Source organism: Pituophis catenifer, unplaced genomic scaffold (assembly GCF_029215685.1).
Source record: "Pituophis catenifer annectens isolate HBS135680 unplaced genomic scaffold, rPitCat1.0.hap2 SCAF_5, whole genome shotgun sequence".
In the NCBI taxonomy this organism is placed as follows: Eukaryota; Metazoa; Chordata; class Lepidosauria; order Squamata; family Colubridae; genus Pituophis; species Pituophis catenifer.
This window is the reverse complement of record NW_027256885.1, coordinates 96,510,644-96,582,732: the sequence shown is the minus strand read 5'-3', so window position 1 is coordinate 96,582,732 and position 72,089 is coordinate 96,510,644. Positions and strand designations below refer to the sequence as shown.

At 40.5% G+C, this 72,089-nt stretch overlaps 2 protein-coding genes across 2 annotated transcripts; both read right to left on the bottom strand.

The window, feature by feature from the left end:
- Window positions 1–16,680: 16,680 nt before the first annotated feature.
- On the bottom strand, window positions 16,681–17,526 carry LOC139317746 (golgin subfamily A member 6-like protein 22). The gene is made up of 2 exons (XM_070944815.1): window positions 17,076–17,526; window positions 16,681–16,829 (listed from the first exon to the last, which is right to left on the bottom strand). Exons 1-2 carry the CDS (start codon window positions 17,524–17,526, stop codon window positions 16,681–16,683), a joined length of 600 nt encoding a protein of 199 aa, XP_070800916.1.
- A 3,389-nt stretch (window positions 17,527–20,915) lies between these two features.
- On the bottom strand, window positions 20,916–51,163 carry LOC139317745 (uncharacterized). Its single transcript, XM_070944814.1, is given in 7 exon segments — window positions 20,916–21,158; window positions 22,948–23,213; window positions 29,767–30,051; window positions 30,516–30,639; window positions 41,768–43,660; window positions 46,493–46,567; window positions 50,852–51,163. Coding segments are annotated over 7 exon segments (3,198 nt in total).
- Window positions 51,164–72,089: the final 20,926 nt, after the last annotated feature.

Below are 72,089 nucleotides of genomic sequence, written 5' to 3'. Positions count from 1 at the left end.
AGCCAAGTGCAGAGGGTGCGAACTCCAGCCCAAAGCGGCAGGAAGCGAAGGCTGCCTTACGTGCAAATGTGGCATGAAGGCAGGTACAGGGAAGCTTCACTCCTGCACTCTCCTCCTCCTCCTACTCTCCGTGGCTGTGGCTGAGCCGGGAGTGTGCGCACACGTGGGGAGACGCTCCTTAAGCAAGCTGCTGCCCACCCCGTGCGCACCTTTCCTGAGCTTCGGAGCTTGCTTGAGGAGGGTCTCCCCGCGTGTGTGCACGCTCCCGGATCAGCCACAGCCAGGGCGTCATGAGAGTTCCTGACAAGCCTATCTGACAACTTTGTCATCCAAAAAGTAGAGGAGGGAACACAGATGCAATGGTAGAGGGAGTTGAAGTTGCAGGAACGTGGGGAGGGGGGGCGGGGAATGACCATGGCATACTGGAATTCACTATAATGCAGACAGAAGCAATAAAGCAAAATCAAAATAATGTGTTACATTGTAAAAGAGCTAATTTCAACGAACTTACAGAGAGCTTGGAAAAGATTAAATGGATGAAAATGTTAAAGAGGAAAACAAGAAGCTTGGGAAACTCTGAAAAATGTGATTGTAAAAGCCCAGTCCAGTACAATACCACTGAAAAAGAAAAATAAGAAGAAACCAGCATGGTTGCATAAAGAACCCTCCAATTAACTGAAGGACAAAATGGACAAGTATAAAAAGTATAAACCAGCAGTGTGCTGCAGCCACCAAAAAAGCCAATGCAGTCCTAGGCTGCATTAACAGAGGGATACAATCAAGATCACATGAAGCATTAGAGATTATAATGAGAGTGAGGGAGGGTCTCAGGGAAGTCCTGCCTTAGCAATTGGCCACCATGGGTGCCCCTGTCACGAGTCCCATGTCACACCCACCATGGCCACGCCCACCATGGCCACGCCCACCCCCAGCCCTCTGAGGTCAAACACAACTCTGATGCGGCCCGCAATGAAATTGAGTTTAACACCACTGTTCTAGATGTATGAGTGGAATAATTGTGAACATTAGTTACCCACACTCCCTGAAATAAACATTTATTACACACATACATACAAATACAGAGAGAGAGAAAGAGGAAGAGTGTGTTTCAATATTTTGGATATAAATATGTCTTAAAAATATGTTCTAGATCTGATGAGACATTTCATGAATTAAGGAAATGCCAGATACATAAAAAGGAAACCAGACAGCCATTTGAGAATTCAACCCTCTGGGTTTGGAGACTTTCCTGGAGCTGCTTCTTCTTTTCAGGTACTTCTTGGTGATTTATCTGATGACAATGACTGGAAACCATCTCATCTTTCTGTTAGTTGTGGTAAATCAACATCTTCATAACCCAGTGTATTTTTTCTTGGCAAATTTTTTTTGGCTGGATGCTTGCTATAGCTCCACCATCTTGCCCAAACTGTTGGTCAATTTGTTGACTGGTGATAAAACTATAAATCTACATGGATGCCTAGCCCAATGACATTTATGTGGGATTTCTGTGTCAGGGTGGCAATTAATCCCATTCCGCTTTGGGTAATTGCACCTAATTAGAGACAGACCGTGGCTTTTCCTTGGAGTATACTTTTAAAGAGAATAAAACCTGAGATTCATTCTAATAAAACACATTTTATTATAAAGAAGTAAAAAAAACTTACTAGCTATAAATTACATCTTGGCAGCGTTCCTGCCTTACCTCTTGGCAGGTGAACAAAGGAGGTTAGAAGAAAGTGAAAGAATGTGGACATGTGCAGTAGCTTAGTGATAAGACTCAGACAGTCTACCGTAAGTCTCAGAATGGGAGCCCAGCTGACAAATACAAAAAAACACAGTGACAATCCCCTTCTTTGTCAGTTGAGCGGACATCAGGTACATCATCAAATAAGGCACATCTTCTTACGCAGATACTCGTGTTGAGCTGCTGGAAGCGGTTTGTTGAGCATATCAGCAATTTGATTATGTGTAGATACATACTGCAATTTAACAAAACCTTTTTTCACTAATTGTTTTATGTTTTGATAACGGATGTCAATGTGTCTGGACCTAGAACCTGTGAAATGTGATTCAGAAATATAAACCACCGATTCATTGTCTTCCATCACGGTGATCGGTTGGATCGGACGTGTCCAGATATCTGTGACCAAAGCATCAAACCAAGTTAGAGAATTACATGCATCTGAAACACAAGCATTTTCAGCTTCGGTAGATGAACAAGAAACAAAATTCTGTTTACGCACTTGCCAGTAAACAGGACATCCATTTAAGAACATCATATAACCTGAAGTACTTTTATGTGATTTCTTATCACTCGCCCAATCAGAATCTGCATAACAACATAATTCTGCATAATCAGTATGCGTTGGTTCTAACAATAACTTCATATGTTTAGTGTGTTTTAGGTATTTCAATAATTTCTTAACACATGTCCAATGAAACTGTTTTGCCTTACCTACGTGTCAAGACAAAAGATTAACACTAAGTGCAATGTCGGGTCTGGTCCAACTACTAATATACAACAGTGATCCAATAACTGAATGATAAAGTGTTTGATCCTCGAACTCAGGACTCAGTTCATGTGTCAAGTTGTGAAAATCTGTTTGCATGGGTGTCTTTGTTGTGTTAGCATCCTTCATGTTGCAATGATGCAAAATTTGTTCAATTTTATCCTCTTGTGAAAGACTAAACCCCTTCTGTGTTTTGTCAATCTGAACACCTAAATAAGTGCTAATATGACCTAAAGATTTCAATGTGAAATATCTCTGCAAAGCTTTGGCAAAAATTTCACTCATTTGCTTATTTGGACCAAAATAAACAATATCATCAACATAAACAAGAACTATCTCATATGCATTGTTAGATCTTTTTGTGAACACGCACTCATCAGTTTTGGACTTAATAAAGCCCATTGAATTTAGTTTGTCAGTAAGACATAAGTACCACATTAAACCAGACTGTTTCAGACCATAAAGACTTTTGTGTAGAAACCAGGTATCCCCTTCTTGCTGTCGGAACCCTGGAGGACCTCTCATGTAGATCTCTTCATCTAGGTCAGCATGTAGATAAGCCGTGTCAACATCGAACTGGAAAGCTTCTAAACCAAGAATAGTAGCTGTGGCTAAAGCAATTTTTACACTCTCAGTTCTGACTGTCGGTGAGTAAGTATTTGTGTAGTCCTCAGGATAACGTTGAGCGAAACCCTGAGCTACAAGTCTGGCCTTGTACACTGACTCACCATTTGGCTTCTTTTTGATTCTGTAGACCCATCGAGTGCCAATGACCCTTTTGTTTGCTGGAGGTTTTGCAGGTGTAAACACTTTAAGTTTCTTTAGACTGTGTAACATTACAAATCAAAGGCAAGGGTGTGTTTGTCAGTTGCCACGAATATCGTTGTGGAGGGATTCCCTTTGTGACCCTCTTGGAACATCTTGGAACAACAGTCCATTCTTCTTCTGCTTTGTCCTCATCCTCACATTCGTCGCTAGCGTCAGCATCCGTGGCTTGCGAAGACGGAACATCAGGTTGAGAAGAACTAGTGGATGGAACATCTGCCCGTGAATCTTGATCATCAGGCTGTGTGGCATTAGTAGCATCATCTCTAGGAAAATAAACTCCAGGATCATTGGAATGAATCCTGGACCAGTCAACATCTTCCTCAAAATTAGCAGATTGGGAAATCACAATTACTTGTTTGGAGTCAATAAATTTTTTCAATTTTGAGTTATCATCAATACCCATAAATCTCAGTCTCTTTTCTGCTGGACCTCCTTTTCTTCTTTGAGCTAAGGGAATGTTCACCATGGCGTATGAACCAAAAATATGGAGGTTTTTGAGATCGGGCTTGTACCTGTACAACATGAAGAAAGGAGTCTGATTTATTACACTGCTCCAAGTATGGTTGACAATGTAATTTGCATATTTGATAGCTTCACCCCAGTATGGGATACTAAGGTTGGCGTCTTCTAGGAGACAAGGCATCATGGTTTGCAGGACCCCCTGTCGTCTTTCTATGACACCGTTATGAGCCGGTGTGTAAGGAGCCGAGGTCTGATGAACAATTCCATTCTTATGCATCCAGTCCTGGAAACGCTGAGACATGAATTCAGCACCATGATCACTTTGGATTCTGGTGATGCGAACTTGATGTTGGGTAGAAACAAGAGCAGCAAAGTCTTTAAAGATCTGAAAAGTCTCAGATTTTTCTTTCATAGGATATACATATCCATATCTAGAGTAATTATCAACAATTGTTAGAAAATATTTTTTACCACCAAGTGTTGGCTTAAAAGGACCAACTATCTCAGTGTGAACCAAATCAAAAATGCATGTTGACAGGCGTGTAGTGTGTTTGGGAATGGCTGCTGCTTTGGATTTGGCCTTTTTGCAGACAGCACAATCCAAAAACACCTTACACCCCTTTAGATCCAAACCTTTTGCGAACTCCGGCATCTTCCTAAGAACATGGAAACTGGCATGCCCCAATCTTCTATGCCACTTATGGATACACCTGGAATGCAAAGGTTTACCAGTTAGTGAATTCTCAACATTAACAGTTTTATGAGGAACCTCAGGCTTGCTCTGAGCAACCTGTTTCCTAACTTTCTTTTTGTTGGCTTTAGGAGCCTTTGGAGTAGCAACAGGATCTCTCTCTGGAGCATCTCTCTGGGCCTGTGCTCTCCTCTTTTGGAACTTGTATACTTGCCTGTGCTTGTGATTTAGGCTTTGGCTTTAAGTAATAAACACCACCAATTAACATGGTTTCAGCAACAATATCTCCATTTTTAACTATGTAACTTGCTTTTTCAAGGTGGTGAACCTGGAACTTTAAAACTCTAGACAAGTGACTCTGACTAAGTAAATTACTATTTGCTGTTGGTATGTAATAAACATCAGGAATGAATGCATCGAGCTCTTCAACATAAACAGTTCCTTTTCCTTTGACCTGACAAGGATGATTGGAAAAAGAATAAAGTTCACGTAGTTCAGGTTCAGGCTCATGCATCTCTGTGAAAAGTTCCTTTCTGTAGGTAACATGCAATGCTGCACCACTGTCCAAAGTCCACAGGAGTCGTCTGTCGTACTCTGGATGAGGTTGTGGATCGTTGGTTAAAGCCAATGTGGCGAGTGGAACTTGTGGATCACGCCTGGGACCACAACGACCTTGTCTTTCTTAGGATCTAAATGCCATCTATAAAACATTTTATAAAAATTTTCCCTCAAATTCTGCGACTGTGTAAATTTAACATTCTGAATCCATATTTTTTCCCATGTTTCCAACATCACTGGTTCTGCAAAATTTTGTGCCTACTTAATCATGCAATCTTTAACCAATTCAGTTTCTGAATCCCTTTCTAACAAAACATTATAAAGCCTTTTAATATGCATTGGACCTTTCTCTTTTATATGTCGAACCAGTTCTTCCTCATGCATCATTATACCAATTTTTTGGTCCTCTTTCCATCTGAATTGAAGTTGATTATACTGTAACCAAGTTAAATTAATCCCTTCTTCCAACAGCGTTTCTAAAGTCTTCAGTTGCCATCTGCCCGCATCTGTAAAAAGAACTTCTTTATATAACCCCCCTCCCCGAGTGACATTATATTTGTATTCCACATGATATGACCAAGATCCATCCATAGAGGTATTTTGTAATCCCATTTGAATTGGTGCTTCTTCCAAACTCTCATTAAAGAATCTCTAAGTATATGGCTTTTAAATACTTTATCCACTTTGTTCTCATAAAATAAGTAAGCATGCCGACCGAATTCAAGATCAAAACTTTCTATATTCAATATTCCAGTCTTTTTCCTTCCAAACCAGTCACTTGCTTGGGTCAAAGCTGCTGCTTCATAATATAATTGTAGGTTTGGAAGTTTAAGACCTCCCCTTTCTGGAACATCTTGCATAATTTTCAGTTTCACTCTCGGTTTTTTTTCCGTTCCAGACAAACTTATTCAATCCACTTTGCCATTCTTTCAATTGTTTATCACTTTTAAGCACCGGAATCATTTGAAACAAAAAAAGAAATCTTGGCAAAATGTTCATCCTAACTGCTGCTATTCTTCCAAGTAGGGAGAAGGCCCCATTCTTCAGGATGTTCTTCTGCCTCGACTCTGGGAGGCCTCAAGTAGTCGATGGTCGCCTGGGAGGATGTTCAAGTCTCCGGGGCATTCCTGCTGCTCTGCTGGTCAGCGAAGTCATCGCGGAGGGTCCAGCGGCTCTGTTCCTCTGCGCGGCTGCAGAACTGGGCCTGGTCTGGATCATTGCTATCGGAATACATTGACTGCTCAGCGTGATGTCTTCTGATCGGTGAGTATGATCTTTTATTTCTGGGTTCTTGCGAGGTTCGCGAGTGTGCCTGGCAGCTGGTTTTGGTGGGTGTCGGCTTGTAAATCTTTTGTGTGTGGCGGCTTCTTCTTTTATGTAGTTTAATTCAGTTTGTTGTTTGTTATGGGTAGGTTTAGTGGATTTTTTCTGTTTGTCTGGCTGTGGGTCCGGTAATTTTAGTTTCTTTCCAAATGCTGCGGTTAATACTCGCATGGCATTATTTATTTCTAGTGTGGAAGGCTGGCTAGGTAACTCATTTTTTAATAGTTTATCATTTGTTTCTGTTGTTTGGTAGGTGTTTTTTTCGTAGGCCCCGCTTCCCGCCTTGGGATTTGAATTTTGAAATCCCATTGGCTGCTGGTCGGCCATCTTTAATGAGTTAGTCATGCAAGATGGCCGCCATGAAAAAGGCGCGAAATCTTCGCCGGCTTCATCATCAGTTATATAGTTAGCATTTGGTTTTCCTACCTTGCTTTCTTCATCTTGGCTGGATTCATCTTCCTCCTCATCTGTCGCTGCTCCGTGATTTTCTATGAGATTGCGGAGTTTCGCTAACAGATTTGGATCGTTCGGGATTTCTTCTATCAGTTTAATTATTTTCTTTTTCATGTCATCCTCCTTTTTGATGACTGAGAGGGTATCTTCATTTTTGGTTTGTTGTTCTTTGGTATCTGGCAGTATCTCATTATTGGAAAGTTTCTCTTCTTTCTCTGCCTTTTCTTTCAGTGTGGTTTCTGTAGGAGTTAGTTGAGCTGCCATTCTTTTTTTGAGTGCTCTGGTAACAGGTCTTCTTTTACCTTCATCCAGCTTTGGAGTTTCTTGCATCTTTGGGTTGGTTGGGCCTTTAAACCATCCTCTGCTACCAACTTGTTTCTATTATTTCTTTCATATAGGCCCAATAATCAGGATGCAAGTCATGAGAATATAAACAGTATTTATTTCTTTGTTTCTATTGTAGGAGAACATCAGGCAAGCAAGAAAGCAGTCCAGGACATCAGTATATATACACAGTAGGAGGAGTCAAAGGTAAGGAGGAGTCAGTGGGTGGGACAATTGATGTATTAATGATTAACCCTTACATGGCTTTAAGTATATACATATAGTTAGGTATTTTCCACGTGTAACACACCTACTGAGAGCATTGGCGTTGGTAATGTTCTTTCCCGATCTGTGCACCAGCTTGTAGTCATACCCAGTGGTGGGATTCTACCGGTTTGCACCAGTTTGGTAGAACCGGTTGTTAAGTAGTTAAGCAATTCAGAGAATGGTTGTTAGAAAAAATATCCTGTTTTTTTCCACTTTACAGGGTTAATCCTGTAAGGAATTTTTGTTTCCTAGCCTAATCTTTATTGCCCTGCTTACAGAAACTGTCTCTCAGTTAACCCTTATTACATTCTTGGCAGTACGCCTAGACTTACTGTCACTTCTGGTTCCAGAGCTTCTCTGAGTTTTTTTTTTTTTTTTGCTTGACTTTCTTAAAGGGGAAGGGTTCTTTTAAGCTTTTTACACTGCTGTTGGGAGGAAATACTCCCCTGTTGGAGTTCTTCCAGCCAGGGTGCAATGATCAGCACTTTGAAGAAATAATTGAATAACGAAGCAGAAGCTTTTAATGACAAGGAACCAAGATGAGTGACATTCAGCAAGGCTTCTTGGCTAGCTAGAAGGATTGACATTCAAACGTGAGTTTACATACCCTTTCTGACATTTGGTCTAAAACTGGTTTTTGGTGAAATTTAATTCTGTGCTTGGTGATGTTTAATCCTGTGTTTAGTGATGAGATAATTTTCCCTATTCAGCTTTGTTTGGAAGGAAAAATGTTAATCTCTGTTCCTGAAAAGAAGCAGCTTTGGAAATCTGACTAGTTCCTGTGTCTATTTGTTCTGGTAATTGGTTTAACAAGCAACAGATACTCTGTTTGCTCCTTTGCTTCATTCTGGAGAGCTTAAATGACCTCTCTGCTAAAGGGTTTCACTTTATGAGCAAGAATTGGCTGCTGATAGTTATCATTGCATTTTAACTATTTTAATTCTTCAAGTTGCTCTGGCACCCTGCCTGATTTGTAACTCCAGTTTGCAGGTATTTCTAATCTAATAATTGGTATTTAGGGCAGCTTTTTGCAAGCAAAGAAGCATTTTGTATTTTTGTACAGGTAATCCTTGATTTACAACAGTTACAATGGCACTGAAAAAAGTGACTTATGACCGATTTTCACACTTATGACCATTGCAGCAAACTGTCATTAGGGTAAAGAAGCGATGCCACATGACCACCTGGCCACAGCCACCCGGTCACATGAATCACCACAGTTGTGAAATGAGTGACATGGTTGTTAAGAATGCTGCAACGGGCATAAATGATGAGTGGTCATAAGTGCGAGGACTGGTCAAAAGTGCAAGGACCTGTCAGAAATCACTTTTTTCAGCCATCTGAGTAGTCCCTATGTGCATAGGGACTACTCAGAGGGCTGAAAAAGGTATTTTTGACTGGTCCTCGCACTTTTGACCGGTCCTCACACTTACAACTGTCCTCACATTTTACATTTTATTTATTTATTTATTTATTGGTTTGATTTATATGCCGCCCTTTTCCGGAGACTCAGGGCAGCTTACAATGCATTAAGCAATAGCCTTCATACTTTTGTATATACTGTACCTGCTTAGTAGGGCTTTCGCCCCACCCCCCAAGCGGTGTTCTTTTTTATACAAAGTCAGCTTATTGCCCCCACAAACCAGGTCCTCATTTTACCTACCTCGAAAGGATGGAAGGCTGAGTCAACCTTGAGCTTGGTGAGATTTGAACTTGCAGTAATTGCAGGCAGCTGGTGTTACTTAACAGTGCTTTAGTCTGCTGCGCCACCAAGGCTCTATCTTGTCACCGTGGTGAAGAGAAGCAGTTGTGAAATGAGTGACATGGTTGTTAAGAATGCTGCAACGGGCATAAATGTGAGGATGGTCATAAGTGTGAGGACCAGTCAAAAGTGCAAGGACTGGTCAGAAATGACTTTTTTCAGTCCTCTGAGTAGTCCCTATGCACATAGCCAGTAACCCGGTCACATGACCACCAAGCCACGCCCACCCAGTCACATGACAACCAAGCCACACCCCCAAATAAGCCACGCCCACATAACCGGTTGTTAAAAAAATTGAATCCCACCACTGGTCATACCCCGTCAGGAAAATCGCCCCCCCGGCCATCCTGGGGGGCATGTAGTTTGGTGTTTGTCAGTCCCCAGCAATGAGACCCAACAGCGGCTTATGGTCAGTTATGAGTTCGAATTTCCTCCCATACACATATTAGTGGAACCGTTTAATACCCGCCACCGCAGCCAGGGCTTCCCTGTCTAACTGGCTGTAATTGCTTTTGGTGGGTGATAATGTTTTTGAGGAAAACGTAATTGGGGCTTCTGTGCCGTCCGGAAGCCTATGGCTTAGGACTGCTCCCACCCCAAAAGGAGAAGCATCGCAAGTCACTATGAGGGGAAGTGTTTCATTGTATTGAATAAGAACACTGTCTGAAGATAACAAGTCTTTAACAGCTGCAAATGAGTGGGCTTCCTTCCTTCCCCAGGTCCACGTGGCCATCTTCCCTAGTAGTCTGTGTAATGGCTCAGCAATGGTGGCTTTCTGTTTTAAGAAAATACTATAAAAATTTAGCAGCCCAAGAAATGCCTGGAGTTCAGTTTTGTTCTTTGGGGTTGGGGCTTCTTTAATTGCCTTGATTTTACTATCCGTGGGATGGATCCCTGAACCATCAATTAAATATCCCAGGAATTCGACTTTCTTCAACCCAATTTGGCATTTTTCCTTTTTGACTTTCAGTCCCTTCTTTTGAAATCTGCTCGATGTCTCTTCCAATCTGTTGATCAATTGTTCTTTCTTCTCCCCTGACATAAGGACATCGTCAAAATAGGTAACTACTCCTGGGATGTCCTGTAGAAGGCGCTCCATCATGCTCTGGAATAGTCTTGGGGCCACGCTTACTCCAAACTGCAATTGGTTGCATTTAAATGCCCCGTGGTGTGTCACAATGGTTTGGGCTTCCGCAGTTGTGCCATCTACTGGCAATTGTTGATATGCTTGGGCTAAATCTAATTTGGCAAATATTTTTCCGTTTCCCAGCGAATGTAGCAGGTGTTGCACTACTGGCACAGGGTATGCACTCTGTTGTAATCAGTGGTGAAATGTAAAATTTGTTACTACCGGTTCTGTGGGCGTGGCTTGGTGGGGGGGTAATGTGACTGGGTGGGCGTGACCAACTTTTTTCTTTTAACTTTTAAAGGCATTTTTTTCTACAATCTCTTTGGCCAAAGAGGTTGCAGAAAAAATGCTTTTAAAAGCTTCTGATGATCCCAGCTGCGCCGTGCGATCATCAGAGGCTTTTTTTTACTTTTAAAAGCATTTTTTCAGCCAAAGAGGTTGTAGAAAAAATGCTTTTAAAGTAAAAAAAAAAGCCTCTGATGATCGTGCGGCTCAGCTGGGCAAGGGGGGGGGGGGGCACAGGGATTTTTGCTACTGGTTCTCCGAACCATCCGCCGCCACCCGGGTGATCCGGTCCGAACCAGGAGCATTTCACCCCTGGTTGTAATGCTTTATTTAATGTGCATTTATAGTCTCCACAGATGCACACTGACCCATCTGATTTAATTGGGGTGACTATTGGGGTCTCCCACGTGGTGTGGTCAATTGGCTCCAGAATCCCCTGGGCAATTAGCTTATCTAATTGCTCATCTACCTTGGGCCGAAGAGCAAACAGAACCCTGCAGGGTTTTAGCCAGATTGGGGTAACACTAGGGTCTAGGTTAAAAGATAAAGGTTTTCCTGTATACTTGCCTAGGCTCCCATCGAAAACGTCCCCAAACTTTGCCAGCAGTTGATCTAGTTCACTCCCGCTGATTTTATTGATGCCGGTGACCCCTAATCCTAGGGGTTTGAACCACTCCAGGCCCAGTAGAGTTGATCTGTCATTGTCGATGACAGTTAGGGGCAGCTGTCCACTGAAGTCATTCAACTTGACTTGCACTGATGCTCTTCCTAGCACAGGGATGTTATTTCCCTGGAAATCATTTAAAGTGATGTTTTGCGGTTTGAGTTGTTTTTTCTTCATTGTCGGGATGAGGCTCTTCAGTGTCTGCCATGACACAATGGTGAAGAAGGACCCCGTGTCTAATTCCATGCTGCAAGGGGTCCCCTCTATAGGGATGGTGATGTGGTATTTATCAGCATCACATGCGTCTGAGTGGCCCACAGTTGTTTGATTTATTCCTCTTGCTTCTGGGTAGGGTTCTTCCCTGCGCTTGTTTCTTTGGGGCCCTGGTCTCACGTGTCCTTGCCTCCCTGGACCAGCCTGGGGTCTGGGTTGGTATGGTATAGGCTGGGTGGCCCTGCAGACCTCGGCTATGTTTTCCTTTTCCTTGGAGCCAAGGAGGGGAAGGACAACCTTTATGGAGAACCAATTTGGTCTCATGGTTATGGACATAGACTGCAAGGCTGGAGAACTGTGAGTTCAAATCCTGCTTTGACCATGATGGTCGTCTGAATGATTTTGGGCTGGTCATTTTTTTTCTGCTCAGCACTAGGAGGGAGGCTTTGGTAAGCCACTTGTGTAAGTATTGTGGCAATTTTCTTCCTGTTTCATGCTTTGAGGGCTGTTTAAGCTCTCTGAAAGCAAAGGTTTTGGATAAACTATTTTTACTCAGCCAGGCTGGGGGGCGGCGGCGGGGGGGGGGGGGAGGCAATCATTTGTCTTCCCAGCTATCCTGTTCCTTCTTTGATGTGCCCCCCCCCAAGAGTGATTTGAATACTATTTGCCTGACACAAAGGCATTACAGAAATGTTAATCAGTAAAGCCTGGGAGCTTTACCTTTTAAAATCCTGAATGTGTTATTTACAAGTTTACTATATAGCCTCCATGGACAAGTATAGTCTATTTGACACATGACATTTTTTTTTCTTTCCTCCACCTTTAGCTGTGGAAGCAAATACATTCTCATGTAGCTTCCCAGCTTTGTAAGATCTTATTCTGGGAATTATCAAGAAATTGGAAAGTAACTTTTTGGCAGCAAAATAATTGAAGCTATAGTAAATATATAATTATCAAACAACAAAAAGGGCCTTAAGGGAACTCTGTAGTTATCACAAAATACTGCAAGAATAGTGATTACAAAATATTACATGAGGGGAGTTATTGGGGTACTAAAACATTGGTAGAAACATATTTGAAATTCTTTTTTTTAATTAAATATTTTATTTTAATTAAAAAGAAAAAACAAAACAATCATAAATACGACAATACAACATACATAATGAGTAAACATAAATCAAGTCTCGCGACTTCTATTTTAACTAGTCACATCGGTAAACTATATTCATTTATATATATTTTTACACATTTACATGCATAATGATATCCTAAATTCCCTCATTGATTTACTCTTTTTCTTAATTGGTACTCAAGTTTTATCTATATGTTTCATCTCCTTTTTTGTGTCCCTATTTTCATTTTCCTTTCCTTTTCTCCAACCAGTCATACCATTTTTGCCATACTAGGTAGTAGTCTGTTTCTTCCTTTTCTTGTAATTCTTTTGTGAGTCTGTCCATTTCTGCACATTCCATAATTTTAAGAATTATTTTATCTTCTATTGGTGTATCTCCATGTTTCCAACTCTAAGCAAAAACTATCCGTGTAGCCGTTAACATGTGAGTGATTAGGTATTTTATTTCTTTTTCATAGTGTGTTGTGAATATTCCTAGTAAATAGGTTTCTGGTTTCATTTCTGTTTTCTGATTTGTAATTTCTTCTATTTGCTTCTTAATTATCTGCCAGAACTGTTTCGCTTTTTGGCAGGACCACCACATGTGGTAATACGTTCCTTTTTGCGATTTACACTTCCAACAATCTGGGGAAGTATTTGGGAACATTTTTGCTAGGCGCGCAGGAGGGAGGTGCCACCTATAAAACATTTTATACATGTTTTCTTTATAGGGTACAGACATTGTTAGTTTGTAATTTACATTCCATAATTTTTCCCATTTATCCAATTCAATGCTATAACCAATTTTTTTTGCCCATGTAATCATATTTTCCTTAACCACTTCCTCTTCTAATTTATATCGTAATAGGTAATTATAGATTTTGGATATCAATTCATCATCTGTTCCCAATAAAATTTTGTCTAATTCATTTGGCTCTTTTTGGAATCCAAATTATACCAAATCCATCCTATATCTAGATTCTATTTGTAAATATGGCCACCAAACAATGTCTGTACCCTGTTCTTCCAATTCTTGTCGTGGTCTTAGTTCTCCTTTGCTATTCAACAAGTCTTTATAGGTTCTCATTTTATTCATATCCATGGCATTAGGATATATCTGTGCCTCCATGGTCGAGAGCCATTCTGGAATTTTGTCATAATGCATTTTTTTGATCTCTTGCCACGTTTTAAGCAAAGGTCCTCTAATAATGTGCCTTTGAAAATATCTATGATGTTTATCTCTCCCCTCCCATAAGAATGCATGCCAGCCTCTTTGTAGGTCAAAACCCTCTAATGTTAATATCCTTTTTTTTTGAGTTCTATCCAGTCTCTTATCCAAATTAGTGATGTCGCTTTATAGTATGTTTGCCAGTCTGGTAGTCCTAATCCGCCTTTCTCTCGTATATCCTGGAGATGTTTTAGTTTGATTCTTGCCTTCTTCCCTTGCCAAATATAGTCTGCAATCATTTTATTGAAATCTTTGAAAAAATCTTTTCCTGGGCTTATCGGGATTACTTGGAATAAATATAGTATTCTAGGTAATACATTCATTTTAATGGATGCAATCTTTCCTAGAAATGATAGCTGTAACTTACTCCATATTTCTAGGTATTTTTTAATCTGTTTTGCCAATTTATTATAATTATCCTCCCTAAGTGTTGACTCTTTGTTGGAAAGCCAAATTCCTAAATATTTTACTTTTTTTACTATTTGTATTCCTAATTTATCTTCTAATCCTTTTTCCTGTAGGTTTGTAAGGTTCTTCGTTAATGCCTTTGTTTTTTGTTTATTGATTTTTAGTCCGGCCACTCTTCCATACTCTTCTATTTTTGCCAACAATTTCATTTCTGTTTGTGCTGGTTGTTCTAAGATGAATACCACATCATCAGCAAAAGCTTGGAGTTTATACTCCTCTTTTTTGATTCTGAACCCTTCTATTTCTTTATCTTTCCTGACTTCATTTAATAACATTTCTAATGATAGTATAAACAGTAAAGGGGATAGAGGGCATCCCTGTCTCACTCCTTTTGATATTTCGAATTGTTCTGTCATATCTCCATTTATCCATATCTTTGCTGTTTGAGAGGAGTAAATCTTCCTAATCATATTTAAAAATTTGTCACCGAATTTCATATTCTCCAATTGTAATGTAAAAAATTTCCAATTTAAATTGTCAAAAGCTTTTTGTGTGTCCAAGAAGATTAATGCCAATTGTTTGTCTGATTTTTTTTTCATAATACTCTAAAACGTCGATTATTAGCCTCATATTATTTTTTATTTGTCTCCTTGGAATAAAGCTGTTCTGATCTGGGTGGATGTATTCGTTAATAATTTTTTTTCAGTCTCTGTGTAATGATCAATGTAAATAATTTATAATCTACATTTAGGAGTGATATTGGTCTGTAGTTTTTAATTTGTGTGAGATCTGTTTCTTCCTTTGGAATGAGTGTAATAGTAGTTTCAGTCCACGATTTGGGAATTATGGCTTCTAAAAGTGCATCGTTGAAAACCTGTAGTAGAATTTCATCCATTGGGTGTTGACATGTTTTATAGAATTCTGTTGGTATACCATCTGGTCCTGGGGTTTTATTATTTTTCTGTTTTTTCCTTGCCTCTATTAACTCGATCATAGTAATTGGTCTGTTCAATATCTCTCTCTGTGTCTCTTCTAACTCTTGGATATTTGTTTTGCTTAAACATTCTTTGATATTTTCTTCCCAGATTTCTTCTTGTTTATATAAATTCTGAAAGAAATTTTTTACTATTCGTTTTTTATCCTCATTTCTGTGGTATGTTTTCCCCTCCTCATCTTGCAGCTGGTGTATTGTTCTCTTCTCTTTTTCCTTTTTCAATTTATACGCCAACCAGCGTCCTGTTTTGTTTGCATATTCAAAATGGTTTTGTTTTGCCAATTTAATTTTCCTTGCTATTTCTGCTGTTGTGATTAAGTTAATTTTATGTTTTGTGAGGTTTACTCTTTCTTTAATTGTTTTATTATGGGACTCTTTCTGTAGTTCTGATTCGTATTTTTTAAGTTCCGTTAGTAGATTATCTCTTGTTTGTTGTTTGTCTTTATTTTTCTTTGCTTTATATGCGATTGTTAGACCTCTTATATAGGCTTTGGCTGTGTCCCACAGGTTCTGGAGTGAAGTTTGTTATTTCGTATTTATCTGGAAGAATGCGATAATTTCTTTCTCTATCATTTTTGAATAGTCTTTATCTTTTATTATTTCCCTGTCCATCATCCATCTCTTTTGTCTTCGGTATCCTTTCCATATTAGTGTTATTGGGCTATGATCTGCCCAGATGTTTGCCGCTATTTCAATTTCTTTTATGTCTTTTCTAAGTTCTGTAGTCATCCAGGCCATATCTATTCTAGACCACGATTGATGCGGGCTAGAATAGAATGTATATTGTTTCTTACTTTTATTCATCTCTCTCCATACATCTTGTAATTGCAGTTCCTGAGCCATATCTTTAAATGTATCTGGGAGTGTTCTTTTCCTAGTTTTATTCTTTTTGCTACTCTGATAGTCCTTTTCCATATCCATAATCGCATTAAAATCCCCTATAATACAGATATTCTCGTATTCTAAATCTTTAACTATATTATGTATTCTTTTAAAAAATTCGTTTTGATTTCCATTTGGTGTATATATTGATATTAATAGTATGTTTTTTTATTTTGTCTGAATTTCAATCATCAAAATCCTTCCGTCCTCGTCTGTATATATTTGTTTTGTCTGTAAGTGTTTTTTTAATGTATATTGCAAAATCCCCCTCTTTTTTTGTTCTGCTAGTGAGGTGTATACTGTTCCTAGTCATTGATTCTCTAATAGTTTTTGATGATGTTTCTTGATGTGGACCTCTTGCAAATTTATAATATCCATATCCAATTTTTGCAGTTTTTTAAATGTATGAGTTCTTTTGGTTGGTATATTTAGTTCATTTATGTTAATTGAGATCATTTTTAATTCCTGTTCCATTCTTCTTTCTTATCTGTTCGTTGTCCTTAGTCTTCTTGTGTTTCTTGTTATTATTTGTGTTTTTTCCCTCGCTCCCTCTCTTTCAATCCTCTCTCTTTCCATTCTTCTCTTTTCTTATTGCTCTCTTTCCATTTCTTCTGTAGAATGTTCCTCCTGGGTCTTGTTGTCTACTTCTTCTCTGATTTCCTGTTCCTCTTCTAACACAAAATGGTGGTCAAAAAATTCTTGGGCTTTTTCCAAAGTGTCAATTTTATATTTCTTATCTTGCCAGGAAATCAGGATACCTTCAGGTATCAACCAGCGAAACATTATTTTGTATTTATTTAATTGCGATGTTAGGAAATTATAATTTTTCCTCTGGTCTCTGATCCTCCTTGGAATCTGTTTAAGCATTGTTATTTCCTTTCCCTTATATAAAATTGCTTCTTCTCTCATTTTTTAATAGATATCTTCTTTTACAGTTTTTCTGGCAAATCTGATATGCACCTCCTTAGGTAACTTATGCCTACGCGCATAATTTGTGTGGACTCTATAAATCTCGTCCATATCTCTTCTGATATCTTCTTTATCTTTCTGGATTGCTTCCTCTAAGATTCCCGCCATCAATTCTCCTAAATCTTCCTCTTTACTTTCAGCTACGTTCTGGAACCTGAGGTAGAAAGACGCTTTCTCCATCTCTAAATACGTGATTGAATCTTTTAGTTCTTTATTTAATGTTGCTTGATTTTGTTCCATCATTTCCACTTTCCTATCCGTTTGTTCCATTTTCGTCTCCACCTTCTGAATCCGTTGTTCATTTCTCGCAATATTCTGCTGTATTTTTTGAATCTTGTCATCCATTCTCTTAATATTATCTTTTATTTCTCCCACATCTATTTTCAGGTCCTCATGATTCCTTTTTGTTTCTTCGTGGTTGTTTGCGATGCACTCTTGTGTTTTATTCATTCCTTCTTGTATCATAGCTAGGAACGATTGAATATTTTGTATGTTAAAGGTGGAGGGCATCTTTTCTTTCTCTGTTCCTAACATGGTGTCAATTGATCTTTGCTGCGCAGGGGAGGCTGTAAGTGTTGTCTGATTTGAGGTTATTTTCTTGCTTATCTTAGTTATCGATGCTGAGCCTGTAGTTGCCATTTTTACTCTTTGTTTTACACTTTCCCAAATTTTCATACACTTATTTACTTTTATGATCTTTGTATTTATACGTCTATGTTGGTGCTTAACTTGTTTAGTATATGAATCTTCAGATAAGAACCAATAGGAGAGATATTATAGTTTGTCTATATTGATATATCTGTCTCCTTAATGGATAGATCTTTGTATATAATTTTACTTCTCTGCCACACAGTCACTATTTCTATATAACTTTCAATATACCTGTTCAAGATTCTATAAAGTTTTTAAATTTCAACTTTTCAATATCCTTATATAAGGGGTAAATCAGATGGGGAGATGAGGGAAAAATCTAGGATTTCAGCAACTCATTAACTTATTCTTACTATCATTAGTTGTTTATATTTGATCTAAATAGTATAGTATAGTACATATAATCAGTCTAATCATTCTAGGGTAGTGAATATAAAATTCTAGACAATATTAATATTTAAGATAAATAACAAAATAGAGAACTATATCACTATATAAATATATTACTAAGCTAATAGTTGATATATGCAATGCTAAAACAGATAATTAATTATATTTAATATGAATAATATAGTATATATAATCAACCTAATCAATCTAGGGTAGTAAATATAAAATTATAAATTCTAAACAGTATTGATATTTAAAGTAGATAACTAAATGTATAGGTAAATATAATAAGTATAGTAAGTAAATATGTCAATATATAAATGTAACACTAATAGTTGGTATCTACAACACTAAAGCGTTATATCTCAACTTTTATATAGAGGATAATGATCCAAACTCCCTCACTTAATAATTCTTAATAATCAGTAAGTGTCTCTATTTGATTTAAGCAGTTATATATTATACTAAGTTAGTTGGTGATCATTCTCCTTCCGCTTTACAATCTTCTTTCACTCTTGCATCACCTGTCTTCTTGTCACTGTCAATTTATTTTCAGTCTCTGCTCTTAATTGTCTCAAATGTCCCAATATCCAAGAGTCAAAATGTCCACAGGTTAGAAAAATTCTTTGTAATTAGTCTATGAGTCTCTCGTATTAACACCAACTTCCCAGTCACCGTTGTAGATTAGTCCTCCGTTTCCTATCTCCGATGTTATTAACTATCGTCGATCTTGCCTTTTTCCTTTCTTAGATCACTGTCCTCCTTCTCAGTCAATTTAAGGTTTATTTCAGATTTTAAGGTTTAGATCTCTTTCAAATCCGGATTCTGATTGCAAAAAACAAATATAGCAACACTAATTGCAAATACAGCTTCCGCTACCACCGTCCGTTCATCTTCTTCACCTCTTCTTGGCACTCAGCGATCTCCTATTCTCCGACTTCTCTCTCGCCACTCACCGCTCTGGACCCAGTCGTTTTCTCTATGTAGTCCATTTATTTTGTATTTCACGGCTCTTTTACCGGTATGTCTTCTGGAATCTCTCCATTTCCACCATCCGTCTTTTTCTGCGCTGTCACTGTCCGTCCGAGTTAAATTTCCCGCTCCTCACACTAATTCCTCGCCGCTCACCTGGCTGTCATTTCGCTGCTTGTTTGGAGTCTCACTTTCTCCGCTCACTGTTCTCACGCTATGGCTGTACCTCTTTCAGAACTTTCGTTCTCTCGTTTGATCCTTTACTGATGTGTTCTCTTACTTCGATTTTTGCTTCCCACTCTTCGGTATATCAGTGTTTCAGGCCAGCCAAAATGGCTGGTTTTTTCCTGATCAGAATTAAGAGGTTCTCCTGAACCTTCGGAGAGATTGCTTTGCTCTCCGAGGTCCTTGAAGACTCCTCTTTTTTCTATTGATCTCTTCGGGATCAATAGCGCATAAATCGGCTTCCAGAACAGTAATATTGGAACTTCAAGAATGGAGCTCTGTTCTCATCATTCCAGGCACATTGACGTCACCGCTGGAAGTCCAACGTATTTGAAATTCTATGCTACCCTTGGAATTTATAGGTATAATATTGTGGAAGCATTTGACAGTGATAGAGGAACCCATTTCACTGGAAGGGTATTACAAATAATAATGGATTCTTTGGGGATTAGGTGGAAACACTACACACCCTGGCACCCTTTAAATTCTGGAAAGCAAAACAAGGGAGCCAAACTTTGAAAAATCAGTTAATATTAGAAACCAAGTTATGTTGGACCTCTTTTTTGTCTCTTCTCAGAAATAAAGGACTTCTTGCTCAACAGCCACCACTAGAGTTTGCAGTCCACAATATCCAGCCTGGCTGCAGTCCAGCCCGGATGGCTGCCACCAGGTTGCAGATTAGCACCACGCCCACACCAGCATCTCCATGCCCCACTCACTAGCCTTTCACTGGGACCGCCCCACCCCTGTATGGGAAAGCCACGCTGCCAATCTCTCCCCCTCCCCTTGTCCCTACCTGAGTGCAGAAGAAGGAAGGCGATGGGACGGATCTCCGGAATGGGAACTTTAGGCCATGGGGCTTCTGCCTGCCATGGGTGATTGTGCAATAGGCAATCACAGGGTCTGTGGGGAGGACGCAGCAGATGAGCAGCTTCTGGCATTGCTGTGGGTGTGTGTGCAGAGAGGAGGGTGGACAAAAAGGGAAACCAGTGCTCCGCAGGTTTTTTTTTTTTTAACCTGCCAGAGGCTCTGGACAAAGGCTTCCCATTTTGATCCCTCCCCCATCGTTGCCTCTGTGTGGCTCTCCGCTCACTTCTCCCAGACCTACACACGTATTTGTGTCTGTTTGTGTGCATGCGGGGGGGAGGTGTCAGGCAGAAGGGGCTCCGCAGCCCGCTGTGACCATCAAGCTGGTCCTCCAAGAAGCGGCGGCACCAGCAGCAGTCAGAGTTGGGGGGGATGCATGTGATGCGGACCACTGGATGCACCTGCTCCATCCCATGTGGCTGGGATGGAGCAGGCGGCTGCCTGGGGCATCCAGCAGGCCAGACTGCGTGCCTCTCTCCAGCGCTTCTGCCTGCAGCTACTGCCACATCAGCATTGTGGTTGTCCTTGGGGGGGCGGGGTGGAGGGGCATGGCCGTGGTGGTCACAGCTGACTGGGTGTGGCCTGGGGGGCACGGCCAGCTTGACGTCACTCATGTAGGGGGACACCTGTTGGGGCCAGGTGGGGTTGGGGAGGAATCCAGGGGTCTCCAGTGGGTGGGGCGGTGGGTAGGAGGATTGTCCAACAGGATGAGGTTAGGAAAGGTGAGGCAGGAAGTAGGGCGGCTGCTGCTAGAAACCCCTGGGCATGTGCAGAAGAGGCAGCGAGTGCACGAGGGCTAGCATCTTGGGTGAAAGGGAAGTGCTCAGAATGCAGTCCCCAGGGACGCCAGGCCCCACGCACTCGCCTCGCGGGGCAAGGCAGCACTGCATATCTAAGGCTGGCCGCAGTCCGGCCCAGATGGCTGCCACCAGGTTGCAGATCAGCACCCGGTTGGCCTGGGGCAGGCCGAGGCACCGTGGGCTGGTCCTTCGCTGTTTCCAGGGTGAACCCATGGGCCAGTTCTAACCACCTCATGGGCCAAATCTGGCCTGCTGGCCTTGAGCTTGACACCCCTGCCATAGGGATCCAGAAGGTATAAAACCCACCCATTCTCAACTCCATTTTGTCAGCTGTCCCAGAACTGCACACTGTGTGTGTTGGTTCTGTTCACCAATAAACAGAATCTTTGTTTCCAATCAGCCTCCATTTTATTCCCAGATTGGAACTGGACCTGGATATTTTTTCCAACAATTTGGCCCTCCAAGATGGGACTGTAAGCTAACCTGACCAACGGACCTGCCCCAGGTAAGCCTCCACCTTGCTGGCAGCAGGTCCATTGTGTCTATGGGTGGGTTCCCCTGGACCTTGGCCATTTGGAGCATGGGTAGTAAAGGGAGTTTTGAGTTTTGAGCTCAACAGGCTTCTTGGAAAGAAGGTGAGTACCTCTAAATTTAAATTCAAAAGGCCAGGAAGTGAAAGAGACTGTGTATGTGTGTGAATATGTTTGAGAAAAATCCCTTCTCTGCCACAGCTGGATCCTGCTCCCTCTGTGCTTTTTCTAGTCACAAACATATTCACTGCTAGTCCCACCGGACCCTGACCAGTGAATTCTGGAAAGCAAGGGGATTAAGCCAGAGCGTAGGACCTTCTGCTAAGAGAAGAGAGTGTGTGTGGGGGAAAGTGATTGAATAATGAGCACAGCCATCGCCACCAGCTTAGGGGTAGGGCTCAAGAAGTTGTCACGGCCCATATGCTTTGAGCAAATGGATGGCTCGTTATTGGGGGGGCCAACCAGCAACCCATGTTATGGAACGGGTCATGTTAGAAATAGGGCCACATCAAGAGGTTATATGTTTCGTGGTGGTCCCAAGGATAACAGAAGAGGTTGTCCTGGGTCTATCCAAGGACAGTAGGAGTACTATGACACAGGTTAAGGCAACTGGTGAACTGGCCTTCCCTAGAGTATGTCAGAGTTTGTTGCAAAATCAAATCCAGAAAGCACACACAGGTAAACTGATTCAGCAGGATTCATTAATTTCTTTTTATATACAATATAACACGTGAAAATAAATGTACAATACCAATAGCTGATTCTTCCAACGTGGTAGAGAGAAGAGATTGCTTTTAGTTCCAGCAGCAGACTAGTTTGCAGCTTCAAAGCTCAAACACAGAGCTGAGCCACGCCCAGCCTCCAAAACTGTTTCAGTTTCTAAACAGTCCCCATTGGCTGATTTAGTTGCTATGCCTATTCATTGGCTGACCTTCTTACCATGTCTCCATTCCAGTTCATGAATATTCTGACACTCCTCCCTTCATGACTGGAAGAGACATAAATCCAAATAACTTAATATTCTTCAAATAACTGTATTTGAAGACCCACATTCACAGTTCCCTTCAAATACCTGAGAATCCTTTTTACACCCATCCAATGCAATTGTGTTGGTGCAGCAGTAAAGTGACTCAAAATGCTTACTGCACAAGCTATGTCTGGTCTGGACCACTGTGACAGATATAACAGGCTCCCTATTGCTGACTGATCTATCTCTTGATCACAGGCTTCACTTTCGTCCTCACCCAAACTGTTATGAAAATCTGTGCTCATAGGTGTTGGAGCAGTATTACAATCTTTCATGTTATATCTCTCCAACAACTGTTCAATTTTTCTTTTTTGACTGAGAACATAACCACCTTTCTCAGTTTTTTGTATCTCCACACCAAGATAATTTCTCCCAAATTCTTTAGTTCAAATTTCTTCTCTAACTTATTAGCAAATTCTTTTACCTGTGATACATCCTTTGCAATGAAACAAATATCATCCACAAATGGTAATAGTTGACAATCCCCACCTTGTAACTTTCCAGTGTAAATGCAACTATCAGCCTTGCAACTCTTGAACCCAAGACCCTTCAATGCAGTATCTAGACAGATATTCCAATTCTTGGCTGACTGCTTCAGCCCATAAATGGCCTTGTTCAATTTATATACCGTGTTAGGCTTTTTACTTTCATACCGTGGTGCTTGAACCATGTAAATTTCTTCCTCTAATTCTGCATTGAGGAATGCAGTGGTTATGTCAAAATGCCAAATTTTATGGCCATGTGCCACTGCCAACACTAGTGCCAGCCTTATGCTTTCACTCTTTACAGTTGGTACGAATACTTCATCATAGTGAACATTTTTCATCTGTGAAAAACCTTGTGCCACTAACCTTGCTTTATATTGTATCTCATTGTTGGGTAGTACTTTCTTTTTGTATACCCATTTGCATTCTTTGCTGCCCTGTGGCAAAGTCATAGATGTGAACATGTTATGTTCATCCATGGATTTCATTTCCTTATCCATGGCTTCTTTCCACTTTACTTGTTCTAGTTTAGGTAATGCCAATACTTCCTTATAGTTCCTTGGCTCATACCATACATTACACACCTTTACTTTACTAGCAGAATACCTGTCAGGTGGAATCCCCTTGTTCCATTGCTCTGACTTGCGTAGCATTCACTGCTCCTGTGTTTCAACCCTCTCTTGCTTCATATCTTTTTCAGCTTCTCCTCCCTGAACGCTGACACTGTCACTAAGTGAGTTACTAACACTAAGTGAGTTACCATCACTAAATGGATCACTGTCACTAAGTGGATAATTCCATAAATTTGCATCAATTCTGTTCCAATTTTTCTCTGCAAATCTAGCAGACCTGGAAATGACTATTCTTTTGATCCCATCACTAAAGCGATAGCTCTTTGAATCTGGCTCATAGCCCATAAACCTGAGCTTTCTAGCCTTTGGTTGTCCCTTTCTTCTAATTGTTTTTGGAATATGCACTCACACATTGCTTCCAAAAACTCTTAAATGTGCCAGAGATGGCTTTCTCCCATATAGCCCTGCATATGGAGTATCATTAATGGAGAAACTCCACAGCCTATCGATTAAATAGTTAGCAGTCAACATGGCTTCACCCCAATATGACTTGCTCAGACCAGAATCCTCCAACAGTGAGTTCTTCATTGTTTGTAAAACACAATTCCTCCTCTCAACAACACCATTCTCAGCTGCTGTGTACGGATTTGTGCATCTGTGTTTTATACCTAACTGTCCCAACCATTGTTGAAAACTTGCTGACATGAATTCTGAACCTCTGTCAGTTTGCAGCTGACATACCTGTTTATATCTCAGCGGCTTTTGATACCATCGACCATGGTATCATGCTGCACCGGTTGGAAGAGTTGGGGATGGGGGGCACTGTGTTACGGTGGTTCTCCTCCTTTCTCTCAGACCAGTCTCAGTTCGTGTTGGCAGGGGGGCAAAGGTCGACCTCGAGGCCTCTTATATGTGGAGTGCCTCAGGGGTCGGTCCTCTCGCCCCTTCTGTTCAACATTTATGTGAAGCCGCTGGGTGAGATCATCCGTGGCTTTGGGGTGAAGTACCATCAGTACGCTGATGACACACAGCTGTACATCTCCACCCCAGGCCACCCCAGCGATGCCCTTGAAGTGATGTCCCGGTGCCTGGAGGCTGTGCGGATCTGGATGGGGAGACACAGGCTCAAGCTCAACCCTTCCAAGACTGAGTGGCTGTGGTTCCCGGCATCCCGATATAGTCAGTTGACTCCATCCCTGACTATTGGGGGTGAGTCTTTGGCCCCCTTGGAGAGGGCTCGCAATCTGGGAGTCCTCCTGGATACGCAGCTGTCCTTGGAGGAACATCTGACGGCTGTTGCCAGGGGGACTTTTGGTCAGGTTCACCTGATCTGCCAGTTGCGGTCCTTTCTGGATCGGGATTCCCTGTGCACAGTCACTCATGCCCTCGTCACCTCTCGCCTGGACTACTGCAACGCTCTCTACATGGGGCTCCCCTTGAAGAGCACCCGGAGGCTCCAACTGGTCCAGAATGCGGCCGCGCGGGTAGTCATGGGAGCCGCATGGCGCTCCCATACAACACCTCTCCTGTGTGAGCTGCACTGGCTCCCAGTGGTCTTCCGAGTGCGCTTCAAGGTGTTGGTTATCACCTTTAAAGCGCTCCATGGCATAGGACCTAGTTATCTTCGAGACCGCCTGCTGCTACCGACAGCCTCCCATCTACCTGTGCGCTCCCACAAAGAGGGCCTCCTCGGGGTGCCATCAGCCAAACAATGTAGGCTGGTGACCCCCAGGGGGAGGGCCTTCTCTGTGGGGGCACCTACCCTCTGGAATCAGCTGCCTCCAGAGATAAGGAGAATCCAAGACCTCGGTGCCTTCTGCCGTGCCCTTAAAACCTTCTTTTTTCAGCAAGCCAGGCTGGCCTAACACTTTTTAAAATGTTTTTAATTGTTTGTTATTGTTTTTAATTATGGGGCCAAATATATATATATATCTTTTTAATTGTATTTTAATGTTTGTAGTTTATGCTTTTACTTGGCTGTTCACTGCCCTGAGTCCTCAGGGAGAAGGGCGGTATACAAATTTTAAAATAAATAAATAAATAAATAAATAAATAAATAAATAAAATAAAATATCTCCTTTCCACAAAGCTTACCCATTGCTTAAATTTCTGTAGCACCTCTATTTTACTCTTTAGTAAATAGCAGAACCCAAACCTGCTGTAGTCATCTACAATGACCAGCACATACTTTGCTCCTCCCAAACTGGCTTGCATTGGGCCCACCAAATCTGCATGTACCAGCTCTTGAGCTCTTGTTGTCTGCCTTGTGCTACTTTTGCTCACTGAGAATGCTTTGGACTTTGATGACTTGCATACTGCACAGTCCCAATATGCCTTACATCCCTTTAAATTTAATCCTTCTGCAAACTGGTCCATCCTTTGCAAAACTCTGAAGCTGGCATGGCCAAGCTTTCTGTGCAAGAGATGAACACATGAATCATGTGGCACATTTCCAAATGTTTGGGCACATTGAACCTTTTGTCCCTGCAACACATAAAGATTATTCTCTTTTATGCCCTGTGCACATACATTCCCATTTTGCTTTATGAGACACCTCCCATTAACAAATGTCATCTCAAATTCTTGCTTGTCTAAACTAGAGACACTCAGCAAATTATGCTCCATTTCAGGCACACATAATATATCATTAAATCTTGTTTCCAAATATGGAATTTGCACACTGCCTCTTCCAATGACTTTAGCCTTCTGGCCATTTGCCAAAGCTACTGCATCTCCAGCAGCTGAATCCATTCTGAAAAACAATTTAGAATTGCTAACAATTGTTTGACTTGCCCCACTGTCTATCAACCATTTGTCTCTGCTATTGCAAAAGCTGACTTTTTCAACAGCAACTTGTCCATCAGCTAATTGTCTTTCTTGCAAACAGCTTCTGTCTTGCAAATAATTTCTTCCTTGCAAATAGTTTTTCCTTTGCAAACAGTCTTTCTTTAAATGTGTTTTTTCACCACAAATGAAGCACCGCCTCTGTTGCTGGGCTTTCTGCTTGGAAAGTCTTTGCTGGGCTGTAATCTGATCTCTTCTGCTGCTACATTACTCTTTGCAGACATCCAGTCTGTGTCAGGGTTCCAAGTAACACCCACAATGATATCAAACTCTGAGGCTTAAAGTTCCTCAAAGCTAACTTTTATTAGAGATGTCATATTGGCACATCTGGGAAAACCCGAATCTGAGAGCTTCCGGGTTTTCCACACCCAAAAGAAAGTTCAGGACCTTGCCCCTCACCCACATGTCCACCACACATCCAATCAGGTACCGTCTGGAACAGAAGATACCTCCTCATTCTTCTCAACACAGCTGCAGGGCACAATGGCCTTGACTTTCTCTAAAGAATTTTATTTTGACTACATATCTTCTTCACTCTATACAACCCCCCTCCCAATTTCCCACAGTAGAATTTGTGGCAGGCCTGAAGCCTGAAGGCACAAAGGTAGAAAGATGGCTTCCAGGTCTGACAGTCTGTGGAATTTTCCATTGCTCTTCTCTCTCTGCTCCTTGGGCTTCCACCTCAGGAATTTCTCCTCGTGGCTCTTTCTAAAATGGTGCTTGTTCTCCTCAGCAATCAAACAAGCCTTTAAAGCCTCCAAACGCAATTTCTGCTCTGGTTTGCATTCAAGTACTGCAGAAACAATGTCCCATGTTTCATCCAGACTGTTTAACACCAACAGCACCTTTTGGGACTCAGGAAACTTCATTCCATGCTGTTCTAACTCCACAAAGTTTGCATTTGTACAAAATACTGTTCCACAGATTCTCCTGGTTGCAAACGGGCTCTGTATAATTTTCTTGATAATTGTACAATATTGCATGATGACACACTCACATGCACACTTCTCAACTTCAGCCAGACTTCCTGTGTAGTCTTTAAATCAGCTGTCAGCGTTCCAGAAAACCCCAACTCCAATTAAAAACTCCAAGGCAAGCATTTCTCATAGTTACATTTATTAGAGTAGGCACATCTGGGGAAACCCAAATCTGAGAGTTCTGGGTTTTCCCTCAGTAAATCAAAACCCCAAATCCAGCCCCTGCATTAATCAGTCTGTCACATGGCCCAATCATCATCCATCCCAACTTGAGCCACCACTGCAACCACTCCTCCAGATGCATAAACACCATGACCTTGACCGAAGGGAAGAACACTATTATGTCTAACTACAATCACTCTCCTGAATCCCCCTTCCTACTTTCCCAAGTGCAAGAAGTTGGCAGTGTGGAAGCTTCTGGTGTTAATATGGCTTCCAAAGCTGACAGGCGTCCCCCCCCTGAGGGAAAAACCATGCTCTGGAAAATAAAATGGACAAAACACAAAAGAAGAGGGTTAACACGTTCATAAAACCGCTTAACCTCCTCTCCCCCCTCCCGGAGGACCCTTTGGCTTGTCAGGGAATTTATTGTGAAATTGTTTCACTAGTCTATCAGCTTTCAGATCCCAACTTTTGACCCACATAGCTTCTGACAAAGGGTACCCTTTCCAGTGTACTAAATATTGTAACCAACCTCGTTGCAACCTAGAGTCAAGAATCTTCTTGACTTCATAATGAGTTTCACCTTGTACTATCATGGGGGGGAAGGGGGGGCTGGTAAGGGTCTCAAGGTAGAGCTCACTGCTGGTTTTAAAAGGCTGCTGTGAAACACAGGATGTATTTTCCCCAGGATTTGAGGGAGGTTAAGCTGGACTGTTACAGGGTTAATCGCCTTCACTATAGGGAAAGGACCGATGAATTTCGGTCCGAATTTCTTGCTAGGTAGCCTCAATCTTAGGTACTTCGTTGACAAATACACCTTATCTCCTATTCAAAAAGGCGGCTGGAGAGACACTGACACTGTGCTTGTCTGCCTGGGTTTTATATTTCTCAGCTGCTTCTGCTAGAGCTTTCTTAGTATTCTCCCAACCCTTTTGCAAGGAGGTCATCCATTCTGTTAGGGACATGGAAGTGGGTGGTTCTCTAGGCAATTCAGGCATAGGCACAAAATCCATGCCAGTAGTTATTCGAAAAGGAGTCAACCCTGTACTACTGTGTACTACATTATTATAATTATGACAGTACAAATCACTGTGTTTCCTCCGCTTTCTGGAAGTTCGATGATAAAGTCCATTGCAATTTCCTCCCATGGTTGCATAGGTTCTGCCACTTGCTGGAGAAGACCAGGGGGCTTCCCTGATCGGGATTTCATGGTGGCACAGGTAGCGCAGCTTCTAACATAGTCCTCTATGTCAGTTTTCATTCTTGGCCACCAGAACTGCCTTTTAACCAAATGGAGGTTTTTAAGAACCCAAAGTGGCCCCCTAGTCGAGAGTCATGATTTCATTTTAGCACTAGCAGTCTCATGAAGCAGGGCACATAAATCTTACTCCCTTTCCAAGCCATTCCCTCCCACAATGTTAAGTCCAGCTGGTTTTCTTTGAACCAGGCATCATCTGATAGCGCAGCTTTTAACTCTGCCGTCAACTTCTCTTCGGGGAGGTCAGAATGGAGTCTGGTTTGTGCCCTAGCGCGTGCTTGGGCAGCTGACTGAGCTTCAGAAATTATGGCATGTACTACCTCTTCTCGTCGGCTGTCAAATTGGGGTTTCCTGGACAAAGCATCGGCAGTAGGTTCCCCCCCCCGGGATGTATTTTAGTTTGAAGTTAAAGCATTTAAAATACTGAGCCCAGCAAACTTACTTGGGGGAAAGCTTCCGAGGGGTCTTTAGCACCTCGAGGTTTTTATGATCAGTCCCTCCTCAAAAGGCTCCTTAACCCCCTCTAGGAAATGTCTCCAAGATAAGAGAGCCCACTGCACCACAAAAGCTTCCTTCTCCCAAACTGCCCATCTGCGTCCATGTCCATTAGCTTTTTTGACACATACGCACAAGGCATTAATTTGTTTTGAGCGTTCCTCTGCAGTAGGACAGCTGCAACCACTACGTCACTGGCATCGGCTTGGACTATGAAGGGCTTGTCTGGGTCAGGGTGTTGGAGGATCGGCTCTGCTGCAAACCGCCATTTTAATTGTTCAAAGGATTTCTGCCAGTCCATTGTCCAAGCTAGGGGCTGGCTAGGTTTTGGCTTAGTCGGAGATGGACCAGTTTTTAGTAATTCTGTCAAAGGGAGTGCAACCTCGGCAAAGGAAGGGATGAATTGTCTGTAAAAATTTGCAAACCCCAGGAAGCTTTGAAGTTGCTTACGTGTTCGTGGGGGATGAAAGTCTAGCACAGCCTTCACTTTTCCCAGGTCCATTTCGATTCCTTGATTAGACACCATGTAACCCAGATAGTCTAAGGACTCCTTATGGAACTTGCATTTTGACAGCTTTGCATAAAGTTTGGGTGCTAGGAATTTTTTCAGTACCTGTCTGACTAGTTTAATGTGTTCTTCCATGTTTTCGCTGAATATAAGAATGTCATTCAGGTAAACTAGGACTCCCTTATACAGGTGCTCATCCAGCACCACATTGATCAGCTGCATGAACACTGCAGGGGCCCCTTGAAGCCCAAAAGGCATGACTCAGAATTGGAAGCTGGCCAGCAGGCAGTTAAATGCTGTTTTCCATTCATCCCTCTCCTTTATGCGGACTTGGTAGTAGGCTTCCCTTAGATCTAGCTTGGTGAAGATTTTGCCTTTTGATAAGTGGTTCAGCAAGTCTTTAGGGGTAGGGGGTAGGTGTTTTTTATGCAAACTGCATTGATATTACAAAAATCAACACATAATCTTAGCCCCCTCCCCCCCCCCCCAATCTTCTCTTTAAACAAGACGGGGGTTGCCACTTTAGATTTTGGAGTCTCGATGAATCCTCTGGCTAAATTGGTATCAATGTACTTCCTCAACTCAGTCATTTCCACAGGCATCATGGAATACATTCTGGGTTTTGGTAACTTGGCCCCAGGTTCTAATTCGATGGCACAGTCAGAGGCTCGATGAGGGGGAAGGATATTACATTCCTCCTCACTAAATGCCTCGGCCAGGTCTTTATATTCCTTGGGAATCTGGGGCTTGCCTGGAGGACAGTCTGAAGTGGCTGTTGCGGCTTCTGGCATTTGGCTTCTATAGTTTGGCAGTCTCTTGGGAGAAGGAACCGGGGGCAGTGGGCCGATGCCAATTATGATTTTCCAGTATCCATCTTCCCATTTGATGGTGGGGGCCCACTTGTCAAACCAAGCAAGGCCCAATATGACAGATTCTGACATCTTTGGCACTACTATAAATTGTATAAGTTCACGATGTCTCCCAAATTCCAATCTAACCAGTTCAGCAATTTGGGTGGCTGGGACTCCACCAATTAATGTCCCATCCACCTGTTCAAACTTAATTGGGCGCTTTAAGGCTCTTGTTTTGATTCCTAATTGTTCAACAATTGAAAGTCCAATTAAACATCTGGTACAGCCTGTATCTATTATTGCTAGTACTGGGGTCTTACGGTGGTGACATCAGCATGGAGCAGGCAAGGGGACGGGGCTCCATTCCTAAAGCTTGAAATATCTTCACTAAAAGCCTGTTTAGGGCATTACTGATCCTGTAGAGAATGGCAAATTAAAGAGGAAGCTCCAGAGAATCGGGTGGAAGGCAAACCGAGTAGACTGGAGTGGCACTCTTAAAACCTAGTGAAGAAAAAGCCGGTCTTTAAGTTCGGCCTGGAGCGCTGGCGGCTGCGAGAGTGGGAAGCGAAAAGTTAAAAGTGACAGCTTCATTCCAGAAATGTGAGGAATCCCAGAAAGAGGTGAGGAGATTTTGGTGAGAGACGGCGCGAAAATAGCAAGGCAAAAACGAGGAAAGACACAAAGTGTCGAGAAGGCGGCAACTAAAAGAGCGTAAAGCCAAGAACTGAGAACTGAGAAATAGATTGGATTAAGAAAAGCGCGAAGAAGGGGAGAGTCCAAATAGAGGAGTTGTTAAAATAGAAAAGACCAAAACACTCTCCCACACACAAACCATTTCTTACCTAATGTCTTTGGAAATATCCATGTATCCTTAGTTTCCCGTACCATAAAAAGGCATGCCAACCCAATTGTAAAGCATGACCCTCCAATGTCAATAGTCTTGTATTCCTTAATAAAATCCATTCTTTAATCCATGTTAACACTGCCGCTTGATAATACAACTCCCAATTCAGAAGGCCAAACCCACCTCTAATTCTTGCATCTTGTAACATTTTTAATTCGTGTTTTTTTTCCAAATTTTTATTTATTTAAAAATACAGACAAGACAAAACAAATAACAACAAAACATACAAAATGTGTAAACATGTAAACAAGAATTCAAATATACATCTTATCCAATTTGTCGCAACTGTACTGTCTGTTCTTATTTGTGCTTTTGACTCCTCCTTGTTGGTCTTTCTCTTATATCTATCTTTGTAATTCACTGTTAACCTGCATTAGTAGTGTATGTTCCTATTTTTATATTAGGTCACTCCACTTACTTCCTAATCTTTTTTCCTTTTTCTATCTTCCAACCATGTGTACCACATTTCCCATACTAGATAGTAGTCATGTTCCTCTCTGTTTTGTAATTCCTTTGTGAGTCTGTCCATTTCTGCACATTCCATGATTTTACTAATTACTCATATTCTGTTGGTATGTCACTACTCTTCCAATTTTGTGCAAAAATTATTCGTGCTGCTGTTGTTATATGAATGATTAAATATTTTATTTCCTTTTCATATTGTCCATTTATTATGCCTAGTAGAAAGGTTTCTGGCCTCATTTCTATTCTTTGTTGTGCAATTTCTTCTATTTGTGTTCTGATCGTTTGCCAGTATTGTTTTGCCTTTGGGCAGGTCCACCACATGTGATAATAGGTTCCTTTGTGAAGTTTACATTTCCAGCATGTTGGAGGAGTATTGGGGAACATTCTTGCCAGTCTGGCTGGTGGGAGGTGTCACCTATAAAACATTTTGTACAGATTTTCTTTATAGGGTACAGACATTGTTAATTTATAATTTATTGTCCATAATTTTTCCCAATTGTCTAATTCAATATTGTAGCCAAAATTCTTTGCCCAAATTATCATGTTTTCTTTAACCACCTCTTCTTCTAATTTATATCCTCGTAAATAATTATAAACTTTTTTAATCAATTTGTCCTGTGATCCTTGTAAAATTTTATCTAATTCGTATTAGCCTTTTTAGAATCCAAATTGAGCCAAATCTTTTTTATACTTTGATCTTATTTGTAGGTATGGCCACCAGTCAATGTCTGTACCCATCTCCTTCAATTCTTGTCTTGTTCTTAGTTCCCCTTGGTTATTTAGCAAATCTTTGTAGGTTTTCATTTTGGTGATATCCATGGCATTTGGGTAGATCTGAGCTTCCATGGTCGAAAACCATTCCGGAATTTTATTGTAGTGTATTTTTTTATTTTATTTTTTTATTTTATTTTATATCAAATTTATATACCGCCCTTCTCCCTGAGGACTCAGGGCGGTGTACAGCCAAAGTAAAAACATAAACTACAAACATTAAAATACAATTAAAAAGATATATATATATTTGGCCCTATAATTAAAAGCAATGACAAAACAATTAAAAATATTTTTAAAAAGTGTTAGGCCAGCCCGGCTTGCTGAAAAAAGAAAGTTTTAAGGGCACGGCGGAAGGCACCGAGGTCTTGGATTCTCCTTATCTCTGGGGGCAGCTAGTTCCAGAGGGTAGGTAAAATTTGAATATATAAAATACTAAAAAATATTAAAAATTAAAAATCTTTTATAAAAGAGGGAGAAAATTAGGCCAGGCCCGCCTGGTGAAATAAAAAGGTCTTTAAAGCGCGGCGGAAGGTGTACAGATCCGGGATCCTCCGTATCTCCGGGGGGAGCTTGTTCCAGATAGTAGGTGCCCCCACGGAGAAGGCTCTCCCCCTGGGGGCCGCCAGTCGGCATTGTTTGGCCGACGGCAACCGGAGGAGCCCCTCTCTATGTGAGCGTACCGGCCGGTGGGAGGCTATTGGTGGTAGTAGGCGGGCCCGCAAGTACCCAGGTCCTGAGTCATGGAGCGCTTTAAAGGTGGTAACCAAAACCTTGAAGCGCACCCGGAAGACCACCGGGAGCCAGTGCAGCTCGCGCAGGAGGGGTGTTACATGGGAACGCCATGTCGCTCCCATTACCACCTGCGCGGCCGCACTCTGGACCAGTTGGAGCCTCCGGGTGCTCCTCAAGGGGAGCCCCATGTAGAGAGCGTTGCAATAGTCCAGGCGGGAGGTGATGAGGGCATGAGTGACTGTGCGTAAGGAGTCCCGATCCAGAAAGGGACGCAACTGGCGGATCAGGCGAACCTGATGAAAAATCCTCCCGGTCACGGCTGTCAAGTGCTCTTCTAAAGACAGCTGTGAATCCAGGAGGACGCCCAAGTTGCGCGCCCTCTCCGTGGGGGCCAATGATTCGCCCCCAATAGTCAGTGATGGCACCAACTGACTATATCGGGACGTCGGAAACCACAGCCACTCAGTCTTGGATGGGTTGAGCCTGAGCCTATTCCTCCCCATCCAGATCCACACAGCCTCCAGGCACCGGGACATCACTTCAAGGGCATCGTTGGGGTGGTCTGGGGTGGAGATGTACAGCTGGGTGTCATCAGCGTACTGATGGTACTTCACCCCAAAGCCACAGATGATCTCACCCAGCGGCTTCACATAAATGTTGAACAGAAGGGGTGAGAGGACCGACCCCTGAGGCACTCCACATATGAGAGGCCTCGAGGTCGACCTCTGCCCCCCTGTCAACACAAACTGCGACCGGTCTGAGAGAAAGGAGGAGAACCACTGTAACACGGTGCCCCCCATCCCCAACTCTTCCAACCGGTGCAGCATGATACCATGGTCGATGGTATCAAAAGCCGCTGAGAGGTCTAACAGGGCCAGAACGGAGGAGCAACCTCTGTCCCGAGCCCTCCAGAGATCATCTACCAATGCGACCAATGCTGTTTCTGTGCTGTGCCCGGGCCTGAAACCTGACTGGAACGGATCTAGATAAGATGTTTCCTCCAGGTACTGTGGAAACTGTCTTGCGACCACACTCTCAACAACCTTCGCCACAAAGCGGAGGTTGGAGACAGGACAATAGTTGGCTAATACTGCCGGGTCCAGGGAAGGCTTCTTGAGTAGAGGCCTCACCACCGCCTCTTTCAAGGCCGTGGGGAAGTAACCCTCACTCAACGAAGCGTTGATATTTCCCTGGAGCCAGCCTCGTGTAATCTCCCGGGAAGCCAGTACTAACCAGGAGGGACATGGGTCCAGTACACATGTGGCCGCACTAAGTCTCCCCAGAATCCTGTCCACGTCATCAGCGGTCACAGTGTCAGGGTATTGATCGATCCCATTTTTGGCTCTGGGACAATCACCCTGGTTAATTAGAGGGTGGACCGTGGCTTTTCCAAGTTGCAATATTCTGAAATAAAACCCGAAGAAAATATTCTTTAATAAAACTCTTTTATTTGTTATAAAGAAAATAAAACATCTCACTAACTAAGAAAAGTAATTGTTACATTTTGAATAAAGTTCGTGCCAGCTGCTTTCTCAGCAGCCGACACCTCTGGCAAGAGAACAAAGGAAAAGAGTGTGAAGGAATATGGGTGGATGCGGATACACGTAGCTTACTGATAAGAAGTTGGCAAGCTACGGAAAGTCTGACAGTCCAGAAATGATGAGCTCAGCTGGTAAATAAAAGAACGCAGTGACATTCCCCTTCTTTTGCCAGTTGAGCGAATATCAGTACATCATCAAATAAGGCACATCTTCTTACGCAGATACTCATGTTGAGCTGCTGGGAGTGGTTTGTTGAGGATGTCAGCAATTTGATCATGTGTAGATACATATTGCATTTTAACAAAACCTTTTTTCACTAAATGTTTTATGTTTTGATAACGGATGTCAATGTGTCTGGACCTAGAACCTGTAAAATGAGATTCAGAAATATAAACCACCGATTCATTGTCTTCCATCACGGTGATCGGTCGAATCGGGTGTGTCCAGATATCTGTGACTAAAGCATCAAACCAAGTTAGAGAATTACATGCATCTGAAACACAAGCATATTCAGCTTCAGTAGATGAACAAGAAACAAAATTCTGTTTACGTACTTGCCAATAAACAGGACATCCATTTAAGAACATCATATAACCTGAAGTACTTTTACGTGATTTCTTATCACTTGCCCAATCAGAATCTGCATAACAACATAATTCTGCATAATCAGTATGTGTTGGTTCTAATAATCATTTCATGTGTTTAGTGTATTTTAGGTATCTCAATAATTTCTTAATACATGTCCAATGAAACTGTTTTGCCTTACCTACGTGTCGAGATAAGAGATTAACACTAAATGCAATGTCGGGTCTGGTCCAACTACTAATGTACAATAGTGACCCAATGACTGAACGATAAAGTGTTTGATCCTCGAACTCAGGACTTGCTTCATGTGTTAAGTTGTGAAAATCTGTTTGCATGGGTGTCTTTGTTGTGTTAGCATCCTTCATGTTGCAATGATGCAAAACTTGTTCAATTTTATCTTCTTATGAAAGACTAAACCCCTTCTGTGTTTTTTCAATCTGAACACCTAAATAAGTGCTAATATGACCCAATGATTTCAATGTGAAGTATTTCTGCAAAGCTTTGGCAAAAATTTCACTCATTTGCTTATTTGGACCAATATAAACAATATCATCAACATAAACAAGAACTATCTCATATGCATTGTTAGATCTTTTTGTGAACACGCACTCATCAGTTTCGGACTTAATAAAGCCCATTGAATTTAGTTTGTCAGTAAGACATAAATACCACATTAAACCAGATTGTTTCAGACCATAAAGACTTTTGTTTAGAAACCAGGTATCCCCTTCTTGCTGTCGGAATCCTGGAGGACTTCTCACGTAGATCTCTTCGTCTAGGTCTGCATGTAGATAAGCCGTGTCAACATCAAACTGGAAAACTTCTAAACCAAGGATAGTTGCAGTTGCTAAAGCAATTTTTACACTCTCAGTTCTGACTGTCGGTGAGTAAGTATTTGTGTAGTCCTCAGGATAACGTTGAGCGAAACCCTGAGCTACAAGTCTGGCCTTGTACAGTGACTCACCATTTGGTTTCTTTTTGATTCTATAGACCCATCGAGTGCCAATGACCTTTTTGTTTGCTGGAGGTTTTGCAGGTGTAAATACTTTAAGTTTCTTTAGACTGTCCATTTCAACCTGCATTGCATCATACCATTTGTCTTGCTCTGAATCAGGAAGCTGCTTGATTTGCGTGAAATTATCAGGTGGAAGTGTAACATTGCAAATCAAAGGCAAGGGTGCTTTTGTCAGTTGCCAAGAATATCATTGTGGAGGGATTCCTTTTGTGGCCCCCTTGGAACGTCTCGGAACAACAGTCCAGTCTTCTTCTGCTTCGTCCTCATCCTCACTTTCATCATTAGCGTCAGCATCCGCGGCTTGCGAAGATGGAACATCGGGTTGAGAAGAATCAGTGGAGTCTTTTTTTTTTTTGAAAAAGTTTTTCAAATACAGATTTTTCCCCCTTTCCCTCCCCCCAACCCCCCTCCCCCTCCCCTCCCCCCATGGCTTCTCCAAGATGAAATCCAAATTGATATCACATTATATAATACTTTACCACCCTTTTACACCACCCCCTATGTGCTAAACATTTCTTTCTAACATTATTATTATATCCCCCGTATACTATACATTTCAAAACAGCATTCGGCTATAAAACTATATAATAGATCCTAATTTGGCATTTATTCTACTCATAATCTACCCATTTCCTCCACCCCCATACATATATCTCTTAATTCAGATCTTTTAAGTATATTAATATCTAAACATAACATCCGTTTTCCTAAACTAAGCAATCGGTAACCTAACCTATCTCCTTGTACCATATCAATTTTGTTTCACCCACTTTCCTGCAGGTCTACCATGCATAATATATTTAATATCTTTATTCTTCTGCCCGTATCACTAAAAGATATTTCCATATATAAATAAAATCCTCAAATGACTTTAAATTTGTATTCCATATAGTATCTTCTGTAATGTCTTTCAACTAGATTGTTAATTCCATTGACCATGTTCGGGTAACATCAAATTCTGCTTCCAACAGTGTATTTAGTATCTTCAATTACCATCTGCCCCCATCATTGATAAGTATTTCTGTATATAACACCCCCCCCGAGTGACTTTATATTTATATTCCATATGGTATCTTCTGTAATGTCTTTTATCTAGATTATTAATTCCAACAACCACGTTAGGGTAACAACCAGATCATCTGCATGCCCCTATTCCATAGTTCTCTTGCCTTGTAGCTCAACATATGCGTAGTCCATCTTTCATAGAGTCCATAATAGAAAGTTCCAGTCCACTCAATCACAGGCCATCTTTCCACATCCCAAAGACACCAGCACTGCAGAGATCTGTTATTCTTCTCAAAATAGTATAAGTCTGTAATTTGCCTCCGTTATGTTTTCACGTATCTGCCTTCTATAAATCCCGCTTATTATATTAAATCGTCTCTAAATAACTGGCATTAGTCTGTTGGGTAAAAAAGTTTTTTTAGTTTAAAATTTTTAAGTTTTGTAGAACCTGCTTCTTCTTTTCTTAACTTGTTGTGGCTTAGATCCCCACCATGGTTGCTTTTTTAAGACTTGTATGTTAACTGATTGAATTACATGCTGGTCTTTAACTTGATAAGACATCAAATCGAGATCCAAAGCTGCCTCTCTTATATTTATAGGTGATCCCACTATAACCTCTGAGGGTGAATCCAAAAGCGGCTCATCCAAAAAGCCCTCTGTAACTTGTTGTTTTTCCATTACCTCCATCTCCATCTGCTTACCCTGAGCTGCAATCTCTTGTTCATTTTGCTTTTCTTTGTCACCCTCCTGTATTCCTGACACTGATGACATATGTGGAGATGTTGGGCCCATTTTAAAAACCTTGTAGTAAAATTCTTCCGCTTTTTCAACAGTGTTTAATTTATATCTTTCTTCTTGATATCTCAACATTATACCAACTGGAGCATCTAAATGGGATGTTTTGTTTCTTTAGCTCAGTCACCAAAAATCCAAAGTCTTTTCTGTCTTTTAACATCTTAGACGGCAGCTCTTTATATATCTGGATCTTTATTCCATTCACTTCTAGAGTGGAGTTATAAGACTTTTGCACAATATCATTTCTTATTCCTTTATCAGTAAAATAAATCACCACATCTCTAGGCAATTGCCTTTGTTTTGCCACCCAAGAATTTACTCTGTAGACCTTATCAATTTTACAGAATACTTCTTCAGAGCTGACCTTTAAAATCACAGCCAGAGCTTCAGCAGACATCTTTCTCAAATCCTCTCTGCTATTTTCCTTTATTCCCCTCAGTCTGATCGCAAATTCCATGGATCTGAATTGCATCATTGTAACTTCATTTTCAATCCTTTGCATTATATTATCAACATTGTAAGTCTTATGATCAGCTTCCTTCATTTTTAACTCTACTTCTAAATTATTTCCTTGAATCATTGTCAAATCATTTTCAATTCTTTGCGTTTTATTATCCAAATTATGAATCTTATGATCAGCTTCCTTCATTTTAGACTCTATTTCTGAGTTGATATCTTTATCCATCTTTATAATTATTTCTGAAAAGCTTTTCAAAGCTGTTACAATATATTGCTTCAGGTTATCATACTTTTGTTGAACCAACTCTTTAATTTCCTGTCTAAATTTTTCAAAATTCTGGTTCATAATCTCATCATGTCTTTCCAACGCCTCCACAACAAATTCCTTTAAGTCTTTAAAACCATTCTTCTGCGTCTGTAAGTTCAAGAATTGCTCTTGTGATTTATAAATGGGGGAGCCCCGCCCCTGCAGCTTTGTTGTCTGGCTTTGTCAGCTTTAGCGCCATCCTGCCACGCAAAAAAAGTCTCTTTTTAAAGAAAAAGTCTTCTCTCCACACAATATCAATATCAAGTCTCTAAGAAAGGAGAAGCATGAAGCAGAAGTTTTTCCCCTTCTCTTCTAGCCAGCGCTATTACTTCAGATACTTTGTAGCATATTAAGCCATTCAGACAGAAGGACTTTCGCTTTCAGCTTTCTTCTCAAGCCTCTAAAGCCAGCCGCCATTTTAAACTTTTTTTTTTCCCCTTTCACTCTTTCTTCATTCTTAAAATCAGTCATAGTGTTGTTATACTTGCAGTTTAGAGTCCCAAATCCGGATTTCATCCTGCTTATTTAAACAATCAGTTAGTTTTCGCTGATTAGGTTGGTCACATCGTCTAGCTCTGCAAAGCGCAGAGTTCTCCCGAAGCCCGGAGCAGCGGCGATCTGGATAGGGAGCCTCATCCTGCTTCCTCCCCAAGAGTAAAAAAAAAACTCTGGGGATTTCGCAGAGGGCTCTACCTGTTCTCGCCGGCTCTCCTCACATTTCCTTAAAGAAACAGAGTTTTTTGAGCTGCCTCTCAGCTGTAAAGGCGGCTCTTTACGGGCGGCGGGGCTGGCGGTCCCAAAAGACCGTCTAGTGACGACGGAAGCCAAACTGGAAGCCTCCTAGAATCAGTGGAGTCTTGATCATCAATCTGCGTGGCATCAGCAGTATCATCTCTAGGAAAATAAACTCCAGGATCATTGGAATGAATCCTGGACCAGTCAATATCTTCCTCAAAATTAGCAGATTGGGAAATCACAATTGCATGTTTAGAGTCAATAAATCTGCTCCATTTTGAGTTATCATCAATACCCATAAATCTCAGTCTCTTTGCTGCTGGACTTCCTTTTCTTCTTTGAGCTAAGGGAATATTCACCATAGCATATGAACCAAAAATATGGATGTTTTTAAGATCAGGCTTGTAGCCATACAACATGAAGAAAGGAGTCTGATTTGTTACACTGCTCCAAGTACGGTTGACAATGTAATTTGCATACTTGATAGCTTCACCCCAGTATATCTTACCAAGGTTGGCAACTTCTAGGAGACAACGCATCATGGTTTGCAGTACCCCTCCGTTGTGAGCCGGTGTGTCAGGGGCCGAAGTCTGATGAAGAATTCCATTCTTACGCATCCAGTCCTGGAAACGCTGAGACATGAATTCGGCACCACGATCACTCTGGATTCTGGTGATGCGAACTTGGTGTTGGGTAGAAACAAGGGCTGCAAAGTCTTTAAAGATCTGAAAAGTCTCAGATTTTTCTTTCATAGGATATACATATCCATATCTAGAGTAATTATCAACAATTGTTAGAAAATATTTTCTACCACCAAATGATGGCGGAAAAGGACCAACTATGTCAGTGTGAACCAAATCAAAAATGCGTGTTGACAGGCGTGTAGCATGTTTGGGAATGGCTGCTGCTTTGGATTTGGCCTTTTTGCAGACAGCACAATCCAAAAATACCTTACACCCCTTTAGATCCAAACCTTTTGCGAACTCCGGCATCTTCCTAAGAACACGGAAACTGGCATGCCCCAATCTTCTATGCCATTTGTGGATACACCTGGAATGCAAAGGTTTACCAGTTAGTGAATTCTCAACATTAACATTTTTATGCAGAACCTCAGGCTTGCTCTGAGCAACCTGTTTACCAATTCTATTTTTGTTGGCTTTAGGAGCCTTCGGAATAGCAACAGGATCTCTCTCTGGAGCATCTCTCTCTGGGCCTGTGCTCTCCCTTTTTGGAGTTTGTATACTTGCCTGTGTTTGCGGTTTAGGCTTTGGCTTTAAGTAATAAACACCACCAATTAACATGGTTCCAGCAACAATATCTCCATCTTTAACTATGTAACTTGCATTTTCAAGGTGGTGAACCTGGAACTTTAATGCTCTAGACAAGTGACTCTGACTAAGCAAGTTACTGGTTGCTGTTGGTATGTAATAAACATCAGGAATGAATACATCGAGCTCTTCAACATAAACAGTTCCTTTTCCTTTGACCTGACAAGGATGATTTGAAAAGGAATAAAGTTCATGTAGTTCTGGTTCAGGCTCGTGCATCTCTGTGAAAAGTTCCTTTCTGTAGGTAACATGCAACGCTGCACCACTGTCCAAAGTCCACAGGAGTCGTCTGTCGTACTCTGGTTGAGGTTGTGGATCATTGGTTAAAGCCAATGTGGCGAGTGGAGCTTGTGGATCATGCCGGGGACCACGACGACCTTGTCTTCCGCCTCTACCTCTGCCTCTGGAGTCTGTTCCTCTGGGCTGGTATGTGATGGGAGCTGGAACTCGTTGGGGACAATCCCGGGTGGCATGTCCAACACGATCACAGGTGTTGCACCTTGGCATCCTTGGGGTGTAGGCTCTTCCTCGGAAGGGGTGCCTAGCTGGAGCTCTTGATGCGGGTGATCCTCTCAAAGGTGGCGTGGCCAACATGAATGCCTCTTCTTCAATTAAAAGTCTACAGACATTGTCCACTGTGCGTTGAGCAATTGGGACTTGGTTAATTTTTGTAACAGCATCTTTCCATTCATAATTCAATGAGTTAATGATGATGCTGATCATTTGTATATCTTCAATATTATGGCCTCTTTCTCTCAATTCTGTTCTGATTCCTTTCAGTTTGGTCAAATGCCCTCCAATTTGTTCACCGGGTTTCAATCTCGAACCGTGGAGTTCAGACATGAGTAAACAGGAAGATTCAATTGAGACAGGCCTGTAGCAATTTTCCAATTCAGCCCAAATTTGTCGGGCTGTTGTATTTGGTGGAAAAGTGACCTGCAGTTCAGTATCCATGGACATCAATAATGTTGTGCGAGCTCTAATCTCTAAATCTCTTATTGCAAAATTCCATGGTTGTCCAGGAGGGTTAAAAATCATGCAGTGAGTGCCTTATCTAAGAAGCAATAGTGTAATCTCACTGACCCAGGCTTTATAATTATGTCCTGACATTTTTAGTTTTGACTCACCAGTTAGTGGAGAGACAGAAAATGCCTGGTAAGGAGCATGCATTTGGTATGCTGGCTGTGCTGGCAGAAATGCCTGTGGTATTTGCTGTGCCTGTTGTGGACCTAAAAATGGTCTTGGTTGTGCCATTGGAGGTGGACCAGGAGCTGGCCCTGTTTGCACTTGTGGCTGTGGCACATATGCAGGCATTTGTAGCTGCTGTTGGATTGGAATCTGCTGTATTCCAGCTGCCATTTGTGCTTGAGCTGCAATATTAGCATGACCTGCTGGAGATGCAGTCTTTTGCCTTTGCTGCATTAAGCTTGGTTGTGTTCCATCGAAAAAGACACCAGCACCACCAGGGGGTGTTGGAGTTTGGGCCCGTGGAGACACTTGTGGCATTTCAGCTTGAATCTCTGAGTGAGTTAGAGACAGGTTTGCCAGGGTTTGCTGTAATAATTTAAAATGCTCATCTAAGCTCTGTTCTCTTTCAGCTTCCTGTAGTAAATTACTTTCGCCAGCAGATGGTGCTGCACCTTTAGCTTCGGGCAGCCCAGTTACAAGAAATGACTGCGTGGCAGGTTTATATGTAACTTGATCAGGGAGACTTTCATGTGACGTGTGCAGTGCTCTCTGTCTTAATTGGCCTGACACAGAATCCACCAGGGGGTGTGTCTTTGGCTCTGAGGAAGAAGACAAGATGGCGCTTTTGTATATTCTTAAGTCACGAGGCTCTGTCTTTTCTTGCTCAAACATAAACAAATCCCACTTAAAACGAGACAGTTCATTTTCATAATGTTTTACATGCTCACGATAGGATTTGATGGCCATCTCACGCCGAGTCAGTTCAGGGCTTTGAGGAGGACAGTAAATTACTTCTCTCTCTGCGTGGGGGTGAAAAAGCTTTGCCGTGTGTGGAAACTTTCTTGGCCTAGCACCAAGCACATCATAATCTGAGGGCTCCGGGAGGATAGATTCATAGCATGCAAATTGAGAAGAAAAAGTTACCGACCTCAGTCGCAATTCATTATCTTCAAAAGCAGCTGTTCTGTTATCTCTCCCTTGATGTGTTTCCGAAAGCATTTTCAGATCTTCCTCACCCATGGCCCCTTCTTGTTCCAGTTGCATGGCTGTAGCAAGAGGCTGGAATCTTGAGGGCGTTTCTATCTCCTGCTCTTCATTCGAAGAGGATAAAGCTCTGGGCTTCATTTTGCCCTTTTTCTTCTGTTTCGGCATCTTAGCAGATAGATTGATTAACGTTCCTCAGTCGTAAACTAATCATCTAGCTAATTAGCCTAGGCGGTCTTATCAGAGTAGCAAGCAAGGAAAAAGCCATAAATCAACCGTCCGACTGCTACCAGATGTCAGGGTATTGATCGATCCCATTTTTGGCTCTGGGACAATCACCCTGGTTAATTAGAGGGTGGACCGTGGCTTTTCGAAGTTGCAATATTCTGAAATAAAACCCGAAGAAAATATTCTTTAATAAAACTCTTTTATTTGTTATAAAGAAAATAAAACATCTCACTAACTAAGAAAAGTAATTGTTACATTTTGAATAAAGTTCATGACAGCTGCTTTCTCAGCAGCCGACACCTCTGGCAAGAGAACAAAGGAAAAGAGTGTGAAGGAATGTGGGTGGATGCGGATACACATAGCTTACTGATAAGAAGTTGGCAAGCTACGGAAAGTCTGACAGTCCAGAAATGATGAGCTCAGCTGGTAAATAAAAGAACGCAGTGACACACAGAGTCAAACTCTTCCCAGATAACGTTCTCAAGACTATTCCTCGTCACCCTGCCTGAATCTACCCAGTCAGAGTCCAAATCCCCCCGGATCTGAGCGATTTTGTCATGCAGATATCCGAAATCCTCGGCCCTGCCTTCCAGGGGGTCCGGATGAAGCAGGGAGCGGGTCACCCGAAACAGGGCGGCTGGACAATTCTCTGATGATGCAATAAGAGTGGAAAAGTAATTAAACTTTGCCGCTTTTATCGCCACTAGGTAGGTCTTAATATGCGACCTTACCAGTGTTCGATCAGATTCAGCGAGACTGGCCATCCAACCGCTCTCCAGGCATCTTTTCCGGCGCTTCATCTCCCTCAGCTCCTCGGTAAACCAAGGAGCTGCAAGGGATCGGCACTGGGTCAGAGGCCGCAAAGGCACGACTCGATCCAAGGCCCCACCAGCCGCCTGATCCCAGGTAGCCACCAGGTCTTCGGCCGAGTCGTGTGCCACATCCTCAGGAAATGGCCCAAGCTCCATCTGGAACCTATCAGGATCCATCAGGCGCCTGGGGTGGACCCATCTTATTGGCTAGCGGTTCGAAGGTCCAGGCGAAGGAGCGAGTGATCTGACCATGACAAGGGTTCCATGTCTATATCCCCTATAATAAGACCACTCAACCACTGGCCAGAGACAAAAATCAAGTCCAGAGTGTGTGTCCCCCTGTGAGTGGGGCCATGAACTAACTGGGTCAGGTCCATGGCTGTCATGGAAGCCATGAACTCCTGAGCCATCTCAGACGTTTCACCAACGGACGGCAAGTTGAAATCACCCATGACCATAAGCCTGGGTGTATCAACTGCCACCGTGGCTATCACGTCGAGTAGCTCAGGCAGGGCTGTTGCCACGCAGCAGGGAGCCAGGTACGTAAGCAGCAAGCCCATCTGAACCCCGTGACCCCATCTCACAAAGAGGGATTCACATCCAGCAATCTGTGGCACAGTGGTCTCCCTCGGACCAAGACCTTCTTTAATAATAACCGCCACCCCCCCCGCCCCTCCCCTGGGCCCTCGGCTGATGGAATGCTCTGAAGCCTGGTGGGCACATCTCGACTAGAGGGACCCCTCCCTCCGGTCCCAACCAGGTCTCCGTAATACCCGCCAGGTCCGCTCCCCCCTCCTGAATAAGATCGTGGATGAGGGGGGGCTTATTTACCACAGACCTGGCATTGCACAGCATCAGCCAGAGGCCCAGGTCCTGAGTATCTGAGCCACCTAGTATCCGAGAGGAGCCTTGGGGGCCGGGGCGCACAATTGCTCTCAAACAGCGAGTGCGTACCCCCGACACATGATATGGTCCCCTGCTCCCGCCATATCTGCCCCTCCCAACCACCGTGCTGATGGTACATCCCTCATTAGGATAGCCCTCTGTCCCCTCCCCAATCCCTCGTCCTGCACCCTCCAAACTGTTACCCCCGTGCCGGGCTCGGCTCTGACCTTGGTGGATTACCCCCCCCATCCCCTTTGGTCGTCCTCCCAGTTCCCCTTAAAAGATTATTAAAAGCCCTAATTAAAAAAAACCTCAATCCCCGCTTTAAAACATGCCACCTCTCGGGGCTCCAAAGCCCATCCTTAAGGTAGGCCTTCGATAAAGTGGAAGGCCATCGCCACGAGAGGGGGGCATCTCACAGCGCAAGCAGATCCGCTGAGGTATAAGCCATACAAGTGTGATGAGGTGGAAAAGGGGAACTCTGGGTGTCAGCGATAGTCATAGAGGCGAGAGATGGCAATATGGTTGGACATGAGAAAGCTGGGGCCCCTTCACTCTCTCACAGTGGTAATGCCCTGCCATGTCTGATATAGTGCCTCTCTGACAATATGCCTCTGGAAATATTCATGTCGTTTGTCGGTGCCCTCCCATAGAAATGTGTGCCATCCTTGTTGTAAATCAAATCCTTCCAAATTCAGTTCCATCCATTCCTTGATCCAGATTAGTGCTGATGCTTTATAATATGTTTCCCAGTCCGGTAGTGCCAGTCCTCTTCTCTTGTATCCTGTAGGTGCTTTATTTTAATTCTTGCTTTCTTCCCTTGCCAGATGTAGTCTGCTATTAATTTATTGAAGTCCTTAAAGAAATTCTTCCCCGGTTTTATTGGGATCACTTGGAATAAGTATAGAATTCTAGGTAGAACATTCATTTTAATTGAAGCGATCTTTCCCAAAAGAGATAATTGTAGTTTTTTCCAAATTTCTAAGTCTTTTTTAATTTGTCTTATTAATTTATCATAATTATCTTCTCTAATTGATGAGCTTTTATTGGTGAGCCATATTCCTAGATATTTTACCTTCTTTGTCGTTTGTATGCCTAATTCGTCTTCTAATTCCTTTTCTTGTTGACTGGTGAGATTTTTTGTTAGTATCTTTATTTTTTGTTTATTGATTTTGAGTCCGGCTACTCTCCCATATTTTTCTATTTTATCTAATAATTTAGTGCCGTGGTTATTGGTTGTTCTATAATAAATACAATGTTATCGGCGAAAGCTTGGAGTTTGTATTCTTCCCTTTTAATTTTTAGACCTTTTATTTCCTTATCTCTTCTAATTTCCTTTAAGAGAGTTTCCAAAGCTAATATGAATAACAGAGGAGACAGAGGGCACCCCTGTCTCACCCCTTTTGATATTGGAAATTGTTCTGTCAAGTCACCATTTATTGTTATTTTTGCCATTTGGGAGGAATAAATTTTCTTTATCATGTTTGTAAATTTATCGCCGAATTTCATAGCTTCCAGTTGTAATGTAAGAAATTTCCAGTTTAGGTTGTCAAAGGCCTTCTGTGCATCTAAAAAGATTAAGGCCGATTGTTTGTCTACATTTATTTCATAATATTCTAATACGTCAATTATTAGTCTCATAATTTTAATGGGTTATTTTATGGGTAAAGGGTTTTAAAATTGGGGAAGCCAAACTGATTTAATTCCATTTTAACTTATTTTAATTTTTATATTGTATGTATTTTAATCTTGGCTGTTCACCGCCCTGAGTCCTTCGGGAGAAGGGTGGTATACAAATTTAATTAATAATAAATAAATAAATAAATAAATATTGTTTTTTATCTGTCTCTTTGGGATAAAACCGTTTTGATACGAATGAATGTATTCGTTAATTATTTTCTTAATTCTTTCTGTAATAATCGATGTAAATAATTTGTAATCCACATTTAAGAGTGATATCGGTCTGTAATTTTTAATACGTGTATGGTCAGTCTCTTCTTTTGGTATCAATGTGATAATGGCCTCTGTCCAGGAATTGGGGATTGTAGCTTCCAGAATTGCATCATTAAATACTCCAAGTAGAATTTAATCTATTGATTGTTGGCAAGTTTTATAAAACTCTGCGGGTATTCCATCCGGTCCCGGGGGTTTATTTAATTTCTGTTTTTTCCTCGCCTCTGTTAATTCTGTCATTGTGATTGGCCTGTCCAGTAAGTCCCTGTGTGTTTCTTCTAATTCTTTGATGTCGGCTTCGATATTGTCTAATGTCCTCTTCTGAAGGCTCTTCCTGTTCATATAGTTTTTGGAAAAATGTTCTTGCTATGTTCTTTTTGTCCTTGTTCCTGTAATATATTTCTCCTGTGTCATCCTGTAGTTGGTGTATTGTCCTTCTCTCTTTTTCCTTCTTCAATTTGTACGCCAACCATCGCCCTGTCTTATTTGCATGTTCGAAGTGATTTTGTTTCACTAATTTAATTTTCCTGGCTATTTCTGTTTGTGTGATCAAATTTATTTTGTGTTTTGTCAAATTTATTTTTCCTTTGATCCTTTTATTTTTATATTTTTTATTTTTTTTATTTGATTTATATGCCGCCCTTCTCCGGAGACTCAGGGCGGCTTACAATGCGTTAAGCAATAGCCTTCATACTTTTGTATATTTATACAAAGTCAGCTTATTGCCCCCACAAACTGGGTCCTCATTTAACCTACCTTAGAAAGGATGGAAGGCTGAGACAACCTTGAGCCTGGTAAGATTTGAACCTGCAGAAATTGCAGGCAGCTGTGTTAATAACAGGGTGCATTAAACCACTGTTGTACCAAGGCTCTAATTTTTATTTTTTATTGAAAAGTTTTAAAATATTTTACAAACAAATCCCCCCCTTCCCCCCTCTTCCCCTCTCCCTTCCCCCCCCCCCCGACTTCCCAGAGCAAAATACAGGGTATTGCATTTAACAAACATAATCTAACATAAGCAAACTAACTATAAATTCTTAACTTCCCCTTACTCTTTAACTCCGCCATAGATACTAAAATATCAAAATAGAAGAGAAAAAAAAAAGAAATCATCTGAATATTTCATTCATAAGCTATTTGCAACTTTTTAGTCCCATATTTGTTTTGTATATAGTCAATCCATCTTCTCCATTCCAGTACATATCTTTCATTCGAACGGTCCTTCAAATATGCAGAAATTTTAGCCATCTCCGCCAGATTGGCTACTTTTAATGTCCATTCTTCAATAGTAGGTATTTCTTCCTTCTTCCAGTATTGCACCACCAAAAGTCTGGCTGCCATTATTAAATTCAAAATCAAATTAGTCTCTATAACTGTACATCCTTCAATTATACCCAGTAAAAACAACTGTGGAGTAAATTTTATCTTCCTTTTAAGAATATTTTGTATAATCCACCATATCTTAATCCAAAATGCCTTAATTTTCTTACATGTCCACCATACATGAAAATACATTGCATCATCACATTTACATCTCCAACATGTAGGTTGTAAATTCGGGTACATACAGGCTAACTTTTGGGGATCTAAGTGCCATCTATAAAACATTTTATAAAAATTTTCTCTTAAATTTTGGGCTTGAGTAAACTTCACATTTCTAACCCATATTTTCTCCCATACATCCATAGATATTGATTCCCCAAAGTTTTGTGCCCATTTTATCATACAATCCTTCACTAACTCAGTTTCTGAATCTATTTCTATCAGCACATTATACAACCTTTTAATATGCATTGGGCTTTGATCTCTGATTTGTTTTATTAAATTTTCTTCATTTTGCACAATACCAATTTTCTGATCTACTTTCCACCTAGTATACAATTGCCCATATTGAAACCAGGTTTGAATTTTCCTTTCTTCCTTTAATACCTCTAAAGATTTTAATTGCAATATACCTCTTTCCAAAATAAGAAGCTCCTTTTATTTTGAGGTTCGTTCTGTAACTCGGATTCATACTCTTTGAGTTCCTTCAACAGATTGTCTCTTTTCTGTTTTTCTTCGCCAAATATGCTATTGTCAGACCTCTTATATAGGCTTTTGCCATGTCCCACAAATTTTGGAGGGATGTTTGCTCTTTAATGTTGATCTCAAAAAATATTTTCATTTCTTTTTCTATCATTTGTACATAGTCTTTGTCTTTTAAGATTTCGGTATTCATCATCCATCTCTTCTTCTTCCGATAGCCTTTCCAAATTATTTTTACCAGACTATGGTCTGCCCATGTGTTTGTCATTATTTCTATTTCTTCTAGGTCTCTCCTAAGGTCTGTTGTCATCCAGGCCATATCTATCCTACACCAGGATAGATGTGGATTGGAATAGAACGTATACTGGTTTTTTTCTTTATTTATTTCCCTCCAGGCGTCCTGAAGGCATAGTTCTTGCACCATTTCTTTAAAAGTATCTGGAAGGGTCTTTTTCCTAGTTTTATTTCTCTTAGTACTCCAATAGTCTTTTTCTGTGTCTGAAATTGCATTGAAGTCACCTACCATGCAAATATTCTCGTAATCCAAGTCTTTTACTTTGTTGTGTATGTTTTTGAAGAAGGCACGTTGGTTCCCATTTGGTGCATAAATCGAGATCAATAATATTGTTTTTAATTCTGTTTGTATTTCTATCATTAGAACTCTTCCCTCATCATCTGCATATACCTGTTTTGTTTTTAAATGTTTCCTAATGTAAACTGCAATGCCTCTTTCTTTTTGTTCTGCTAGTGAAGTGTAAAGGTTTCCTAATCTTGTATTTTCTAATATCTTTCGGTGTTGTTTTTTGATGTGGACTTCCTGTAGGTTAATAATGTCCATCTCCAATTTTTGTAGTTTGGTGAATATACGGGTTCTTTTGATTGGGTGTTTAATCCATTTATGTTGATCGAAATCATTTTTATTTCCTGTTCCATTTTTCTTCCTATTTGTTGTCTTTAATTTCCTTGTGTTTCTTGTTATTCTTTGCGTTTTTCCCCTTGCTCCTTCTCTCTCCATTTTTTCTCTTTCCAGTCTTTTCTTCTCCTCTTGTTCATCTTCTGTTTCTTCTATGGGTTGTTCCTCTTGGCTCTTATTTTCCGATTCCTCTCTGGATTCTTGATCTTCCTCAAGGACAAAGTGTTGGTCGAAAAACTCCTGGGCTCCTTCCAGGCTATCTATCTTAATTTTCTTGTCCTGCCACGAGATTAAGATACCCTCTGGTAGTAGCTAATGGAACATCACTTTGTGTTTATTTAGTTGTGATGTGAGGAAGTTGTAGTTTTTCCTCTGGTCCCTTACGCATCTCGGAATTTGTTTCAATGTTATTATTTCCTTCCCTTTGTAAAAGATTGCCTCCTCTCTCATTTTTCTGTATATCTCCTCTTTTATCATTTTCTTTGTGAATCGGACATGCACTTCTTTTGGCAGTTTGTTCCTACGTGCATAATTGGTGTGCACCCTGTAAGCTTCATCAATATCCCTTCGTATGTCATCTTTATCTTTCTGTGTTGTTTCAGCGAAAATCTCCGTCATAATCTCTCCCAGGTCTTCCTCTTTGGTTTCTGCTATATTCTGGAACCTTAAGTAAAATGATGCCTTCTCCATTTCCAAGTAGGTCAATGAGTCTTCCAGCTCACGATTACTTGCCATCTGTTGTTGTTCCAGCATTTCTACTTTCTTGACCATCTGTTCCATTTTGAGTTCTGTCTTTTGAATCCTTTGTTCGTTTTTAGCAATGTTCTGTTGGATCCTTTCTATCTTGTCATCCATTTTCTTTATGTTGTCATTTATCTCTCCCACATCAGATTTCAAATCGTCGTGATTTCTTTTTGTCTCCTCATGATTATTAGCAATCGATTCATCGCTTCCTGTATCATTGCCAAGACTGACTGAATATTTTGCATGCTGGAAATGGAACCCATCTTTTCTTTTTCTGTTCCAAGCATAGTTTCTATAGATCTCTGTTGAGCAGGGGATGCTGTAAGGGAGGCTTGATTTAAAGTTATTTTCTTGTTTGCTTTGGTTATAGTGGTTGTTCCGGTACTTGTCATCTTAACTCTCTTTTGTAAGTTCTCCCAAAACTTCATGCACTGAACTACTCTTATTGTATTTCAGTTTCGTTATCTATAGTAATATTTTGTCAGTGGTAGTATCTAGAGTCTATATTGCATAGATCTTCAAATATTAATTAATCTTATTGATTTATAAATTACTTCTATAGATGTCCTTAGCACTTAACACTCTAATAAATAAATAAATATATAGATATATACTCAGGTGGGGAAGAGGAAAGATAAGGTGAAGGAGATATGGGGAAAAATTAACATTTCATTAAGTCTTAATATAGATAATACAATATAATAATCAATCTATCAAATCAAGTCTGTCAAATCAAATATCACTAATATAAATATGTAGGTAAGAATTAAATATTGTTTAAATTAATATCCACTTAAACTATTTATTCTAATTAGTTCTTAATTAAATCATCCATATAGTTGATAGACTATCAATTAATCAAGCATCTCACAATCAAAAAGTATCAATAGATAATTATACTGTTTTACAAAGATTAATCAGGTATATATGTAAAATTATTTGCACTTAATATACAATTCTTTTTCACTCTTACATGTGAAGTTCTTGTGTCCAAGTTCTTATAATTTATAGTCTTTAATGTCTCTCTCTCCAGGAGTATCCAAATCACTAAGAGTCCAACTGTCCAAGTTTCAGCACCTTAATATAGCCCATTCACCATTGTCAGTTAGTTAATTTTTGTAGTAGCTTCTCAGTTATTTTCCCAAAACACTGCTTCTCCGCTTGCTGATCTGCTGATCTGCTGTGCCACTTTCACTCGCTCTCCCGGCTACAATGGCCTCCGTCACTCTCACTCTCACTCTCACTCTCACCGTTTCACTGTCTTCCTATTCTTTTATCTCTGGATACATCCGTCTATGGTTCCCTATTCAAGTCCGAACACCCTTCTTCTCTATTAAATCCAAATCTAAAGTCTGGTCTAAATCACCACCACGTAGATCCTTTTGAAATTTCTCATTCCAAGCAGTCTCTCTTTTTCGCACAGTCACCGCCTGTCAGTTCTTCCGTCCTTGTCGTCTTTCGTCGCCGCTTTCTCTGGCTGCTGTTCTGCCATCTTTTGGGGTCTCAATTTCTCTGCTCTCCACACTCTGCTTCACTTTATCGCTGTGCTTTGCTCACTCCGCTTTTGTTTCGATCCACTTTCAATTTAAACTGGATACAGTTGCGATCTTTCGGTTTGATCCTCACCTTCCTGCTGTGCGGTTTCAACGCTTCGGGCCAGCCAAAATGGCTGTTTTTTTCCCCTCCGGAATTAGGGGGTTTCTCCTGAACCTTCGGGATGGTTGCCTTCCCCCCAAGGTCCTTGGAGATTCCTCCTTATTCTATTGATCTCTCTAAGATCAATAGCGCCTGGAACGGCTTCCTACATGGGAATTTTGGAGTTTCAAGAACGGAGCCCCGTTCTCTAGCTCCAAACACATTGACGTCACCGCTGGAAGTCCGCATCTTGTAGCATTTTTATGTTGATCCTTGCTCTCTTTCCTTGCCACACATATTTCCACGTTATTTTCATCAACTCTTCAAAATACTTTTTCTCTAGTCGGCTTCCGGTTGGCACCGCCGGCGTCGCAGACGGTCTTCTTGGCTGCCAGCCCCGCGATTCCGTTGGAGCTGTTCTGACAGCGTTAATCAGCTGTCAGACGGCTTAAAAACCTCTCCTTCGGGAGAAGAAGGAGAGGAGAGCTGGTGGGTGAGGGTAGAGCTCCCCGGGAGCCCCTGAATTAATTCCAGGGGCTTGGAGGGTGAGAGCTCCCCGTTCAGCCCACTGAAGCTCCAGATCCGTGGCGACTCCATTTAAACGGAGCCAGATGCCGGCGACCAACTCTGCTTTCAAGAAGAAGATTAATTGATTTCAAAAAGCAGACAGAACGGAAGCAGAAGAACAAGCTTTTGCAAGTATATGCTTAACTCCTGGGATACATTGTTTCTATTTGATATTGCTGAGCTGGAGCTGGAAATGGCGTCTTTGTTGTGGGTGTGAAAGTGAAAGCAGGAAATGAAAGTGCTTGTTAATAGACTTGTGCTCAGAGACTGGATTTAAACTACTGGATTTGAGAGCTGGGTCTAGAAAAAACTATCTTGCTTGACAAACTACAAATAAATCTGAGAAAGCTGCTTGAGAGACTTTATGGCTGTGAAAAGAAAAATTCTTTTAAAATAATATGGCTTCCAAGGAAGGAGTTTCTGAAAGTGGAGGCTCTTTAATGGCATTAGAAATGACACAGAGAACTGAAACACAGAGCCAGGAGGTTTTTTTTAGAGACCTTGCAGAATTTATAAAGGAAGCCATGAATAACCAAATTGAAATTATTAATAACTTTACAGCAATCATGGAACAAAACTTCACAGAATTGGTGGAGGATAAAAAAGCAACTGAGGATGTTTTTGAAGGAACGCAGAATGACAATGTAAGAGACATTTTGATCAAGACAGAGAAGCTGGAACTGGCTGATCCTCAAGAATCTTCAAACCCTCTTCCTGCCCTTTTGGAATTAACTGACAGAACTTTTCAAAAATATAATTTGGAGCAGAAAGAAGAAGGAACTGATCAGCTCTAGGTTTCGGATAAAGATGATTTGGCAGAGGCTTTCACACAATTAATTGAAATGCAGCAACTGGATTTTTCTTTGCAAACTGATCGAGTTAATTCTTTGTTCTATGAACTGACTGTCTATACAAGCAAGAAGAGTCGATATGGGGGCTCTAAATCAGAGGAAATGGTTCTGAGAAAGGGACAAGTCTTAAAGATACATCAACCCCCACTTAAAATTCAAAACCTCCTCAAAATAAAAGAAGGAGGGAGGAAGAAAGATTGGAAAAAATACAGAAAGAAAGGAAGAAGGGAAGATTAATTTTTTCTGGTCTAACTATTGATGTATTAATGATTAACTACAATGATTAACTAAATGAATTGAGAGTTCAATTAATGATTAATTAAGGTTTAGTTATTGTTAAAAATATTTGAATATTGAGCACAAAAGCAGGAGGAATAGCCAAATGATTAAGTATGTATTATCTACTAGTGTTTGTTATTGGTTTTTAAAAAAATTCTTAGTGCTAAAGGATTATACGTTATTTTGTGTTTAAAGGGAGGTTGATGAATAATCTGTAGAAGGGGAGTTAAGGGGTCTAGGGAGTTTTAATGTCTTGCATTAACTTAGCATATTTTAGTGTATGTTTGGTAAAATCTATACCCTGTTTTTCTTCTGGGAAGTCGGGGGAGGGGGGAGGAAAGGGGGGGTTGCATAAATGTTTAAATAGATAAGTGATTTGTTTGATTTGTTTGAATTTTAAAAAACAATAAAAAAAATTTGTTCAAAATACTTTTTCTCCAGTTTTATTGGTATAGTTTGAAATAAAAATAATATTTTTGGTAATACATTCATTTTTATTAATGCTATTCTTCCCATTAGTGATAATTGCAAATTTCTCCATTTCTCCAGGTCTATTTCAATTTGTTTTTTCAGTTTCTGATAATTGTCTTCCTTCCTCTTTTACTCCCACTAAGTCATAAGACAGTTTATCTCAAATGTTACTCAAGGTCATTCTTTGTTCACTCCACACTTCCCAAAAAAAAAAAAAAGATTTTTTTTCACCACTAGATGGCACTGTATACCTTCACAATTTATTTTCTTTTTTTTTTTTTTAATATTTTTATTAAGTTTGTGAAAATACATTAAATAACATTTCTATTTACATCGGACTTCCAGTTGGCGACCCGTGGCGACATGGTGCTGAGAGAGTGACCGCTACTCCCAGTGCCACTAGTCACCGTGTTTTGGGGGCCCTTTTCAGGCGTGGAGCCTGGAGAGCCTCACGGACGTTAGAGAGAGCCAGGGGAGCGATAAAGCAAATTGCAAATGCTTATCGCAAGACCGGGTGGCTCTGTCAAACCAACACGTGTGAGTCGGCCATTCAATGGTGGACCTGAGGCTGCGGTAGCCAGCAACGAAACGGGAGGCGAGGAAGATCGGAGGCTGCAGTGTTGAAATTGGATTAATATACCTTTCCCTGCTTATGTGAAGTTGACATCGGAAGAAGGTGCCAGCGGAGTCGGGCGTGAAGGGCTCAGAGTGGTAAGGAGCGGCGATTGGAATTAGAGAATGGACTGAAAGGCTATAGAGCCTGACAAGCCGGCAGGGAGAATAAAAGATCGATCGAATTACTTGCGCAAAAGGAGATCGGTTGGCAGCATATGGGAGGGGAAAAAACCAAGATTTTCTATTAAAATTTTAAGGGGCAAAAGAGACATAGGTGGATTTGGACTCCCAGACTGGGAAACATACTACAGGTCAGCCAAGCTAGTATGGATAAAAGATTGGATCACCCTGGAAAATAAGAGAATTCTTACCTTAGAAGGCCATGACCTGCAAAAAGGCTGGCATGCCCACATCTGGGAAACGGAGAAGAAAAGGAAGACACATTTCCATAGACATAAAATTAGAGATTCCCTGATACAAACATGGACCCAGATTAGGCAAAAATATTACAAAAAAATCCCAAATTGGCTCTCAACGATGGAGGCCCTGACCCACCCAAATAGGTGGGAGAGGGAGAAAATGGGCAGATATAAAGATATCCTAGACGAAAGAGGGTGGCTTAAACCAAATGATATCTTACGAGAGCAAGGAATAACTTTAGATTGGTGGATTTATGCACAAGTAAAATCCAGATATCAGAGAGACAAAGAACAATATGGTTTAGAACTGGGATCAAATGGACTGGATAAAGTCTTGATGGGAACAAATAAAAAGATTCTGGCAAAACTATACAATTATCTATTAAACGATGACAAGTTCGAAGATGTTACGAAGAACCAAATAATTGCATGGGAGAAAAATATAGGGCGCAATATAAATTTTGGGGAATGGGAGGAGGCATGGAACAGAAATCTTAAATTGACTAGAGCGGTGACATATAAGGAAAACCATTACAAAATGTTTCATAGATGGTACCTAGCCCCGGCCAGACTAGCGAAGATATATCCCAATATACATCCCAATTGTTGGAAATGTGGCCACGGTCAAGGCACCTTCTTTCACATGTGGTGGACATGCCCGGAAGCAAAAGGATACTGGAATAAAATTAGGAGATGGTTATATGAAATAACTGATGAAGATATTGAATTAACACCAGAGATTTTCCTCCTGGGAATAATAAAGAAGCCATATAGAAAGGAAATGACACATTTAATGATCCATATAATTACAGCCGCTAGATTGGCATATGCACAGTATTGGAAAGAGAAAATTCAACCACCAGAAGAGCTTACAATTAAGAAAATACTCGAGTGCACAGAGATGACTAAATTAACCTATGAATTAAATGATGAAAAGTCAGTTTACTATATGGTGTGGGAAAGGTGGTACAAGTGGTTGCATGATAGAATGAAAGAAAGATCTAAAGGTGTGTTAAATAATGGTTAAAAGTGAGTTAAAATGTCACCAAGTATTATCTATGTAAATAGTTAAAACACTGCACATCCGATACAAATTGAAAATCTATATTATGTTTATGTTGTTCTATGTTATTGTTTGAATGTTTGTTTGTTTTTTCTTCTTATTTCTCTTTTGTTTTTGTTTTTTTAAAACCTTAATAAAGTTTAATAAAAAAAAAGAAAGAAAATCAATACAAGATGTTTTACAGGTGGCATTTCCCACCCACAAGACTGGCCAAGATGTGCAAAAATTGCTCACCAAAATGTTGGAAATGTAAAGCAACACTAGGAACTTATTATCATATGTGGTGGGGGTGCCCGAAAGCCAAGGACTTTTGGCTCCAAATAAAACAGTGGCTAGAAGAGATGTTAAACCAGATGATAGCTATGACGCCAGAACTCTTCCTTCTGGGTATAGTAAGGGATAATTACAAAAAATAAGTAATATATCTTATGGTACACATATTAACGGCAGTGAAGTTGATATTCGCACAAAATTGGAATGTCAAGTTTCCGAAAGATGCCCTAATTAATTCATGAGCCATGATCCAAACTTCAAAGGAAATATATTCATTTATTAGGAGCACCATTCTGGCAAATACTCGGATGCAGTTAGGACTGATCCTACGTAGATTTACGTTCCCCTATGACCCTGTCTCTCTCCTCCTCTCTGGCCATGTCATAAATCACATTCTCCAATTAACCACTTTGGCTGGCTGTGAAACCTAACACCCTCCTTCTGATTGCGGTGAGAAAGAATGTATGGAATTCACTTCAGTTCTTCCTCCCTCCTGCTCATGGCAACTTGAAAGCTTTGCAAGTTGATATGGAAATGCAAAGAGAACCCACAGGAGGTAGAAATAATCAACAAAATATTGACCTGTACAGAAATGGACAGGTTAACAATGGAGCTCAAAGATAAAGATGAATCGGAATTCTATGTAACCTGGAATACATTTTATAAATGACTAGAGAAAAGGAGGAATGTAGGGATAGAGAATTAGAAACAGAGTGAAGAAAAGGGGAGAAAAATAAAGAAAATAATATAAGAAATATTAGGAATAAATTGGATTTGAATAGATACAAAGGGAATATGTATGTAACTGAAGTGTGATTGAATGTACAAAAAGTATATATGGAATATGCATGATGTTATATTGTAATATACACGAAAGAAAAAGTGTTAGAAAAGTATGTACCAGACAAGTCGCACCAAGTCTAATGTTTTTAAATTGTATATTTAATAAAAATATTTTTTTAAAAAAAAGAATGCTGCAATGGGCATAAATGATGAGTGGGCTGAAAAAGTTATTTTTGACTGGTCCTCGCACTTTTGACCGGTCCTCGCACTTACGACTGTCCTCACATTTTACATTTTGCACCCTATCTCGTCACCATGGTGAAGAGAAGCAGTTGTGACACGGTTGTTAAGAATGCTGTAACGGGCATAAATGTGAGGATGGTCATAAGTGTGAGGACTGGTCAAAAGTGCGAGGACCGGTCAGAAATGACTTTTTTTCAGCCCTCTGAGTAGTCCCTATGCACATAGCCACGGCCACCCGGTTACATGACCACCAAGCCACGCCCACCCAGTCACTTGACCACCAAGCCACACCCCCAAATAAGCCACGCCCACAGAACCGGTTGTTAAAAAAATTGAATCCCACCACTGGTTGTAAACCTAATCTTGCGTAGGTTCTTCTCCGGTAATATAACACTACTAACCAGAGCATACAAAACATTTGCTAGACCAATTCTCGAATACAGCTCATCTGTCTGGAACCCGCACTGCATATCGGACATTAATACAATTGAACGTGTCCAGAAATATTTCACAAGAAGAGTCCTCCACTCCTCTGCTCGCAACAAAATACCTTATGCTACCAGGCTTGAAATTCTAGGCTTAGAAAACTTAGAACTATGCCGCCTTCAGTATGACTTAAGCGTGGCTCATAAAATTATCTGCTACAATGTCCTACCTGTCAATGACTACTTCAGCTTCAACCACAACAATACACGAGCACACAATAGATACAAACTTAAAGTGAACCGCTCCAAACTCAATTGCAGAAAATATGACTTAAGCAACAGAGTGGTCAATGCCTGGAATGCACTACCTGACTCTGTGGTTTCATCCCCAACCCCCCCAAATTTTAACCTACGACTGTCTACTGTTGACCTCACCCCATTCCTAAGAGGTCTGTAAGGGGCGTGCATAAGAGCACCAGAGTGCCTACCGTCCCTGTCCTAATGTTCCTTTTATTTGTATTCATTTTATGTATTCAATTCATGCTTATACTTATACAGTATATATACTATCTAATACGTACTTGACAAATAAATAAATAAATAATAAAATGGACAGGAATGAGTGAATTTAATTCAGATGACCATCAGGTATACTACTGCAGGCAAGAATCCCTCAGAAGAAATGGAGTAGCCTTCATAGTCAATAAAAGAGTAGGAAAAGCAATACTGGGATACAATCTCCAAAATGACAGAATGATCTCAGTTCGAATCCAAGGCAAACCATTCAATATCACAGTAGTCCAAGTCTATGCCCCAACCACTGGTGCTGAAGAGGATGAAATTGACTGGTTCTATGAAGCCCTACAGCACCTTATAGAATTAACACCAAAAAATGATGTCATTATCATCATGGGGGATTGGAATGCTAAAGTAGGAAGCCAAAAGATAACCGGAATAACAGGCAAGTTTGGCCTTGCAGTACAAAATGAAGCAGGATACAGGCTGATAGAATTTTGTCAAGAGAATACGATGGTCATAGCAAACACTCTGTTCCAACAACCCAAGAGACGACTCTACACATGGACATCACCAGACGGTCAACACAGAAATCAGATTGACTATGTGCTCTGCAGCCAAAGATTGTTGCGTAATTTTGAGGATCAGACTCAATAAATGATTCAGGAACGTAGTCTTTAAACAAAATACTATTTATTTACAGTAGGCATTCTATATTCTCTGAATGATCGTAGATAGAAGCAAGTGGGAGGTCCGTACGTCCCCTTTTATATCAATGGGGCAGAGTAATGGATGGGAGTGGTTACATATGAATATATTAAGAAGGAGATATAAATTAACCCCTGATATCCTGTGAATATACATTTTCCCCATTTGAGAATAAGGCATTTACTTGTGACAAATCCCCCTCTAAATGCCGATTCGATATACAACAATAATTACATTCAGGTTCAGAACAATATAAAACTTGTAGTTTAGAAGTTAAATATTTGTGTTGTTTTGATGGCAAAGGCTTAGTCAATATGTCTGCTATTTGTTCTGAGGTTTCGCAGTGAATGGCTTTAATAAATCCATCTTGAGATAGTTGTCTTACGTGTTTGAATTTGATATCTATATGCCTGGATCTTTGACCAATAGCATCAGATCTAGATAGCTCAATAGCAGCTTTGTTATCTTCATGTATGATAAATGGTAATGAAGGATTTTTCCAAACATTTGATAATAAATCATTAAACCATACAAGATTATTGGAGGCTTTAGACAAACAAACATATTCTGCTTCAGTTGTTGATGTGGCTACTAGATCTTGTTTTCCAGTATACCAGTAGACTGGACAATTGTTTAGAAAAAATATATAACCTGAGGTGCTTTTTCTGCATTTGGCGTCACCTGCCCAATCTGCATCAGCGTAACAAGTAAGAATGGGCTCTTTAACATTATTGGGTTCCAGTAGTAAGCAGAAGTCTAAGCTGTGCTTTAAATACCTTAATACTCGTTTAATGGCTTCCCAATGATACATTAAGGGTTTACTAACATATCTGGATAACAGGTTGAGGGGTAAAGCAATATCAGGTCTAGTCCAATTAGATATATACAAAAGGGAACCAATAACTGATCTATAAAGTGTATTATTTTTAAATTCAGGGGATGATTCATCCATGTTTCTTAAAAAATCGGCCTGCATTGGAGTATCACAAGGTTTGGCATCATTCAAATTACATTTATTCAGGAGTTCTATAATTTTGTCTTTTTGAGATAGTTTAAATCCTTTTTTGGTTTTACTGATTTGAACTATATTTGTTTACTTTTCCCAATGATTTTAAAGAAAAATGTTCATTTAGTTTTGTTACAAATGTATCTCTTTTCTCTTTATGTTTACCGATATATAAAATATCATCCACATAAATTAACACAAATTCTAATGAGTCACCTTCTTTTTTAACAAAAAAACAATTGTCTGCAGTTGTGGCATTGAAATTCATAGTTTTGAGTACGTTGACCAAACATTCATACCAACGTTTGCCGGATTGCTTTAGTCTGTACAAACTTTTATTCAATAACCAAGTTTCATTTTTGTTTGTGTATTGGCTATGAGGTGCTCTTACATATATCTCTTTATCAAGCTTTGCGTGTAAATATGCGGTCTGTATGTCATATTGAAAGACATCAAGATTGAGTGCAGATGCTATAACTAAAGCTGTTTTAACACTCTCAGTCCTTACTGTGGGAGAGTATGTGTCTGTGTAATCCTCAGGATACTTTTGGGCATAACCTTGTGCAACTAATCTAGCTTTATATAATGTGTTGCCTTCTTCCAGATTTTTAATTTTGAATATCCACCTGGTGCCTATGATAGTTTTGTCCTTAGGTGCAGGAGTAGGTGTAAATACATTTAATTCTCGCAAACTGTCCATTTCTTTGGCCATGGCTAATTCCCATTTTTTTCTTTCTTCAATGGGGAGCTTTAATACTTCCTCGTATGTGTTAGGTGTTGATGTTTCATTACTCATGTACATTATGTAATCTTTGTATTTACTTGGCACCTGATTTCTGTTACATCTGATTGTTTTTTCTGGTTTGCTATCATTATCGTGTAGATATCTTGCCTCCTTTTTTGTTAATGAATCTGTTTTTATTCTGGGGTGACTATTTGCCCATGTTTTATTTTTGTTTTCATGTGTATTGTGATTGAGTCCTTCTCTTTCTATTTTGTCTTGATGTTCAGTGTCTGTCTTTGTGGTTGGGAATATCTCATTAAGATGTATTTAAGACCAATTGGCCTGTTCATGAAATACAGCTGTTCTAGAAATTATGAACTTGTTGTTATTATCAATAAATCTGTACCCTTTTGTGCCTGTTTCGTATCCCATGAATCTAAGTCTTCTGGATATGTTCTCTCCTTTACGCCTCAATTGTTTTGGTATGTGTACATCCGCCGTGACTCCAAATATGTGCATGTGCGTTATCTTAGGTTTTCTATTATACATTAGTTCCTATGGCGTTTTGTTTACGATGCTGGACCAAGTTCTGTTTTGAGTATAATTGGAATATAGTAGGGCTTCTGACCAGAATTGTTTTCCTAAGCCAGCATCTTCTAATGTACATCTAATCATGGTTTGTAGTGTCGAGTTCTTTCGTTCTACCACTCCATTTTGGAATGCAGAGAAAGGGCTAGATGTGAAGTGTAGCATTCCTTTGTCCTTTAGCCATTGGGAGAATTCTTTTGACATGAATTCAGATCCCCTGTCTGTCATGATTTGTTTTATTTTGATATTATGTTGTGTTTCTACACGTTTGTAAAACTCTTTAAATTTTTGAAATGTTTCATCTTTGTGTTTCAAAGTATAGACAAACCCATAACGGCTATAGTCATCTACAATAGTTAGAAAATATCGTTTTCTATATGTGATTGATGGGGTTAATGGACCAACTAGATCCATATGTACCAGATCAAAAATGTGATTAGTTGATCTTGTAGCCCTTTTTGGCCTGGGGTTAGTTCTGAGTTTTGAGGATTTACATACTGAACATTCTAAATAATTTTTACAATTTTTTATTTTAACACCTTCAGCATGTTCAATCATTTTTTGTACTACAGGAAAACTAGCATGTCCCAACTTTCTATGTAATATATGTGCACATTCATCGTGAATTGGTTTTCCAATCGTAGGTTTTTTGTTATTGAGTGTGTCACCAACAGATGTGTTTTCGTGGTTATGGTTTGTTTCATGTTCCTCATTATCACTATTGCTGTTGTCTTCATTCTCTATGTTAGTATCATCTTCCATGTTTGAATCAATATTGTGTAGCCATTTTTCTTCTGTGATTAAATATGGTAGACCCCCTTTGATAACCACACTACCCAAATTTGTTTTGTTTCTCTCTAGGGTTGCTTTTCCTTTTGAGAATACTATATTTATGTCAGAATCTCTCCTTAGTTTTATTGCACTAAGTATGTTATGAGGTATTTCTGGTATTAATAGTACCCCCTCTATTTTCCCTAGACTGGGTAAATTTACATTTCCTCTTCCAATAACTTGGACCTTTTCTTGATTGGCTACCTTAATTACAAATTTATCTTCTATAAAGGAAGATAGTATTTTTTTGTCATGTGTTGTGTGATTAGTTGCCCCAGAATCAATGAGCCAAGAATTATCCCTTGAATCCTGTGTGTTAGTTATATTATGTTTATCTAATCCATTTAATGATCCAGACTTTCTATCTTTTGAATTATCTCTGCCCCCTCTACGCTCTCTAAAATTAGGTGAGTTTCTATATCTATGTCTATCAATAGACGATTGTCTGTTATGATATCTGCTTCTATAGTCATGTTTTTGTCTTTCTCTAAGAAATTTAGGACAATCTCTTCTACAATGTTCTTTGGATCCACAATTATAACATTCAATTGATTCTCGATATTTTTCTTGAAATACCACTCTCTTACTTTGTCTATGTTCTATGTGTGTATTACAGCGGCTTCTTCTTAAATTATCTTCAGCTATTAGCTTATTCGATAAATTTTCTGTGGATAAGTATCCCAAATTAATTGTGTCTAAATGTGATATGTAATTATCCCACGATGGGTCTAATGAATTAATGATGACACTTTTCATTGTTTGATCTGAAATTATCTCTCCCCTTAAATGTAGTTCTGCTCTGATTTTGTTTAGAGATATTAAATGTTCACTTACAGTAACCCCAGATTTTATCCTAGCTGAGAAGAAATCTTTAGACATTCTTGTAGTGGTTGCTACACTTTCACTATGAAACAATTTAAACATGCAGTGAATAATCTCTGAGACAGTCAAGTTATGCTTAATACTATGATACATAGCAGGAGATATACTAGATATTAATAAGTAGAATGCTCTGTGGTGCAGACAGTCCAATTTTAGAGTCCAAGGCCTTTTGGGGGGGTTAGTTATAAAAAATAATAAGTTCTCTTTTAGAAAAACAACCTGAAGTTGTTGACACCATTCCTGTAAATTAATACCATCTATTCTCAGTTTTGGGAAATCATTGGGCAAGTTCCCAATATTATTTGTTCCATTACTTACAACTAGAGGTTGTCCATGATCTTGTAAATGTTGATAGTTGCAGAATGGTGTAGGTATGCTTGCAACGAGTCTGAATGGTTCTCTCTGTTCTTCATGTCCTCCGTAGTTGTCTGCGTGTGTTTGCGCATGCGCGTTGCTCATTTCGCTTCTGAAGCTGTCGGGAGAGGTTCTCGTTGCTGTAGCTCCCTTGTAGTGTTCTTCCTCCGATGACTCGGTCTCCGGTTCGATCTTGGGTGTCCAGGTGACGACTGGCGCTTGCTTCTTGTCGCCGAAGTTGTTCTTGTTGAGGTCTCTGGCTCCTGGAAGCGTCTGCGGCGTGGGGGAGTATTTACAGGGTTCTCTGGGCTCAGGCGCCGGTGTTTTCGCTGTCTGGATAGAAGCGGGTAGATTCCGAGGCGTTTGCTCGCTTGTCTGTCTTTTCTTTATTCGTTGATTCTTTAGTAATTCTTAAATTTGGACCGAATGTTGCAAAGAGAGTTTTCATTGCTGATTCTATTTGTAGTTCGATTGAAGTTTCTTCGATGTCTGTATCGGATTCTTCTGAAGAGTAGACTTTTTCTTTTTTACTTTTTACACTATGTAGGGCTTTTCGCGCCAGACATTTTGAATTCTGTTTTCTGATTGGCTCTGCTTCGCTCATCTTAGTGGTCTGTTGAAACCAAGATGGCTGCCATTCGAAATTTTGTGCGGGACCGTTAGTCTTCCTTTTCGTTATATTCTTATCTACAGGCAATTCACTCACCATTTTTAGTTCTTTAGATTCATTTGTTACGATGTGTTTTTCTCTCGCTGCTCCGCTGTCTTTTATGATGTCTTGGAGGTTCGCGATGAGATTTTCGTCATCTTTTTGGCTTTTCAGTAGTCTCAGTATCTCTGATCTGAGATCGTTGTTTTCTATCTCGTTCTCTTCTTGTTCATCAGTTTCATCGATTACCTCTTCGTTGTCTGTAGTGCAGTCTTCAGATTCTTTTGTTGTTATAGTTGTAGATTCATCGATCATTTCTTGATCCATTTCCATCTCTATATTGTGTGCCCTGGTGTTGGGTCTTTCTCTTTTGTTTTTGGAGTTTTCTTTCTTAGGCATATCTATTTTTTTATTGAGTCAGTCCAACCATCCTCTGCTACCAGATTGTTGCGTAATTTTGAGGATCAGACTCAATAAATGATTCAGGAACGTAGTCTTTAAACAAAATACTATTTATTTACAGTAGGCATTCTATATTCTCTGAATGATCGTAGATAGAAGCAAGTGGGAGGTCTGTACGTCCCCTTTTATATCAATGGGGCGGAGTAATGGATGGGAGTGGTTACATATGAATACATTAAGAAGGAGATATAAATTAACCCCTGATATCCTGTGAATATACATTTTCCCCATTTGAGAATAAGGCATTTACTTGTGACAAAGATGGAGAAGCGGTTCTCAACCTTCGTAAGCCGCGACCCTTTAATACAGTTCCTCATGTTGTGGTGACCCCCAACCAAGGGTGGGTTCTAAATTTTTTTACTACCGGTTCTGTGGGCGTGGCTTATTTTGTGGGTGTGGCTTGGAGGTCATGTGACTGGGTGGGCGTTGCTAGCTGGTCATGTGACCGGGTGGCCATGGCTATATGTATAGGGACTACTCAGAGGGCTGAAAAAAGTCATTTCTGACAGGTCCTCGCACTTTTGACTGGTCCTCACACTTATGACCATCCTCACATTTATGCCTGTGCAGCATTCTTAACAACCGTGTCACTCATTTCACAACTGCTTCTCTTCACCATGGTGACAAGATAGCGCAAAATACGTAAATTGTGAGGACAGTCGTAAGTTCGAGGACTGGTCAAAAGTGCGAGGACCAGTCAAAAATAACTTTTTCAGCCCTCTGAGTAGTCCATATTCATAAAAGGATACAGCAATAGAGAGGGATGAAGGAAGGGAAGGGAAATTAGAGTAGGAGTGAAGGTAAGAGAAGGAGGAAGAGAGGAGGAGAAAGAGAAAGAAAGAGGAAGTAGGGAGAAGAAGAAGAGGGGGGAAGAGAAAGTAAGAAAGAAAGAAAAGACAGAGGTGGTAGGTTTGAGGAGAAAGATTGCTGTACAATAAAAAAGATGAAAGAGAAGAAAGCCAACCCCAAACAAATATTAAGATATTAAGATAAAGAATGAATTGTTAAACTTTAAAGAATAAAAGAGAACAAATATGAATAAATAGCAATAATTAGAAACACACATACAAACATACAACGTATTTTCTTTGAACAGAGTATTTGGCTGGTTCACAAATTTAAACAGTTGTAGGAGGTTAGCACCCACCCCTTTCCTAGAAGAATGAAATATTTTGGGAAATATTAAAAAGGCAGAATATTGTATTTTCCTACCTGGATGAGAAATGGAGAAGCATATTTTACAGACAAAGCAGCTCCCACCTTCCTGCCCCCCACCCTTTGTTAATGGGCCAGAGGCAGAAAGTCAATCCTTTGTCAAAGGACATTTGCAACACAATAGCAACAGAAACTAACACAATGGGCCCCATCAAGCCATGTGATCCTGTCCACCATTAAACCATCTTTCCAAGCAGTCTCCATGTTTCCAGTGTCTTTTTCCCCACTTGGAGCAGAACCCAGAAGGATATTTCTTCCAACACAGTATTTAGTCATTTCAATTAAATTTACAATTTCTATATTCCTTTTTACCATATTTATTCCTCATCTATTTTTTTAAAAAAAACAATATTACCCTTCATCCTCATCTCTAATCTTAATCAAATTCAATTTTTCCCTTCTATTCTATATTATACCCCTTTGCATTGTCATCTCTTTTTATATCCATCCTCACATTGATTAATTATGTAATACAGTTGTTTAATACAAATTCAACATTTTAATATAAATCAATTAGTTATATAACTATCTTTTTTGTATATTAATCAATATGAACATGAATATTCCAATTATTTCCATGCAATCCAATTTCTTACTAATCAAATAATTATATTTACCAATAATAATAAACCAAATAATTTCCCCCATATATTCCTCCAAACCACAACTTAACCAATTAATAGTATCTCAATTATTACAATTCCCTAGTTAAATAGAGCTTTTTTTCTTTTGTGTTTTAAAATCTTGGAACTTTCCTCTTTTGCCCTAAATTTCCCATTGTTTGCAGTTTTGCACCTACCTTTTTTGGTGAGGAAAAAGAAAAAGAAATCTCTCTGCCTCATTTTGTCACGTTGCAGCCTGCTTACTTTCAATTTCGCGTTTTCAGCATAGCTAGAGGGAAAAAAATCTGCTCCAGGAATTTACCTCTTTGCAGCTAGCTCTTTGAAGCCCCACGGCAAGAATTTAAAGTTTTTTTTCCCCTCTAGCCATCAGCTGGGACTCCGGAGGCAGTAATAGATTGGGAGTGGGCGGGGTAAGCGAACGGCGACCGGGCGATCCAACAGAGGCAGAGGGTGAGGGTGAGTGAAGGCATGTGGGGGGGGGGGGGCAAGAGAGGGCTTTGGCGACCCCTGTGAAATGGCCGTTCGACCCCCAAAGGGGTCACGACTCTCAGGTTGAGAACCGCTGCTCTATACAGTCAGTAAAAACAAGACCAGGAGCTGACTGTGGCTCAGATCATGAGCTTCTCGTTGCAAAATTTAGGCTTAAATTGAAGAAAGTACGGAAAAGCACTAGGCCACTCAGGTATGAACTAAATCATATTCCTGATGAATATACAGTAGAGGTGACAAATAGATTTAAGGAATTAGATCTGATAGACCGAGTGCCTGAAGAACTATGGACGGAGGTTCACAACATTGTACAAGAGGTAGCATCTAAAACTATCCCAAAGAAAAAGAAATGCAAAAAAGCAAAATGGCTGTCTGAGGAAGCTTTGCAAATAGCTGAGGAAAGAAGGGAAGTGAAAAGCAAGGAAGAAAGAGAAAGATACACCCAATTGAATGCAGAATTCCAGAGAAAAGCTAGAAGAGATAAGAATGCCTTCTTAAATGGACAGTGCAAAGAAATAGAAGAAAACAATAGAATAGGAATGACCAGAGATCTCTTCAAGAAAATTGGAGATATGAAGGGAACGTTTCATGCAAAGATGGGCATGATAAAGGACCAAAATGGCAGGAACCTAAGAGAGGCAGAAGAGATTAAGAAGAGGTGGCAAAATTACACAGAAGAACTATACAAGAACGAGCTTAACGTCCCTGATAACCACAATGGGGTGGTCACTGAACTCAAGCCAGACATCCTAGTATGTGAAGTCAAATGGGCCTTAGGAAATCTGAGCAGCAACAAAGCTAGTGGAGGTGACAGTATTCCTGGAAATTTGGAAAACTCAACAGTGGCCACAGGATTGGAAAAGGGCAATGCCAAAGAATGTTCAAACTATCGCAGCATTGCACTTATTTCACATGCTAGTAAGTTTATGCTTAAAATCCTACAAGCTAGGTTCCAGCAGTATGTAGATCGAGAACTACCAGAAGTACAGGCACGATTTCGAAGAGGCAGAGGAACTAGAGATCAAATTGCCAACATATGCTGGATCATGGAGAAAGCTAGGGAGTTCCAGAAAAACATCTACTTCTGCTTCATTGACTATGCTAAAGGCTTTGATTGTGTGGATCACAACAAATTGTGGCAAGTTCTTAAAGAGATGGGAGTATCAGACCATCTTATTTGTCTCTTGAGAAACCTATATGCGGGTCAAGAAGCAACAGTGAGAACTAGACACAGAACCACTGACTGGTTCAAAATTGGGAAAGGAGACCAGCAAGGCTGTATACTGTTGCCCTGCCTATTTAACTTATATGCAGAGCACATCATGAGAAAGGCGGGGCTAAATGAATCAAAAGTTGGAATTAAGATTGCCGGGAGAAATATCAACAACCTCAGATATGCAGATGATACCACTCTAATGGCAGAAAGTGAAGAGGAACTAAAGAGCCTCTTGATGTGGGTGAAGAAGGAGAGTGCAAAACTTGGCTTGAAACTCAACATTAAGAAAACTAAGATCATGGCATCCGGCCCTCTCAATTCCTGGCAAATAGATGGGGAAGAAATGGAGGTAGTGACAGATTTTATTTTCCTGGGCTCCAAGATCACCACAGATGGGGACTGCAGCCAAGAAATTAAAAGATGCTTGCTCCTGGGGAGGAAAGCTATGGCAAATCTAGACAGCATACTAAAAAGCAGAGACATCACTCTGCCAACAAAAGTGTGTATAGTCAAGGCTATGGTTTTCCCAGTTGCAATGTATGGCTGTGAAAGTTGGACCATAAGGAAGGCTGAGCACCAAAGAATTGAGGCCTTTGAACTATGGTGCTGGAGAAGACTCCTGTGAGTCCCTTGGACTGCAAGGCGATCAAACTGGTCAGTCCTAGAGGAGATCAGCCTGACTGCTCTTTAGAAGGTCAGATCCTGAAGATGAAACTCAAATACTTTGGCCACCTAATGAGAAGGAAGGACTCACTGGAGAAGAGCCTAATGCTGGGAAAGATTGAGGGCAAAAGAAGAAGGGGACGACAGAGAATGAAGTGGCTGGATGGAGTCACTGAAGCAGTAGGCGTGAGCTTAAATGGACTCCAGAGGATGGTAGAGGACAGGAAAGCCTGGAGGAACGTTGTCCATGGGGTCGTAATGGGTCGGACACGACTTCGCAACCAACAACAACAACCACTAGGACTCCAAGATCCCTCTCATGGTTACTACTATTGAGCCAGGTACCACATATACTGTATCTATGCATTTTGTTTTTCAATTTATCAGAGAGTACTTTATGCAGCCATGCTGGTTTCTTTTGAGAGCTGTTATTTTTCTTCTTCATTGGTATTGTGCTAGACTGGGCTTTTATAATCTCACTTTTCAAAATTTTCCAAGCTTCTTGAGTTGTTTTCCCCTTGAGGATTCTCATCCATTGAATCCTACCCAAGCTCACTCTAAGTTTATTGAAATTAGCTCTCTTAAAGTCCAAGACTCTATTTTGACTTTGTTCTATTGCTTGTGCTTGCATAATGTTGAATTCCAATATTACATGATCAATCCCCCTCAAGGTTCTTGTAGCTTCAACATCTTCTATCATTTCATCTCTCTTAGTGAGAATTAAGTCCAATATGGCTGATCCCCTAGTTCCCTTCTCTACTTTTTGGGAAACAAAGTTGTCTGCTAGGTTTGTTAGGAATCTGTTGGATCTTCTACTTGGTACAGAGTTTGTCTCCCACTTGATGTCAGGGTAGTTAAAATCCCCCATTACTTTTGTGATGTGCTTCCTACATACCTTAGTTAGCTGACTAGCAAAAAGTTCATCTACTTCCTCTGTTTGGTTGGGTGGCCTATAGTATACACCTATGGCAATGTCATTCCCCCCCCCCCTTTGATATTGATATTGACCCAAATGCGATCAAGACAGTTTTCATCATTGTTGTGCTCTATTTCTGTAGCGATGTAGTTATTTCTTATATAGAGTGCAACTCCACCTCCTCTTTTATTTGGTCTGCTTCTTTTAAATAATTTAAATCCCTGTATGTTCCATTTGTGGGTTTCATTCCACCAAGTTTCAGTAATGGCAACAATAACATATCTTCTTGAAGTTCAAGGCATTCTTGAACTTCCTCCTCACTTTGCAAGGTTCAGAGCACAAGAAATCTTTAGGTTGGAAAGAAGTGCCCAACCAAACCATGGCACAATTTAAAAAGCTTTGAGTGGAGGTTAAAGACTAAAACCTAAACCAGCTTTCCCCAAGCTAGTGCCCTTGGGATGTGCTGGAAATAACCCCCAGAATAAACAATCATCATCCCCAATTGCCAAAATCTCCAGATGGAAATTCTGGAAACTTAAATCCCAACAAATCTAAAGAGCAACAGGTTGGGGAAATCTGACCTAAAATTAATTAGAAAGTCTGTATCAGCTGTTCTTTCCAAGGTTTTGCTAAAGCAACACCAAAGACAACAAAAACAAACCCTGACTGGGTTCACCTGACACATTAATCAAAATGAAGCCCTATTATACTTTATCATATTGTCTGAATCTGTTGTAGATTACACAACAAAGTGTGGATTAATAGTGTGTGTGAATCTAAGCCCTACATGGTAAAAAGAAACAGACCAGGAGCAATACTATATGCTGAATCTTGGACTACCTCAACATCATGTCTTAGGCCAACATATCTTGAAGGATGACTAAATGTGTATATTTAAAACAGATTGGACAAAACTGTTTTATCTGTAAAGTTCTCCAGTTTGCCCTTGGATTGACAGAACAGGTTTCATATTACATCCCACAAAATCTGCATTCATAGAATTCAAGTTCAGTTTAGGAACTACAGTAAATCTTCATTGCATTCTAACATAAGACTTGCAGAACAATAGTTCAGAGAGATATGGGCCTGTGTCAGCCCCACTTGGAACCACCTGTGCTGCACCGGATAAACACACACACTCACGCTCAGAAGAGGAATCTATCCGGTTTAATCATAGCTTACACGATGGTCAAACAGTAAGTGCTGAAGTTCTTTGGTGAGAAGCAAAGTCGGAGACGGCTGTTTCTCCCGTGCCTCCGGCTTTATAGAACGCCCTTCAAGCGCCCCTCCTTTGCTCTATTACAAATTTAAAGTAACCACGCTGCTTATCCCATTCTGGCTACCTACAGGTCGCCCTTACTTCCGGGTTTTTACTATCTTCTCCTGTCACTGGGATCTGTTTGACGTTGATGGATTTATTCCCCCCCCCCTTTTCCCTTATACCGTCCATCACCTAATATCACCATGCCATCCTACACGCTATAACACCCCCTCCACCATGTGTGTTCTTCCGGGTCTGTTCCATCTCATTCTGGATCTGCACAGATGCTCATGTTCAGGTGTTTCATATT

Bases quoted from the DNA above. Each gene is read 5' to 3' on its own strand.
- LOC139317746 (XM_070944815.1), bottom strand. From the start codon at position 17,526: ATGATACAAGAAGGAATGAATAAAACACAAGAGTGCATCGCAAACAAC. The intron at 16,830-17,075 runs GTAGGCATAAGT...TTTCCTGGCAAG, and splicing joins AGTCCACACAAATTATGCGC to ATAAGAAATATAAAATTGAC.